This window comes from Vigna unguiculata, chromosome 2 (genome assembly GCF_037176805.1).
Source record: "Vigna unguiculata cultivar grain cowpea cultivar isolate G323 ecotype 2 chromosome 2, ASM3717680v1, whole genome shotgun sequence".
Classification (NCBI taxonomy): Eukaryota; Viridiplantae; Streptophyta; class Magnoliopsida; order Fabales; family Fabaceae; genus Vigna; species Vigna unguiculata.
The window spans coordinates 32,882,470-32,954,558 of record NC_140793.1 but is presented as its reverse complement, the minus strand read 5'-3'; the positions used below and the strand labels follow the sequence as shown (position 1 = coordinate 32,954,558).

The 72,089-nt window shown below is 30.0% G+C and overlaps 5 protein-coding genes, 1 long non-coding RNA gene and 2 pseudogenes across 11 annotated transcripts; 4 read left to right on the top strand and 4 right to left on the bottom strand.

Annotated features, from left to right (window-relative positions):
• Window positions 1-6,078: 6,078 nt before the first annotated feature.
• Window positions 6,079-7,912, bottom strand: LOC114166781 (uncharacterized). The gene is made up of 3 exons (XR_003600020.2): window positions 7,764-7,912; window positions 7,583-7,652; window positions 6,079-6,318 (listed from the first exon to the last, which is right to left on the bottom strand). It is a non-coding gene; the product is annotated as an uncharacterized LOC114166781 (long non-coding RNA).
• Window positions 7,913-10,297: 2,385 nt separating this feature from the next.
• WRKY15 (WRKY DNA-binding protein 15) lies at window positions 10,298-11,832 on the top strand. 2 transcript variants are annotated; one of them, XM_028058586.2, is made up of 3 exons: window positions 10,298-11,062; window positions 11,173-11,298; window positions 11,539-11,832. In XM_028058586.2, exons 1-3 carry the CDS (start codon window positions 10,389-10,391, stop codon window positions 11,699-11,701), a joined length of 963 nt encoding a protein of 320 aa, XP_027914387.1. In that variant the 5' UTR covers window positions 10,298-10,388; the 3' UTR covers window positions 11,702-11,832. The 2 variants fall into 2 exon arrangements, with proteins under 2 accessions (XP_027914387.1, XP_027914386.1); XM_028058585.2 differs by having other exon boundaries at window positions 10,302-11,062; window positions 11,170-11,298.
• A 2,655-nt stretch (window positions 11,833-14,487) lies between these two features.
• Window positions 14,488-17,575, bottom strand: LOC114173065 (protein IRREGULAR XYLEM 15 pseudogene; annotated as a pseudogene). Its single transcript, XR_014993077.1, has 3 exons — window positions 17,474-17,575; window positions 16,026-16,134; window positions 14,488-15,473 (listed from the first exon to the last, which is right to left on the bottom strand). The product of XR_014993077.1 is annotated as a protein IRREGULAR XYLEM 15 pseudogene (transcript).
• A 10,327-nt stretch (window positions 17,576-27,902) lies between these two features.
• LOC114174091 (SUMO-conjugating enzyme SCE1) lies at window positions 27,903-32,476 on the top strand. Its single transcript, XM_028058840.2, has 6 exons — window positions 27,903-28,034; window positions 28,139-28,236; window positions 28,339-28,422; window positions 31,512-31,664; window positions 31,804-31,917; window positions 32,143-32,476. Exons 2-6 carry the CDS (start codon window positions 28,171-28,173, stop codon window positions 32,203-32,205), a joined length of 480 nt encoding a protein of 159 aa, XP_027914641.1. The 5' UTR covers window positions 27,903-28,034; window positions 28,139-28,170; the 3' UTR covers window positions 32,206-32,476.
• A 2,030-nt stretch (window positions 32,477-34,506) lies between these two features.
• On the bottom strand, window positions 34,507-36,169 carry LOC114174625 (soyasapogenol B glucuronide galactosyltransferase-like). The gene has a single exon (XM_028059453.2). It carries the CDS (start codon window positions 36,128-36,130, stop codon window positions 34,652-34,654), a length of 1,479 nt encoding a protein of 492 aa, XP_027915254.2. The 5' UTR covers window positions 36,131-36,169; the 3' UTR covers window positions 34,507-34,651.
• A 5,232-nt stretch (window positions 36,170-41,401) lies between these two features.
• On the top strand, window positions 41,402-45,582 carry LOC114166636 (RNA-binding (RRM/RBD/RNP motifs) family protein). 4 transcript variants are annotated; one of them, XM_028051405.2, is made up of 10 exons: window positions 41,402-41,793; window positions 41,879-41,941; window positions 42,049-42,133; window positions 42,244-42,312; window positions 42,520-42,601; window positions 42,828-42,879; window positions 44,104-44,213; window positions 44,306-44,375; window positions 44,978-45,063; window positions 45,185-45,582. In XM_028051405.2, exons 1-10 carry the CDS (start codon window positions 41,440-41,442, stop codon window positions 45,225-45,227), a joined length of 1,014 nt encoding a protein of 337 aa, XP_027907206.1. In that variant the 5' UTR covers window positions 41,402-41,439; the 3' UTR covers window positions 45,228-45,582. The 4 variants fall into 4 exon arrangements, with proteins under 4 accessions (XP_027907206.1, XP_027907215.1, XP_027907199.1 ...); XM_028051414.2 differs by having other exon boundaries at window positions 41,403-41,793; window positions 42,523-42,601; XM_028051398.2 differs by having other exon boundaries at window positions 41,403-41,793; window positions 42,523-42,601; window positions 44,101-44,213.
• A 13,112-nt stretch (window positions 45,583-58,694) lies between these two features.
• On the top strand, window positions 58,695-59,652 carry LOC114173416 (ethylene-responsive transcription factor ERF011 pseudogene; annotated as a pseudogene).
• Window positions 59,653-60,891: 1,239 nt separating this feature from the next.
• Window positions 60,892-65,620, bottom strand: LEJ2 (Cystathionine beta-synthase (CBS) family protein). The gene is made up of 9 exons (XM_028057796.2): window positions 65,429-65,620; window positions 65,075-65,341; window positions 64,386-64,473; window positions 64,193-64,257; window positions 63,302-63,350; window positions 63,064-63,116; window positions 61,379-61,494; window positions 61,230-61,287; window positions 60,892-61,148 (listed from the first exon to the last, which is right to left on the bottom strand). The coding sequence occupies exons 2-9, from the start codon at window positions 65,249-65,251 to the stop codon at window positions 61,074-61,076; spliced, it is 681 nt and encodes a 226-aa protein (XP_027913597.1). The 5' UTR covers window positions 65,252-65,341; window positions 65,429-65,620; the 3' UTR covers window positions 60,892-61,073.
• Window positions 65,621-72,089: the final 6,469 nt, after the last annotated feature.

The window sequence follows — 72,089 nt, the reverse complement described above, 5'->3', positions numbered from 1 at the left end:
AATATAATAATTATATAATTGTTATTGTGTGAATCTAAATTTTCGTAATAGAAACAAACTATTTTGATAATCAAAACATGATAATATTAGTTACCAATTTAGAAACCAATTCATAATTAAAATTATTTTAATTATCAATTTAAAGATCAATTATAATTTTTTGAAACTATTTTAGTTGTTAATTCGGTCACTATATAGTGACTAATTATTTTTTGTCACTAAATTATTATTCAAAAATTCTTACAACTTCTTTTTGTTAGATAATTATATAATAAACCTAATTAAACATACATAAAACTGTGGGCTATTGTAAACATTTATATACTCTGTTGGACCCAACCATTTATTTATTTATTTATTTATTTAATATATTTAAGTAAATTTTTTTTTAAGGTGATGGCCGAGACAACCAATTGAAAATTAGTCCAAATCAGACAAAAACACCGTGTAAGAATCTGGTTTTTGAACTTATCTTTCGAAAAAAGGTTTTTGTATTTTTATTTTATTTTAACGTGATTTTATCCAAAACAAACGTTTGCTTACGAAATGTAAATTGTTGAGGTAATATACACGATATTTTCAGTTTTTTTTTTTTTCTGAATGGTACCCTATCTTTTATTATTGTCTATTAATAACGCATAACGTACTATTTATTACAAAAAAGGACGACTCTATTTATTTGTTTGTTGTGGACTTTTTTTAATGGTCTTACATGAAAAATACTCTATGTGAGACTTGATTTTTTTATGTGGTAGCATATATGATAAGAGAGATTAACTTTGTTCAATATATAAATTTGGCAGAACAATTTGTGATGTAGAATTAATGGTCTTTTAAGGAGATTCGTCCGCGACACATGAATATTTTAATGGTGATATTCTAATATCAGTGATGATTTTTCTGAAAATATTTATCAAAGAAACACTACACATCATCAGATAAATATAATATTAACAAGATATAAGTTTAAATTGAGAATCGATACTAAAAATCAGTATATTTACAGTTATTATATTTAACGGTACTCAAACTTTTGAATGTATATTTAAATTAGGAATGACGATATGACCTGGTTTGTCGGGCTGGTCCACAGGTTCATGAAAAAAATATGGTACGAGTCAGGATAGTGAACCCGCAGGTCCGCGTGAGTTGTTCCGCAAGTCTGCATAAAACAAAATTTGTACTTGTGTATATTAGTTACTTATTGTATGCACTCTTGTATCAATATTTCAAATTCTTGTATAACTGGAAAAGACAAGTATTATATATTTTTTTAATGTGCTAAAATTTAAAGAATACATTGTGTAGGTCATAGTATGAATATGATGAAAATGTTGAATTATCAATTTATCATTCAACTCCCAAAATCTTTACTTAATTTTATAAATTTCTTAAAGTTTCATAATTTTTAAACATTAAAAGTTCTATTATAAAAAAAAAAAACAGATCAGCCTAGAAATCTGCGACCAAAAAATGTGCAAAATGGACCAACCCACGATGTGCGAACTTTATGCGGACCAGACTTAAATGGGCCCGTCGGCCCGCATTACCATCCTTGTTTAAATCTGCTTAATGCAAATCTATTTACATTCTAAAAACTAATTTTTGAAAAGCGCACTCTTTGTAAAAGAGAATAAAAAAATGGAGTAAATAAGAAAAGAAAAATAGATGGAAATAGAATCCTTTACGATGGGCCTCTCTTCCAGTTTGGCCCGACAAAAAAAAAAAACTTCTATAGTTTTCCTCACTCAAAGGACATGGGCCACTAATATTTGTAAATTTATTTATTAAAATTTTATTTATTTATATTCAAAATTTTAAAGGAGTAATTTTTTTATTTTATTAATAAAAATATATTTTTGTAGTCATAAAAACCCTAGCTTGTTGAACATTAAAATTAAAATAATTTTCAAATAGTTTCTCAAAAGCTATAATTTACATTATTAAAAGTTCTATAACAATTTATGGGTAAACCTTAAATATTATTGAGTTTTCAACTTTTAAGAATAAGGGGCTTCTTCCTGTACCCAAAATTTTCAAAATGACTAAATTAACATTTTGACTTTGACTACAATTAAAACTCTGTTTGATAAGTAAGCCCAGTTATAATAGATACACATCCTTGTGGGCTAATTGAGTGACGTACATATCCTTTCGATGGTTGGACCCAAATCAGAACACGCGCATAAGTTTAAGTACAAATAGAATGTGTTTTTTGTTTTTCTTATTTGTTTTTTTAAACCCAAGTTTGCATCTTTTTCACATAAACATGGTTCTGGAATATGGTTTTGAACTTGCCTTTTAGAGTTAATTTTTTTGTATATTTATTCCAACGTGATTTTACCAAAAAAAAAAATCTTATATAAATTATTATGATTTAATTATTTATTGTACTTTTATCTCCCTGTATATGATTTAATACGATTCATTGATACTGATTTAAAATATATTGTTTTATATTAGTTAATTATTTAATAGATTGTATAATTCAGTAAACGGAGATATATTTGCTTCATTAGTATATTTATAATTTGAACTACCCATTTAGGTTTAGAAACATTAGCCGATATTAAATATATTATTGTTTAGTGAAGGTAAGATCTTAATGTTGTTTATTGATGTTTTGGAATTATTAACCATTACTTAATATTTCATTTTCTTTATATTTGATTATAATTGAAACTTCTTATTTAAGAAATATTAAAATTTAATAAATTAGAACTGTCTTACTAAATTAAATATTAGGAAATGAAATAAATAAAAAAATGTGGTTATAATATCAGGTGAGTTTTATAGAAATAGGTAGCATTAATAAATAGGAAGGGTACGTGGCTGGTTCATCTTGCTACAGTGTCATATTCATTTAAAGATTTTTCATATAATTTAATAATTCTTCATAGTTATCAGTTTTCTCTTTCAAACGTGTTTTCTCGTCTCATTATTCATACAAAAGTGGGTCAATCAACTATCGCATTGAATATTGTCTCTTCGTTCATGCAGCTATCCAACGTTTGCATCCTCATAATTGTGAAAAAAAAATGTATATTTTATATATTTAAATATTAATTTTATAGTTTTTTGTCCTCAATTTTGGAAGTTTGAATGAAGCCACGGAGGTCTAAATCTATGGTCATGAGTTTGGAAGTTGGATTATAAATTTTTAAAAAAATATTTTATGATTTAATGAGAAAAAGCTATGATGAAAATGGCACGTGATTGTCATATTCCTTTGGTCAGTGATGTGAAAATGTCAAAATTTTCGTCTGTTGACTTTGGCAGACTCTTGTTTCACAGAGGCACACATGTGGTGTTTTTTGTGTGACCCTCTAATTTCGAAATCATAATTTTCTTTGGATTTGTTATTTTTTAAACAATAATAACGACAACCTTTAATCACGGATAGATATACAATGATTCAATCTGCTGTAAGCGCAGAGTGACTACGATACACGATTCACGTACCACTCAAGTCAACTACCTCGTGTGCTTCATTCATGTTTTTTCTTCTCAATTTTTCTAAGCTATAATGTTACATATGATAAGCAAATTAATAATCGACTAAATTATATTATCTATTTCAACTTTTTAAGTGGAATTACATTATTTTTTATCCACACACAACTATTTTTAATTGTTGACAAATATTTTATATATTTAAATATTTGCAATATTTAAATTTAATTTGTTATCTACTCTGAATTGGAAGTTTTAAAACTAAGCAATGTACTGAATATCCAAATTTTCTTCAAGTAAACAATGATTTTATTTTGATATCTTTTACATAAAAATACTTTATATATGATATATTTACATAAAATATGTCACTTGAAATAATATTTTTTTTATCGCTAGATACAATATAAATAAAAAGTAATAACAGCAAATTTATCCATTATGGGAATAGAATTTAAGAGTGTGTTCACACCTGTTAATTTGTTTTTTTTTTTTAGAATATTAACATATTTTATGTCGAGAATTTGTTCGGACGATCATAGTGTGACTGTAATTGTAATTCTCAAACAAATTATCAGTGACTAAGAAACTGAGAAAGGTGTTGGTGAACATGCGATTTCTTATAATTGATTAAAGGTATACTCTAATTAACGAGTTAATTATATTTCTAAAAGCTTTCTTAAAAGTAATTCCCTCTATCAGTTCCTATTAATGTTACAGGCCAATCACCGATCGACTATACACTAAAAATTATAATAGATTTTTTAATTTTATTTCTTTCTCTTAATTATCCTATAAAATACTTTTTTTTTATCAAATTTTCATCTAAATCCATCAATACTTAAAGTAAATCGTAAATTTTCGTACTACTAATAATAATATTAATAGATTGTGTAAAATGTATAAAAATGTTTGAACCAAATTATGTTAGAATTATTTTCATAAATTTGAAATTATTATGATATTATATATGTGATTGGTTGCACCATTCTTTTGATAACTACATGTTATTTCGTACCAATGTTATATATATATATATATATATATATATATATATATATATATATATATATATATATATATATATTTGTAAAAATATCAGTATTTGTAAGATATTTTTTTGACCTTAATAGTTATCAGTAATTTGACGTCCTTCAAAATATAACAAACTCTGTATTTCTATATACATTCATGAAAAAAACGTAAAGTATAATGTTATATGAGAAAAAAATATAAATTACATGTTATACTTATTTTTGTGTGTATGGGAGAATCATAAACCTCTTATTTAAATTTATCGTAATAATAAAATTATTTGTCATTTATATTATAATACATTGATGAAAAATAAAATCTTAGTTATGTTGCCAGTCTTTATAAATTTAGAAACGTCCAATTAAGTCTCTATTAAATTATTATGATCTATAGTTAATTGATGTTTTGTTAATTTTATGATCTGATAATTATCTTGCACTATCCTCGTGTTACATGACATTCAGTTACAATAGACCGTGATGATAAAATCTTTCTCAAACATATGGATTGCATTTAATGATTTAAATTTTTTTAATTATAATTATACAATTAAAAATAAGAAAAGGCAAAAATACAAAATTATAAAATTACAAAAGTTAACAAATCAAAAAATTACAAAAAATATATAATTTCATAATTATAAAATATAAAATTATATAAATATAAAATTATAAAATTATAAAATTATAAAAATACAGAATTATGAAATTGTAAATTTTATAATTTTAAAATTTTAAAATTTAAAATTTTATAGTTATATATTTAAAATTTTAGTGATTTATTTATTTTTTGTTTTGAAATTTATAATTTTAGTTAAAGTTAAAAACAAATTTCGCTAAATACAATCGATATTTGGAAAAGATTTCGTCAATTTTATGAAAATGTGATAGTTGTAACATTCAAAAAAGATAAAAGTGTGAGATAACTGACACATAATAATATTAACAAAAGTATTTAATAATTATTACTCAATTGAAAATTTTTAAATATTAAAATTTTAATAAATCACAAAAAATATTAGAAATAAAATTAAAAAAATTTAAATTTATTAAAGACTCAGAATATAATTAAACCAAGATAAAAATTGATATCACATGCTATAACAAAATTTCCATATTTGCTAAAAAGGTTGATATTCAATATTAACTCCAAAAAATAACAATTTTAGATTAGATCAATTTTTAAATAACAAACTTATTTACTCTCTCACTCTCTATATATTATAAACTCAATGTTCAAACCTAACATTAATAGTACTTGTAAGATCATTGATTTATACAGGTAGTAACTAAATGACAGAAAGTACGATGGATACTTTTGACTGTTCTTCTATTTTGGTGATAATGGAGTACGTAACTGTTCACTCAGATCAATATATTTATTAAATTTATGTGTTCGTTAACTGGTAATCAGTACATTGATTGCAGAATAAATGTTAAACAATTTTATTCAAATTTAAGCTGTTAAAAATGTATTCAATTTTTTTTTTTAAAAGTACATTAAATTAACATCATTCAAACACAAATACGAAAATAACAATGTGACGTCCCATTTTTAATAGATTAATCTACCAAATAAAGCGTCATAAAATTTTGATAACGAGAGCCAATCGAATAAACATGAAACGTAAGAAGGGTAATTATTACAGTCATCCGGAGTCACTTAAAAGAAACTTAGGCATACCACATAGTCCTAAGCAAAAGGAAATTTAAAAGTTCAACGGTCTTGCAAAAGGGTTGCCCTCAAGGCAACTAATACAAAAGGCCTCATGGCCATGAAACTAAGCTGCACCGCTGTGTCTCCCGGATCCATCTCTAATCTCCCTCTCATCTGCTCCCACCAGAAGGTGATCATCGCAAGAGAGAAAACATAACGGAAAACAAACACAAACATGCAAGGGTAAGCTAGTGTAATATAAGACTTATCATGGTATAAAGGAATAAGTGCGTAAACATTCCCAGACATACAACACAGAGGCACATAATTCATGTTATGACAAGCAAGCAAACACTATGACTCGATTATCCGGATACATATATTAAGATCGGATTCACTGGATGCTTGCACTTGTGGTGGCCTCTACTGCTCTGCAGAGCCATTGCCAATGGGTTTCACCCTACCACTCACAAGGTTAGCCTTTAAGTGTCTAAGGCCATTATCCTGCCAAAGACTAGGGCCTCCCGCTACTCTCACCACTTGGGTCAGTTTGCTCTACTTGAGACTCACTGACCCTTTAGAGTTTCGGGATGCGATCCTTACTTGAATCCTTATCTTAATATATACACTACACGCCACCATAAAGTCTCCCCATGGGACTCATGGAATTACGCCTACCTCATCATCACAATCATGTTTCTCATACAATTCCCACCTCTTTTTGGTCATTCATCCAATTTTCATGTTAAAGCATCGCGAAACCACAACCCATGATAAATCCCATACCAAGCATGCAAATTTCGTTCATAAAATCTAAACACCCAAGTATATTCACTCATATCAGATTTAAGAGGAACAATCAAAACAATGCATGCAATAAATCATTTAACAGCCAAGAAAACATAGCACCCACTCGCACACTCGCTCAAGCGAGACGCTGACCTTCCTGGTGCAGCGGATTCTCGCCCAAGTGAGATAAGCTAAAGGGGTCTCCACGAAATCTCGCTCAGGCGAGATGCTGTCCTCACAGAACACAGCGGATTCTCGCTTAGGCGAGACGCGCGACATGGGGGCCTCACGATATCTCGCTCAGGCGAGGCCTTCTCGCCCGAGCGAGACTATGCGTCGCTCAAAACGGGAAAGGGCCGCCTAAGCGAGTTCTCGTGGCAGTGAGCTCTCTGGTACTCTCGCCTAGGCGAGACGAGCTCGCTTGGGCGAAAATAGCAGAGGTCACCACTGTCCACCCACATGCAATGGCGGAAACCGCCCAGATCCACTCCCAAACACACATGCAAGGTAGAAAAACGACACAGAGCAACATACAGAATATAGCCAACCATTTATTTCACGATTTCAACATCATTCAAGCACCCACAACATAGAACAGAATATAAGCATGCCACAATAACTTTAAACTTGAAAACCTAGCTCCCCTTACCTTGTTAAACGCTAGCAGAAAAGAGTAGCAGCCCAAGAAAGGTAGTGGAGTACAGGGGCAGGGTACGGAGCTGAAAACAGATCCACACAGAGTTGAGAAAGGGGTGCTAGGGAGAACCCAAAACAAGACTACTAGCCTTTGAACTGGAGAAGGAGAAGGACAAGGTCAGAGTTCGACTTACCGGAAGGCACTAGATGAGTTTCGTTAGCTCGAAGGTGGATGAAGGTCGTGCCCTAGCAGAGGACTTCTGCTTTCGTAGAGAGGTTGAGGGAAAGGCTGTTTTTCTGAAAACAGAAGTGAGGTGAAACTGTAAGGGGACTGGTAGGGTAGGGAGTCCTTCAGAAGGGCTGCCCTTGGGCCTACGAAGGGCCAGGCCCAAAACTCTTATACACTGAAAAAGGGGCTTACAACAACATTGTAGAATTAAAAACAAAAAACAAATCTTAACTCGTTTTGTGATGAATTTACTTTGTGGTCGAAATAATTTTTTGAGAATCAACTAAAAATTTCAAAGATCTTAGATAGCACCGATAATTGTTATTCTTCTAAATAATATTGCGAGTAAAATAATTATACAAATAACCATTCCAATATTAGACAACATGTTAAATAGCTTTTCAGTTTCTGAAAAATACTTTAAATTAGTGTACCAATGTTAATAAAATGTGTCAAAATGTATTTATACAGTTATTATTACCTTGGGTATTGTTCGAGAGAAAAATAATGTCTGGTATCAATAACAATATATAAAAAGAGAATTTTTTTTATATATTTATATTTTAAAATATTAATTTTATTTTTAAAATATAATTATTTATTAATTTTTTGAAAATTAATTATTATTTTTACAAACTTTTTTATTTTTATTTATTTATCAATAGTTATTTTTTTATATTTTTTAATATATTTTATTTTATTTTATATATTGATTTAATAATATTATATTATCATCACTTATTAATATAATATCACATATATTTTTTAATGTCACGCCTACTGGATGTTAGTATTCAATTCAATGATTTATTTATTCCTTAACTAAATGACTTATTTTTCATCGTATTATTATACTAGTAATGACTGTTATTTAGAAATAAGATTTGTTTCCACAAGTTTGTTACAAATAGCTACAGGAATAGAAAAATTAAATAAGTTTATTTACGTACAAATTGAAAATAAAAACTTAAATAATTATGTTAGATATAAATAATTTTAGGATTAAATATGTTTTAGTCTTCAATTTTTAATTAAAATTAGAATTAGTTTATTTTAAAAAATTTTAATTAATTTAATCCATTATCTTTATAAATGTATAGATTTAATTTTTTAAATCAAATTTTTTAAAAGGTTTATTTGATGTTTCAAAAACATTTTATTATAGTATTTTAGTTTATTTTTTATACTATTTTATATATGTCCACTTCAATGTTAGTTAAAAAATATGCTTGAAACGTCAAATAAACTTAAAAATAATTGATTTAAAAGACTAAATTCACGTATCTATAAAGATAAAAGACTATATTAGTTCAAGATTTTTAAGAGAAACTAATTCCAATTTTTACTAAAAAATTGAAAGATAAATATATATATTTAATCCATGATTTTATTATAGAATAATTGTAGTGTATATAAAAAATCTTGAAAATCTACGAGAAAAAAAACTGTTAAAAATTGGCGGGTTAAGTATGTTTTTAGTCTCTGAACTTTGACTTAAAATTGAAATTTATTCTTGGTCAAAATTTTGATAAATTTTGGTCCCTAAACTTTAAGAATGAATGAATATAATTTTTTTAACCCAATTTTTTTAACTTTTTTTAGGTTTCGAAAGTATTTCTCAATAAATATTGAGCCGAGAATGTGTCAAACAGTGTAAACAATTTTAATATTAACATGAAACACATTCTATATATTGAAAAAAGTCAACATAATTAGGTTCAAAAGACTATATTCATTTATTTTTAAAATTTAAAAACTAAAATTTATTAAAATTTCGACTAAAAACGATTTTCAATTTTTAACCAAAATTCAGAAACTAAAATCATAATTAACCAAAAATTATCGAATACCGTTAGAAGAAAAATACATGTTGTAAAACGTAGAAGACAGAGAGGAATGAGAGTGAGAGAGGCGGAGAGAAAGGACAAGATGAGAGAAAAAAATATAAAAACAAAGACGACAAAAACAAGCATTAAGAATCCACGGCAAGGAAGGTCGTCTATCCAAGTCAACTACAACCTAAGCTGGCAACCAACGGATCCTCAAACTTTTCTCAAAGATCAGACGGCTAAAACAATGCCTTTGACCTGATTTTAAAGCCCCAATGTCGCTGGGATCAATAATAACCCTCTGGTGGGACCCAGGGGCCATAAAAAGTCAATATCTCCCCACTACTCACACTTCCTTCAGATGCTTTTTCTCATTGAAAAAATAAAATTTATAAAAAAAAAAGTGTTTTCTTTTCTTTTTCTGAGTCCGCAGAGACCAAAATACCCTGTTTGTTTCAGCGTTTGGATCTTACATACATATCCATACATATTTTAGTACATTAAACAGATGCAAGCAATGTCACCCAAATTTTGACGGAAACAGGGACGAGACGAGTAGGGTTAGCTAGCTAGCGTGACAGTACAGTGACCTAGTGGACCAAACAAGCCACTATCGTTTTTTTTAATTTTTTTAATTTTTTATTTAATATTTAAATTTTGTTTTGGCATGACTTGACCAGGGTACCCTATGACCCTCTTTTATCTTGGTTTGGTCTTCACCATCTCCTTCCGAACCCTTTCTCTCTCTCTTTGATGCAACTATGCCTGTGGAGCTGATGATGGGTTATAGGAACGACACTTTCGCGGAAGAGGATGCGGTTCGTGAAGCCGCGTCAGGGCTAGAGAGCGTGGAGAAGCTCATCAGGTTGCTGTCACACGCTCAGCTCCAACAACTTCAACAACAATCGCACGCGACCAATTCAAAGTCTTCCATGGAAATTGAATCCGATTACGGAGCTGTCGCTGACGTGGCGGTTTCCAAGTTCAAGAAGGTCATTTCGCTTCTCGGCCGAACAAGAACCGGTCACGCGCGTTTCAGAAGAGCCCCTGTGCCTCCTCCTCCTCCTCCTCCTCCACCTCCTTCCGAACCCAGATTCTACCGTGCAACGCCGCTGCAGCAGATCCCGCCCCCCACCGAACACCCTTTCATCCCCAAAAATGGACCGATTGAGACAAAGGACTCTTCCAAGACCATCAACTTCTCTTATTCTAATTCCTTCGTCTCCTCCCTCACCGGCGACACCGACACTAAACAGCCCTCTTCCTCGTCGCCTGCGGCCGCTACGCCTTTTCAGATCACGAATCTCTCTCAGGTCTCCTCCGCGGGAAAGCCTCCTATTTCTACCTCTTCCTTGAAGAGGAAGTGCAGCTCTGATAATTTGGGTTCTGCCAAGTGCGGCAGTTCCTCTAGCCGATGCCATTGCTCAAAGAAGAGGTAGCTATATGTCAATCCTTCTCTCTTTTTAAAAATTGTTTGGAAAAGGAAACTGTTTCTGTGATGTCTGGTTCTGATGCATTATATTTTGGATTGGTGATATGCAGCAGAAAAATGAGGTTGAAGAGGGTGGTGAGGGTACCCGCAATAAGTTTGAAGATGGCTGATATTCCGCCAGATGATTATTCTTGGAGGAAATACGGACAGAAACCCATTAAAGGATCTCCTCATCCAAGGTGCATAGAACAACATTCCATCGTTTAATTTGCTCTTTCACCCTTCGATTTCAAATTTCAAAACGTACCCTTGTTTTGTTAAGTTCATTTGTTTCCCCTTTTTTTCTCTTTCCCGTGTGACTAAATTTAGAAAGATCTTATCATCATCGCTTGGTTTCTGTCATTTCCCATGTTCTGTTGTGGAGTTAATTTTGAATAGGTGAAGTGAGGTTTATTTTTGTGTTGAATTATTGATTGCAGGGGCTATTACAAGTGCAGCAGTGTTAGAGGGTGTCCAGCGCGGAAGCATGTAGAGAGGGCTCTGGATGACCCTTCTATGTTGGTAGTGACCTATGAAGGTGAACACAATCACACACTCTCTGCAGTCGAAGCTACCACTAATCTTATCCTAGAATCTTCTTAGCTGATTAATTAATCACCGATTTCCCATCACAGAGTATATTCTATATTCTGATCATGCCATTCATGGCTTGTACACTTGAAAATTTTACTCTCGAAGGAGATTAATTAATTGATGGGTAGGTGTTCCTTCCATGTGTTCACATGTTCGATACAATTGTGTTCCTTTTCCTTTTCTGATCTCTTCAAAACTTGGACCGACCGACACTGAATCCACCCATCGATATTTTTCTTTTGAAAAAGGGTGAAGATGGAGTATTTGGTGACGGGTTTAATTTAATCTGATTCAAATCTAAAGAGAGAGAAAAAAGAAGAAGAAAGGAGGAAGTGGGGTTGGTATTGTTCCTTTTCCTTTTCCTTTCTGGTTGATTGCTTTACATGTGGTTCTGGTCTTGGATGCTCATGGTCTCTCTCAGCATTAATGGATGAAAAAGACGGAGTCAAAGAAGGTTGACTAAAAGAAGAGAGTGGTTGGCACTTGGCAATTGCCAGTTAGAAGGGAAAATTATAGTGAATGGAACTGGGAAGAAGGTGAGGTGAGTGATGATGGGTAAAGGGCGAAGAAAGAGAATTTTAATGCAATTTTAGTTTCAACCCTTTGGCTTCTTCTGGCATAAAAAGTCTTGTTGGAACGTTAGTACATTCGTTTAACGTCTTTAATGTCTGTTTAGTTTAATGTTTAAAACATTAAATTCATGTTTCGCATTAAGAAATTAGCAGATATTTGTTCTGGCTTCTACTTGTGTGTTTGGTAAAGCGAGTTTTATGGAATTAAGGTGGATGATTTAATTGATATTCTGAGTGGAAAAGCTGTGGCAAAGTCAAAATGGGTGGGTGTGGAATTGATTCGGTTGATAAGTTGAAACACTGAAGGGTCCTACCTCGTTTTAAATTTGCGTAGTTGTTTGCTTTTCCATTGCCTTTGCCTTAACGTTTTGCTTTCTTGAGCGTACAGATCCGGTGCAAGCCTCGTTTTTCTTATTCGTCGATTTCGTTTCACTATTTTAACGGAAACATTTTTAGTTAAGTTTTTTCACAAAATTGTTTTCAAGAAGAAGATGCTAGTATAATTTTCAAGAAGAGGTTTGATTTCCTTTTTTTCTTATTTTGACATGTCATCATTTCTTAATTATTAATAATTAACATAAAAAATTAGGTGGTTCAACAACTACTACGTTTCAATCTGGTCAGAGTACAAGGTCATTTTTTTTAGTTATTGTTTTTACTATGTATGTGAATTATGTGATTCTAACTATGTAACGCATGGATTAATTAGAATCAGTTTATAAGTGATTTTAATTTATTTTTTTAACGCAATTGCGTTAAATATTTAAAAAATGATAATTTAAAAAAAAATTACATTACATTGGTTATAAATACTATCAGGCTTAAATATTATTAAACTTGGGAATGTGGAGATTAGTTATTTATTCCAACAATTGCATCATTATATAAAAGATTTAGAAAATTAATAAAATTCGTCTTTTACAAGCGCACATACCAATTTCTTGAATTAGTTAATCTAAATATCATATGAAAGATCACTACAAAATTTAGAGAAAAAAAAATCTCCAATATGACAAAATTATCAGGAAAAAAAATAGAGACTCTGCAAGATACAAAATTAAGAGTAAATACATTTTAAATTACTTCAAGTAACAAATTTACAGGTAAAATAAAGTAGAAAAGATAATGTGTCTTCAAAGATTTCCTAGCTGTTACAATTTTCCTTTATTCATTCGCCAATATGATACAACACAGTTAAAAAAGTTAAATGAATTATGTAAAAGAAAAAAAAAATAGTAGAAAGTACAAAATTCTGCAAGTTACAAAATTATGAGGTTACATAAATTATAATTTATTTTTCCATTATAAAAAACATGTCAAATGAGTTTAAGTGTGTCAACCTACTATTATTCATGAGATAATATATTTCTAATAAAGTTCTATTAGGCATTAGGTATTATTATCGAACTTTGACATTTTAGTGACATTTTAATTATGCTAATTTTCTTAAATTTATCCATCATTTGTTATTATATTGAAAATTTATTAATAAAATAAAATAAAATGAGATAACATATACATCTAAAGATTATCTACTTACTGTTACTTTTCTTGCTTTAGTTAATTTGCCCCCTAACATGATACAAATAATGTTAAAAGGGTAAATTGAAAAATCTTTAAAATAACAAAACACATCAGCAAAAGAAATAAAAAAATCCGCGAGATATACAACCATATACAAATAAACTATAAATTATTTCAAATAAAAAAGTTATAGGTAAAAAGGAGTAAAAATTAAAATATATGCTAATGATATGTGTTTATGTCTATATGCTAAAAATTCTATTATATACAATTGCCATCCAGATTAATCAAAAAAACTGAACTTGCAACATTTTCATCCCAAAAATTGATCAGAACAATTAACCACCCGTTAGGTTTACAGAGGAGATATGACTTAGAGAACAAATTATTAGGAGAATAAATACCAATGACACTTTAACATCACTCTAGATTTAAAATTGTAAAATGATGAGTTTATAGATTTATATCTTTATAAAGGGCTCTACTTTCTCATCGTATTTAGTCTTACTCTTATATTTCTAACAACAAATCATGAATATCTGCTAATGCTATGTATGTATACATAATTGAAAATGTTACTGCTACTGATATAATGACATAAACGAGGCTAAATCCATGAACTGAACCAACAGAGGAATTACGTGACGTTATCCAAAATGATCCAGATTAATCTTCATTTTTTACCTTCAATTCGTCCTGTGAGATTGAAGCAGTGTTGAGATATCTGTATTCCTTGAATTATGAATTATCCTTTTACAATCTACACAGTAATATCAACATATCCTCACTGACACTTAGAAGCAGGAATTGTTTGAAGCAGTTACAAGAAAAAGAAAGAAAGAAAGAATTATCTTTTACAAGCTCCAGCGAAGAAGTAAACAATGGAACTAAAAACGATCATAAATATCCACATGCCTGACTCTGATATGATATACTTCTGCTGCATAAAGCTTATTGTAACGTTGAAGAAGATTACACCAACTAAGACGAAGAAGAAGCAGACCCTGATGAATGGTTATGATTCTTACAATACTTCACGCTACTCTCCTCCATTTTTTCCAGAATATAGTGTCCCAAAGAGTGCGTTGTCTCCACCAAATTTTCCTTGCACAGAAACTCGTTCCCGCAAACCCTTTCCACTTTCCCCGAGAAGTCATGCACAAACACATGCGTCTTCGGGTTCCCACTCTTCTTGCTCCGGGCAAGCACGCCGGCGGTGAAGATCGGCGACATTCTGCCGGGGGCGTCGGGCCAGTCACCTCTCGGCCCGTCCACCAATATCACATCCCAATCCACTTCATAAACGTGGTTCGGAAGATCGTTCAGTCCTAACTTGCACTCAGAAAACAGAAGATTCTGCACCGGCCTGCACTCGTTTCCCGACTGTTCTTTAGCCGAGGCAATCAGCTCCTTCATCTCGCTTCTTCTGGTCGTATACTGCACGTCGTAGGCATCGATTTCGGGGTGCTTTTCTTCGAAATACGCGGCGTAGTACCGGTTTTCATCGATGAAAACCGTTCTTCCGTTGTGGTTGAGGGCTTTCCAGAGGAGGGTCTCTGGGGTGAGGCCGAAGACGAGGAAGTTGCACGGTGACGGACACTTTCGAAGCACGTCGGAGATGGTTTTGAGATCTGAGTGGGACATGCGGTAGGTGTCATTGGATTTTGAGGCATAGTGGAGGAGGTCTCATATATCTCATATCTCTCATATTTTCAAAAGCCCTAAAAATTCCCAACAACTGGTATCAAGAGCCATTGTTCTTACTGCCAATAGAATGGAAGGAAATATGTCACACGTCGCTATTCCACTCTTTGATGGTGAAAGCTATGATCTATGGGCGGTAAGGATGCAAACATATCTAGAAGGGCTAGATCTATGGGAAGTTGTGGAGGAAGATGATGTTCCCTTATCTGAAAATCCCACCATGGCTCAAATGAAAGCGCATAAAGAAAAGAAAACGAGAAAGGCAAAGGCAAAATCATGCTTGTTCGCAGGTGTTTCACAAATGATTATGACCAGGATCATGACTCTAAAGTCTCCCAAAGAAATTTGGGAATACTTGAAAGCAGAATATGAAGGGAACGAGAAGATTCGAGGCATGAAAGTTTTGAACTTGATAAGGGAGTTTGAGATGCAAAGAATGAAAGAGTCAGAGACGATTAAAGAATACTCAAACAAATTGTTGGGTATTGCCAACAAGATAAAATTGTTGGGAAAGGAGTTTTCAGATTCCAGACTCGTTGAGAAAATTCTGGTGTCGGTGCTGGAAAGATATGAGGCATCTATTGCTTCCTTAGAAAATACAAAAGATTTGTCTACAATCACCTTTACAGAGGTGATACATGCCTTGCAAGCACAAGAACAACGAAGATTGATGAGAGAAGATCATGAGGCGGTTGAAGGTAATTTAAATTACACGGAAGATAATGCTCTCATAGTCAAGAAAAATATAAGGAGCAAATACAACAACACACAGGTTTTTCCATCTTGTCCCCATTGCAAGAGAAAAGGTCATCAACCCAATTGGTGTTGGTGGAGGCCAGATGTCAAATGTCACAAATGCGGTCAATTGGGACATGTGGAAAAGGTATGCAAATCTAAAGATTCTGAAGAAGATGTTCAAATTGTGGAGAATAAATCAGATGAGGATAAATCAGAGGAAGATCTACTTTTTACAACATCATGTGTCACAACCAACCAATCTTCAAAAGATTGGATTATAGATAGTGGTTGCACAAACCATATGACTCATGATAGAGAAATTTTCAAGGAGCTGAATAAATCAAATATTTCCAAGGTAAGAATTGGGAATGGAGAACAACTTGCTGTGAAAGGTACAGGAACAGTTTCAATTAAAACTCATTCAGGTATCAAATTAATTTTTGATGTCTTATATGTTCCTGAGATTACCCAGAATTTGTTAAGTGTTGCTCAATTGTTAGAGAAAGGTTATAAGGTCTCCTTTGAAAATAAAGTATGTGTGATCAAAAATGCAAACAACATAGAGGTATTTAAAGTCCACATGAAAGACAAAAGATTTGCGCTGGATTTTATGAAGGAGGAATTTGATACAAAGAAAGTGAACATGAAAGAAGGATCAAAATTAGAAGATAAATATCTTTGGAAGAAAGTAGATGTCCAAGTGAAGAAAGTAGATGGAGGTTCACATTTTAATATTCACAAAAGGTCCAATGCCACTCCAATGAAATCCACACCGAACAAAGAAAAAGAAGATGATGCTGATATAAGAAGAAATATGAAGGATGATGCCAAATTGAAGAAAGATGTGATGCCATGGAAGAAGGAGAAAAACAAATATTGCAAACACAAAAAGAGGAGAAAATCAAGCATCAAAAGATGGAGAATCAAATCTGAAGATATAAAATAAACAGATATTAAGCAAGGAGGAATGTTGAGAATATTACTTAATATCTTTTTTTATTTAAATTAGTTTTTAGAAAATATTTCAGTTTTAGAGATATGTGTCAGTTTTAGAAATTTGTTATTATTTTAGATTAGGAGTGAGATATTATAAATATTTTATACTTGATATTTGTTATATTTTGCTCTATATATAGAGTATATCAATAAAATACAAAAACATGTTCCTCCGTATAACATATCACATATATCTCTCATATATCTCATATCTCTCATATTTTCAAAAGCCCTAAAAATTCCCAACAAGAAGCCATAGACGGTTGGAGCTTCCTTGTTTCTGGATATATGGGTGGAGAAGAATGAATTTTGTGTTGCCGTTAGTGTTCTTCATGTTGAATGAAAAATGTAGAGCTGCAGATTCTGAGCTCTGGGGGAGAATTGGGGGAGAAGGTTTGGTTTAAATCAGAAGAAGAAAGAGTGTAAGCAATGAGAAGGGAAAAGATTACTGAGAGTGACCCTACAATGACCATATATATCCTTGCTTTCAGGTTGTGTTTACAATTGAAAACAATGTTAATGAGAGTAGTAGTTGTTTTTGTTGTGTTGAATTTGGTTTTGCTTGATTTATGCAGTTGGTGTTCTGGAACAGTTAATTCCAAATATATGTGTTGTTTAAGTTGTGAATGATGTTTTTGTGGTGAAGCAAATAAGGATGAGGAATAAGGATGCTGGGGTGGTTGGATTTAAGGTGAGAGAGAAGGTGTAGCGACCCAATATCTAATTACAAGCTGGAAGTCGCTTTTCCTTGGTGATTTAAGCTTTGGTTTCTAAGTAACCCCTTTGGGATATTGGCAACTTCTGAAAAAAGTAGCAACCTTTGAAGGGGACTTAGTACCTGCTGCAATGTTTCATCTCCTTCAAAAACTTCATCGTCTTTTGTAATTGGTTATACAACAACGACATGAGAGTAAAAAGAAGCGCTAGTGATGACATGTTTGAGTGAAAGTGAGAATCCGAAGAAAAGAAAAAGAAAAAACGTGTACTTCTTTCTTGAAGTATTCAACTGTGCAACTACTTCTGACTTGCTACGACTATTGCCTCAGTTGCTGACACTGCAAGATTAAATGTAAAGATGAAAGGAATCACGGTCAAAGAGGACTTATTTTCCAGACTCTGCTTTCTTTAAAAAAGCAATTTTCAGCTCTTAACAATGTGGTAGTGAAAAAAAGTATTAGTGGTGTTAAGAAAATCTAAAACTTAAGAGTTGTATGGGGTTTTGTAAGATAGTGTTTAAGGCTAGTTTTTCAGCCACTGCTCTCTTTAAAAGAACAGTTTTCTACTTAAAAGGGTACGAGTTAGTCATAATAATTTAAGTTGGTGGCAATTGTTACTTTAGTTTTAGTTAGTTGTGTAAGCTGAATTGGGTTATAATATCTAAATTTTAGAGTCGTATACTGTTTTATAACATGTCATGTAAATTTTGTGTTTAAGATGAACAATTTCACATATAAAATTGATTTAATATATATGATTAGAGGCTAATTTTCACGTTCTATATTTTATCCTTTTCAATAGTAATTAAATCAATGTTATCTTCTGAGACTTCAAGAAAACATGTGTTAATCAAGAAAATTATATGACAAACTATATTAAAGTATAATTACTTTCCGATCAAAGTCTCTGGTATCTTCATTTCAAACGTACTCGAAAACGTAAATAAATCTCTAAAACTCAACATAAATAAACCAACATTTTCCACCTTGAGTTCCTTTACAAATACGAATTCATGGAATCAAACGAGAACAAATCCTAGCAGTACTATTAACATTCACCTTAAATCAATTAATATACGTGACTTGTTATATGATATTTATAAACAATAATATCATCTCTTGTTTGAATACTGAAAAATGTTAGTACTAAAAATTTAGAGACACAATAACTGATATGTTTATTATGTTGATTCTTGTTTATACATACTAACTCTTTAATTTGAAAAATAACAAAAATAAAAACAATTAAAACATAAAATCTAATAGGTTTCTCATACTCCAAATCATCTAGATAACCATATTAATAACATCCACTTTAATCATTTTAAACAAAAAAATATGAGACTTTATAATCCTTAATCCAATCAAACACATTCACATTCTCATTAACTATCAAAGCAAAAAAAATACATAAATTGACAACAACAAAAATAAAGTTTAGGTGTCCAAGTCAAATTATCAACAAAGTATAACCTAAAGAATTAAATATCACAACATTAATTATCATTCTAATGGTTAACATAATAATTCTTACATGGTGTCTAAAAAATATTTTTTAAAATAATATCATATGTATTCTTAATATCAATTGACGGAGTTAAAAAATATATATTTATGAAATTTCAAGTTAAGAAGTCAAACGTCCATAAATTCAACTCAAATCAAAAACCATTTGCTACTTTTGTTTGCTCTGGACCCTTTGAAACTTTCCTCATTCTGCAGGCTCTCAAATAAAATATGATAAATTAATTATATGATTTATATTTATCTTGTTGATAGACTGACCATATACAACAACAAAAAAGTTAATTTTAGTAGGAGTTATGAAACTGGAGATAAATTATAGTGATTATTCAAAACCGCGAATAACACATTTAACATGTTAAAACCTACGGCAATGCGAAATATAATTCCAACTAAAATCGATTTTTATTGTAGTAATATGCTAGAATCGAAATTCATATGTTATATACATGGAGCAGTTCATGTTTTATCTTTATTATAAAATTAAAATAATTTAATTCTGTTAGTAATGAAAAGAGTTTCAAATTGCTCAATTTAAACAATAATTTCAAGTTGATCAATCCGTATTACGAATATATTAATGCTTTACGGACACACATCAATAATATCTCTTAAATTACTCAATCGGTAATAAGTTATTGAAGATGTGTTTGCCCTTTCTCACCTTGTGAAAATTATGGAGAGGAAAAGGACCTTTGAAAAGGACAATTTCTTCTTGCACCTTTCTAATTTTAACTTGTATTTTCGTAAATATTGTGTTTTGTATTATGTAATTTGAAATATAAATTTTATATTTTGAAACATACAATTCAAAATGAAATTTTCATTTTTATATTATAAAATATATAATTAGTAATATAATTTTCGTATTTGGAGTATACGATCTAAAGTATAAAAATTATATTTCAAATATCAAAAATATATTTAAAATTTTACAGTCTAAAATATATAACTTTGTGTATTTCATAATGCATAGTAAAATTTAGGGTGTAAGTTAAAATTATGGAGATGCAGGAAGAAATGACCCTTGAAAACTAATAGGATATTGGCCATTGTAGAAAATCCAAGGCCCAATATTTGGATGAGGTTCGTGGTATGTTTGCTTAATCACTGTTCTCTCGCTTTGCAAAAGGGTTTGAAGAAATCTATTTTTTTTACACTCTCTTTCAGTCTTTTACTTAAACAAAACAGAAGGCTTAAAAGTGAAAGAGGAAATAGCAAGGTGAAAAGGGAAATTTTGGACTGAAATCAGAAAGAAAGAGAAAACAAGGTAAGAGAGAAAGAGGGATGGAGCAATGAAAAATAATAAAAATTATTGTTGTTGTTTTAGTAATAAAATTAAAATACAAATTATTATTGTTATTATAATTATTAAGGTAAACATATGTTAAAGTCATTTTTTAAATATATATGATATTATATTAGTAGGTGATGATATTGTAATATTATTAAATTAATACACAAAATAAATTTATATTTATTAAAAATAATGCAGGATAAATAGAGTAAAGTAGATAAAACAATTGACAATGAATTAAACAAAAAATTATTAAAATAGTTTTATAGAAAACATGTAAAAATAATTGTTAGTCTTTCAAAAAATAAGATATAAATAATTATAATGTAAATGGTAAAGTAGAAATAAGAAATTATAGACAAAAAAAGAAGATAAACAAAATATATGAATTAAATATAAATATTTTTAATAATTATTTTAGTTTTAAAATGTTATATTTAAATGATAAAATTAAAAACAAATGTGAATACGAAAATTACTACATAATAATTAATTTTTTGTTTTTCCTAAAGAAGATTGACAAATTAACTTGTCGAATTTTGATAAATTTAGCTACGTGTATGTTTGGATTACCGTTGGAAAACATAAGTTTTGTTAAATGAAATTAAAACTTCATCCAACGAAAAAACATAAAATTTTGAATGCTACCACATTTTAAACCTTTTTAATACTCTATAAAATGTAAGAAAAAAAAATATTACCAAAGAAATGAGTGTGACTTACAACGTTCATTAATTGACTTTTTAGTGCTTATACACACACTAAATCCCAGTTTATTATCTCTAATCTTAAATAAAGAATAATACATTAGATATTAAATAATATTATTAAAACCTAATATTAAAACAATGTTTGAGCATAATAAAATTTTGACATAACAATAAGCAAGTTAAAATAATTTTTAATCAATACTCCAATAAAACTTGGTTTTATTTCTCGTAAAAGTATGTATGCAAAATAAATTTATTAAATTAATCTCAATAATATTTATAAGATTTAATTATGTTTTAAGTCATTTACATATTTGAGAAATTTCAGTTGAGACCTGATAAATCTTTGTTCTATTAAGTATTCAATAATCTTTATGTTTTATTTTATCATGTCATCTTATTAAATTAAATTGTCACCCATATCATTTTATTAATTAATTATTTAAAAATTTTATAATTTGTAATTTATAATTTTTAAATTTTTAAATTTTATAGTTTTATAATTTAATAATTTATTATTTTAATTCAAACTCGTATATATGATTTTATGAATTGAATAAAAATTAAAAATATATCCTAATTTTATATTTTATAAAATCATAATTGTATAATTATATAAATTTAAATTAAAATAATTAAATATTAAAATTATATAATTATATAATTATAAATTTTTAAAACAACAAAATAGTAAAATGATATGTGACCATGACTTAGCGAAGTAATATGACAAAATAATAACCATATGTTAGTCCTTTCAAAATCACATCATACTGCTAACAGAAAAAAAGTTAACAACACTTAATTGAAAATATTAGTTTATTGAATACTCAATATACCATCAAAAAATTATCCAAAATTTAATTAAAAATTCTCAAATTTATAATGGATTTAAAACATAATTAAGCTTATTTATAACTTCTCAAATATGCATAATATATTCCATCATAAGATATTCTTCTTTTATATATATATATATATTGGCAGAAATTGAACAAAAAATGAAACGATGTCAAATTAGATTGTTTTAGTTAAAAAAAAAAATCATTTTCCCTACTTAAAACAAACACACATGATAGTAGAATTCAAACCACGAATACCATTAATTTGATTTTGTGGGTATTCTCAAATGTGAGAACGTTTCTTCCGGATCACATTCTAATGAATTTTTAAATTCATTATATGTAACTATATGAGTTTTAGAGATTTATTTTTTATTTGTCTTGAATTCTTGGTTCTCATTCAATTTCTCAAGTTTAATGAACATAGATGCATTATTTCTCATCTTTATCATAAACTTTTTTCTTAAAAAAAAAATAAATTCTTTTACTCTTTATCGTCATATTTCTAATATCAATTTATCACTTATCACCTATTTAGAAAAGATAAAAATTATATTCACAAATCGAAACTATCACATTTACATTGCAAAAAGTAACAAAACTCATACCACTCTTCTTAAATAAGCAACACTCTATAAATTTCAAACTTTAAACAATTTATCATCGACAGCGCGAAAAACACAAAATCCCTAAATCTCATAATTAATGGTTATACTAATTTGGAAAAAAATATATTTGGGGTTTATACAAATTTCATAAAGAATCCTTAAAATCATAATTGAGATTTATACCAATTTGTGAGAAACATCCTAAAAAGAATCATAAATATAACATACACAAATCATAATAAGATACTACTAAGCTTGATATCTGAATTATCATGCGAAAATGTATATTTCAATCTCAATTTATGTGTTATGAAATCTCTGTTACACCAATATATTTCTCTGTATTTCTTTTTTCTCACATACTTCTGTGATAACTTACATGGTGAAATGATCTTATAACCAGAAAAAAAAACTCTAATCTCTTTTATAAATCATTGTATCCATTAAATTTTTTATTTTATCTTTGTTTTATTTTTTATTCTTATTTTTTCATAATAAAAACTTAATATAAAAAATATCAAAATATAATTTTAAGAAATATATAAATATGTATAAAATATAAGTTATAAAAATTTTGGGGAGCTGTCACTCCCCTGTTACATGTTCCGCCCATATATATATACATATATTTCAAATTAATTCTTGATAATTTTGAAATTAAAATAATTATTTTCATAATTTTTATATTTAAAATTGTAACATCCTCATTTTTAGCAACTTGAAACTAATAAAAATATGGAGTTTCATCATAGTTCTAAACCAGATAATCCCAGAGTACACAATATATTAATATAATCTTACAAAAGAGATGACCATAAAAATATATCAATTATACACTTAAACTAAACTAAACTAGTAAACTCTATGCTTAAACTGACCACTGTTAAAGCTCCCACTGAAAACCTCCTCCTCAACCTAAAACGATGGCTCCTCATCCTCTATAAGTGTCTTTAACACTGCAACTACATTTGCTCCCACCAAAAGGTGATCATCGCAAAAAGAAAACATACATCACGAGACAGAAACACAAAAAACAAGGGTAAGCTAATGTAAACAAGGAAATATTCATATGAAAACTTAACCGAGTTTACCAACATAACACACATAAGCATACATATAAACAAAGATACAATTGACACTAAACTCAATTATCCGGATACAAGCAAGTGACATCGAACCTCTTGGTGGCTTGCACCAGTGTATGATTCCCAAACTCTGCAGAGTTTGGCCTCAAGGGGTTATCACCCAATCATCACACTAGGTAAGTCTCCTTCGCACCAAAGACTTGATTGAGAGCAATGGCTACGCCCTCCTGCTACTCCTCACGACATAACTCATTATACTCTACATGAGCCTTAATGGTCATTAGAGCGTCAGGATACATACCAAAACCGAGTCCTTATGTCCTTGGATACACTACCTCATCCACACTTAGAATTTTTTCACGAAACTCCTTCATAATTCACATACAACAGATCCACATTCACCTAATCCCAATCTCATTCAAAGCATATCAAGACAATCAAAATAATCCATTTCAGATCAGTTAATGCACTGAAACACATCAAAACAACAAACACATGAAATCTGGCAACTCAGCGCTCAGGCTCATATCCAATGCTTAGCCTCAGCATTAAAATTTCGTTTCAGACCTGCAGGGGCCCAACCCAGGGGCACCGCTCGGATGGCGCTCAACCTCATTCTTCTCGCATTTTTTCAACGTTAATCTTCTCGCATTTTTCAAGGCTCAACCTTCAATTTTAAGGCTCAGCCTCACACCATAAAACAACACAGATTATGGTTTTCATTGGGAGATGTTTCACTTTATTTCATGACCAAAATTGGCACCTCAATGGCAGTGTTGTCTAGTTTTCAAAATGGTTTTCAAGCAAAGTGAGATGATACCGATTAGAGCCATGATTCAAGTGTTCATTTTCCAATTCAACCTCAATTTCCACAATGCAATCACAATTTCACTTATACCAAACATCAAGCAATTCACATTGCATCACACTTCAAACAATCAATTCTTATTACACACAATTCTATTCATTGTATTCTCTAATTAAATTTAATTATCAACTTCTCTTACCTGACAAAGCGACTCTATAGACCCAAACCGCTCAAAGAACACCAAAACGCATCTAACTCCACATGATGCTCTATCTACACATTAAAACATCACAAGAACAATCAGGACCTACCATTATGATCACTGATCAACAAAAACTCATATCGATGATCAACATGTAAACGAAAGATGGCTCACATGCGAGAGAAAACATAATTAGACCAAAAAGAGGACAAAAACTCAACTTATGCGAACGGAGAAACTGATTGGTCTAACTTAAAGAGCTCACCGAGAGGATCAATCCTATGATCTCGATTCTTCAATCAGATGACCAGAGAGACAACAATCCTAGAGAGAAGTCAGAGAGTTATAGAATAGTGGTTTATAGAGAGATAGGAGAGATAATGTGTTTTAAAATAACAAAACTACTTTAGAATGATTCTATTTATATTAAAACCTTTTAACATTAAAATAATCGAGTCTCATTATTTTTAAATCTCTATCACTTCTAAAATGTCATTTTATAGAGTTTCACAATAACGATGATTTATTAATTTAAAACTATTTTACTAAAATATAACAAACATTTATATATATATATATATATATATATATGTATGCCTTTATGTAAATAAATGTTTTCTTTTGTTGATGCACAAAGTTTTATAATAATTCTATTCTTTTAAATAATCACTTTTAAATTTAAACAATCATATTTTTACTTTTACACTTGAAGGACCATTAATTTAGGTTTAATTATTTTTAAACCAAAATAATTATTTCACCATTTTATCTTTTTAAATCAAAATTATTTAAATTCAATAATATTTTAAAATAAAATAAATGATGTACAATAAAAATAAACAAATACATATGTATATAACACATGTATTTTTTCCAGTATAAATAAAAGAAGGTGACCTAGACAAATTTCTTTTTAATATGTATCTGTTTCGTTATTTCAAATGGTCACACTTCGTTCAGAAGTTGAGGTTGAAGAAAATTTATATATTCCTATTTTCTTCCATTTTTCACCTTTCGAAACAATTTTAAAAAGTAACAAACATTTTCTATATTTTAAAATAAATAATCAATACTTCAAATGCAATGATTACTCGTCTATAAAAAATGAAGTAAACATAAAATTTGTATAGTCTTGTCTACTTTAAATAATCAAGAAAGTTTTCTATATTCTTATCTTCCTTCTTTTATAACCTACGTCTAAACGTGTGACATCAGAACATACTTAATGTATTTATGAAAAGTCTCTCTCACAGGTCAATACTAGAGTTACTATAGTCCTGAACACACAACAAACCCATAAAAAGAATTTAATGAAATTAAACTCAATCATAAATACCAATCCAAAGATATAATTCAAAACAGACAATAAGCATGTCTATCAAAATCCCATCCTCATCAATTATTTTCTGGAAAAAATTAGGTTAATTTATCCAATTCCCTGTACTGTTCAACACATCATCCCAACACTTTTTTCTACGGTATATATATATATATATATACTTTTATAAATTAAAAAAAATCATTTTCCATTTTAAATTAACTTTTTCTTTTGAACTTTAAACTTATTAAGGAAATTTTTACAATGTTTTTTCCCACGTGGTAAACATATTTTATTTTATACATTAAATCTTTAGAAATAGAAAAACAAAGAAAGATAAATCAATTTATAACTTACTAAGTTGCTTATACATATAAATATTTTTTCAATTAATAAAATTATAAATTATATCTATGAGGGATTCATCTTTTTATTTCCATATTTTTTTAGCAATTTTCTGTTGTTTTAAATTAAAATATTTAATTTATAAGTTTTAGTATTTTTTATTTGACATTCTTTAGAATTTAGCTAACTTTTAAAATTAAAATAGTTACTTCTAATAAAAATTTATATTTATATATAGAAAAGCATTTCCCATTTTGGGGTATATTTTCTTTTAGATTTTACTCTTGAAGATATCGTCAAGGTGCTGTATTATTTAAAATTAGCTGATCTTTAAATTTAATATGTTTTAAAATCAATTATTTTTATAAATTAAATAAATAAAATTTATCTACAAAATAAATAAAAATATCTATAATTAAATTGTAAAATTGTTTATATTTAACTTTTTAATTATATTGTTTTTTTTCTATAAAGAAGTGAACACACGCATATGTATTTTCAATAATCAATAACAATATATAAAGATAATTTTTTCTTTTGTGTCCACATTTCAAAATATCAATTTTACCCTTTAAAATATAATTATTTATTAAATTTTTGAAAATTGACCGTTACTTTTATATGTTTTTTATAAAATCGTCTGCTTCTTTTCTTATTTTTTATTTATCAACGGTTATTCTTTCATCTTTTCTGATATATTTTATTTTTAATAAATATAATTTTATTTTATATATTAATCAAATAACATTATAACATAATATCACATATTTAATCACCTACAATGTAATATCATATATATTTAATAAATACGTAAATAGATGTGATCGCATGTTTACGTTAGTTATTTATAAAGTAAATAAAACTAATTTTTCTATTTTTAAACTAAACAAGACATGTATTTTTAACTGTTTACTTTTAAAACAATAAATTATAATTAAAACTGTATAATTCGTTTTATATGAAAAATATTTTTTTTTAAATTCATTTGAAAAATAAAAAGATATATTCAATCTGTTTCAAAAAAGGGTATATTCGTGAAAACAAATTGAAAAACAGTTTGGCTTTATTTTTTTTTGTTTTTGAAAAAATATTTGTTGTTTGGTAAGAATGAAAAAAAAAAGAGAAAGCAAACGAAAAGTCACGTGATGGCGTGTGGGGGCAGAATAGCGTGATTCTCACGCGTGATAAGGAAGAGTTTTTGAATACCTGACGGAGAGAGAATATAAAGGGACAAATGCATCCGCAGTTTTAGATGAAATCAGGAGCGTTGGTTTTATTGTAGAGAGAAGGAAGCGGTGAAGAAAACAGATTTGTTGAGTTCTGTGTTGTATTTGTACTGAGAGAGAGGGTTTGGTAAAATCAATTGTTTATACTATTTACTCATCCAACAAACAAAGATATATAAAGCCAGAAAAACCATCTTTTTTCATTGTTGTTTCTCTACTCTGCTTCTTCAGGTTTTAGGAGCGGAGAATCCACACTCAGAAACATGTCTGGAATCGCCCGTGGACGTCTTGCTGAGGAGCGAAAATCATGGCGGAAGAACCATCCACATGTTCGTATCGTTTAATTTTTCCCTAATTTTTTTCTCTGCTTATTTCTCTTCAATTTTGTATTCTACTTCCGTTACAATCTATGTTTGTTTCTCTTAATTTAGGGTTTCGTTGCCAAACCGGAAACTCTCCCTGATGGCACCGTCAATTTGATGGTCTGGCATTGCACTATTCCTGGCAAGACTGGGGTGCGTTATTTTCTCTTCTTATTGTATCCCCTCCTCCTCCATGCCCTTTATCTGCGTTTATCTTCAATGCTAGCATGAACTATCTTTGACTTCTATCAAATTTTTTTCTCGGTGCTCGTCTCCTAGAGGTTTACGGATTGGAAGTAAACTATAGGTCTTGATCCGGATTCAGTTTGCTTAACATGCTAGTAATGGTGTGCCCTCTATGACTTTTGTGCTTTAGAGCCTTACATGTCATGACAGGTGCTTTTCTTATCAGTTTTAATCGAATTGTTGGTGGTATGGAGAGCAGATATGTAAGTTTGTGGGGGCGCATAGTTTGAGGATGGTAAAGTTATTTGGAACTCTTCTAGCTGTGTGATGCTTCAGGCTTAAACCTTAGATATAAATTTGATAGTAAAGGCACATGATAAACCATTTTTTTAGTAGGCTTTGTACTTCTAACATATTTCTCATGCTAAGGATTGAACATCTCAAAAGTGTGATTATGGTAGAACCTGATAGCCCATAACCATGAATGGGATAAACTTCTAATGACTTTGATGTCATCTTAAAAAATTGAAAACCGATAATCTCAAGTGATAGACTAGATATTTGTGGGTGGTCCGATAATGATCTTATAGTGGATGATACATTTTAAGAAATGAATGGTGAAGTTCAGATCTAAGTTGTCTTGCTCTGACTCAAATTTGATGATGGGAATACAAGTGTGTTTCGTACCTCACTTTATAAGAATGTGTTGATCCAAGAACCCTGGGCAAGCATAGAATTTAATAAGGACGATTGAAGCTGAGCTAGAAGAATTGGTCATGCTTTTCCAAAGCTAGATATGCTGGATTGACGTGATATTGATTACCATTACTTAAAAAAAACAGGAATGTAGAGAGAAACAAACTGATGAAGGCTATGTGCTCTAATTACTGTTTCAGTTTTCTGTATAGATCACCACCGGCATTGAAGAAGAAACATCACCATCAATATTTCTAGTGAAAGCCATGCTAAAGGGTCGACGTGCTCTGGTACCATGATATTAAACACCGATAAACTGATTTTATTAGTATAGTCGAGGATACAGACAGGATAGTGAAACTCTGTTTACAGAAAACCACTTATATATATACTTGTGCGTGTATTTAATGACAGAGCAAATTTACAGAATAAGTTAGTCATATCTGTTTAACTGAAACATTTCACTAACCACATAGGAAACAAATATACATGTTTGTGTATTTAAATATATATGTTTAGAGACAGAGCAAATTTACAGAATAAGTTAGTCATATCTTTTTAACTGAAACATTTCACTAACCACATAGGAAACAAATATACATGTGTGTATTTAAATATATATGTTTAGAGACAGAGCAAATTTACAGAATAAGTTAGTCATATCTGTTTAACTAAAACATTTCACTAACCACATAGGAAACAAATTATAGTGACTGCCTCAAACAGTTACTCTACGTCAGAACAAAAACAGACAACTGTAAGAACATAAACAACCAGTAGCATTGTCTAACAGAAGATACGCTGGCAATATTAAACTGAATAGTAATAGTACTAAAAACTAAATAAAGTTTAACATATAATATTGAATTTATATAATAAACTAATATAGTAAATGAAAGTTTTCTGAATAGTGACTCTCCCACTATATTGATTGTGTGGTCTGCTTCTCTGTATTGCTATCCAATATTTAAAACACCGTAAGGGTCTTAAGTCCTGTACGTGGGTATTTAGCTATATATTGGTTAATAGTCAACATATTAAGCTTGAAAAAAGAGTAACAGCATCTCCCATGAGATGATTTGTGTGCTGTTTTTTTTTTTTTCCATTATCTGGGCCATTAAGTGAAAGATATGATTTTATGGCTCTTATATCTGCTTATTGTCTTGACTTTTATATGCTTGTTCGTTCACAGTGGCATTTGTGCCTTCTAGGATGTCCTGTTTTTTATATTTTGTCATGTGATTGGACGAATTTTCAACTTATAACTTATTACCAAAATATAGAGAGCAGGATAGAAAACAAAAAGTGGGACAGTGAAGTGTTTTAGATTAAGTGTGATGCATTTTAGTACGCATTGATTTTGGAATCTAGTAAGGTTTAAATGAGTGTGATATATTAACAAATCTACCAAAGAAATATAGTTTCAACACTTAACCTACCAATGATTTTATTGGGGATGATTATTATTAATGATGCTTATCGTAGTAGTCAATTGTGTTGAACAGTGGCCTTTATATCGTGCTGCAGCACCCTGCTACTCCTCTAAGGGCCTTTAATACGCGTAGCCATCACGGGGCTTTCACGTCTAAAATCATGGCGATTTCACGTCTAAAATCATGGCGACGGTCTTTTTTCATATACCATATTTATTTGCTGTTTGCCGCTAGTGTTTAACTCAGGCCACGTGCTAGTTGGCCGTGAGAAAGGGGGGTCAAAAAGGTGACCTGATTCACACCAGACGAAGACTTTTGGAAACCTAACTAACAACGCTGAACGGTTTATCTGTTTTAAACTTTAGCCACTTGTGATTTAGAACAATTACAACAGCGTGTTTTGACTGAAGTTTCATAGATTTAGTATTAGAATAAAATATCTTAATTAAAATGTTTTAAAATTTAAAGCGTAAACTAGTAACGCAAGGCCAGAACATACCTACTATTGTTTAATATCAAATAGAAAATATTTGATTGATTAATTTATGTGTTATAATTTCTTTACTTGATTTATCGTTTGAAATCTTTTACTAACTAAACATTTTAAAATCTGTTATAGCTTTTCAAATACAGATTATTCATTAATATATAATAAATTTAATAGTGGACTAGTTATTATAAATTTTGTTATTGTTCTATTATATTGTAATAGATGACATCCTCTTATCTGCTATAGGTAGCTTACTATTGACCTTTTGCATTTAACATGGTCAAGGTCATGGAAATTACTCAAAATATTTTATCCCTTAGAGCTTATGCTAGTGCATCATGCTCGATGACTTCGAATATCTTGGATTAGACTTGCATATGAATGAGCAAGACGCTTGTTTATTTCATTGAAATTATTCTGTATGTCGTTTGTTGCAGACTGATTGGGAGGGTGGATATTTCCCACTGACGATGCATTTCAGTGAAGATTACCCTAGCAAGCCTCCAAAGTGTAAATTCCCTCAAGGTTTCTTTCACCCTAATGTGTATCCATCTGGAACTGTTTGCTTGTCTATACTTAATGAAGATAGTGTAAGTATATCCTTCTTATAATTGCATGATGTTAGTTGAATTCTTTCAAGTCAATGACATCTTCAAGCTTGTATTATGTTATTCCACATGCTTTTCAGTGTATACATATATATTTATAGAATCATTCTTTTACATTTAGGGCTGGAGACCAGCTATAACAGTGAAGCAGATTCTTGTGGGCATCCAAGACTTGCTTGATCAACCTAATCCTGCTGATCCTGCTCAGACAGAGGGTTATCATCTATTCATCCAGGTAGCTAACCTGACAAACGCCACGCACTTTACCGGGAATTGTATCACTATACTTGTTTTCGAAGAGTAAAGGAAGTAGTATAATTTTCTAACTTTATGAATATGCAGTCCATGCTCACGCAGGCACTAATAATTGTTAATATACTCGCACTTCGTGTGGGATCTTTTTTCATTGAACATAGTGCAATATGAGAAAGTGAGTCCTTATAAATATTTGTTTGTGCAGGATGCGACTGAATATAAGAGAAGAGTCCGGCAGCAGGCAAAGCAATACCCACCTCTTGTCTAGTTCTATATTTGTTCACTTTAGGAAACTATTCTAGTATGTTAGTTGTTGTCAGTTATTTATTGTTCCGTGTTGAAACTGTTCTGTGATTGTTAGCTGCCATAATATGCAGACTCCATGGTTTTAACTATTTCTGCTTCCTCTCAGGTCTGGATAACGTGTTAATATATTACAATGTGAAAGTCAACCAATAATACTTGTTGGCGACACTTTCTGTGCCTCATGTTAGCTGCTACATTTCTATGTGAATGGATAAATTTACTGTTATGAATTATATGATATTATGACTCCTACAGTGGTACTTTCTGTTCTGAATTTCTTGTTTCTATACTGATATCAAACCTATTAGCCAATTGATTTGTCCTTTATCACTGAAAACTTTCTATTTAAGTGATGGCACATGCTGAGTGGGGTATATGCTAGTTATTGACATGTTAGTTTTTCGTCATTCACGGTGTTGAAAGGTATGTATGACGTAAATTCACGTGACGATACCTGAATGTGATTTGAATCTTAGAAAGGGAATTGGAGTTGCTACGTTTGATGTTATTGCCTGGCTACAAAATGCTTATATTCTAATTACAGAAGATCAATTAACCTTTATATTATTGCTTTGAATGGCTTATTGTTGATGCCGAAATGTAATTGGATAAGTAAGCTTCCCATTTCTGGTGTTTGAGTGCTGCCTGCCAGTTCATAAATTGTAGAACGATAGCCTATGGATTTTCGTTGAACTTAGACTATGAAAGCCTTCGATGTGGATAGAAGATGCGTGCACAAGTACCAGAGACTCTATATTAGGTTTTGTATATATCAATTTGTTAAAAGCAAAAAACACACTTGGTGCGTAAATCTATTTTTGTTTGAAGAAAATAGAAACGACTTCGCGATATTAAGAAAATGATTTAAATCTAATTTAATCACAAAATTAATTTAAATAAGATAGGATATGCATTTATCTATATATTAATTTTTTTTCATATTTTTAGATAAAATATATAATTTTAAGAGAAAAGAATTATTATAAAAATAATGTGACATTTTAATAAAGTTTTAGTCATTCACCGTATTAAGTTATCTCTCATAATAATAACATAGATTTTTATCATAACAAAAATAACTTATAAAAATAATATAGCAGTTTTATCATAATACAAAAATAAAATTGGAAAATTAAAATTTCCTCTTCTTACTATGACATTATTTTCTGGTATTTCTAAATTTAAAACTTCCATAAACCACCAATTTCAAACATTTTCTTAAAATTGATAATATATTTAAAGAAAAATATGTAAGTGATTAACCTAGATTAACCTCGATTATAAGAGAATTATTTGTCCAGATCTCGAATTGAGAAGAATGTTATGTTAGAAGACTACGTTAATGGTAATACGTGACAATTTTCTACTGAAAGGTCACGTATCCAAATGGGACAACATAAATAAACTCAGAAAATAGTATTTGAGGAACAACAGACTATAGTGGATGGAGAAAATGAATTAGACAGAAAAAACAGTAAATATTCTTAACTTATACTTGTTACAGAAATAGGAACAGGCAATTAAAAAAAATAGTAATACCAATTTGAAATCTATGTACATTTATGAAAATAGAAACAATTTATCTGCTATGTTACGTCAACATGAATATAGTATAAGATATCATATTAAATGAATCCCACAATTATTGATATAGAAAACCCTATTAAAATTCCTTTGTTATCACATAAGAACTTTTAAACTCCCAAAGTTTCCAGGCATAACTTGTTTTATTTAAATTCCTTAATTAAACTTCACTATTTACTATTCTATTTTCATTATTGGAAGTGAGGGGTCAGTGGAGTCAGCCAACGATGTTTATTTATCATAAATTACTACCTCCTTTTGTTTATCGTAAAAAAACCAAAATAATTTCATAATATTCTATCTACAATAAACTTTTCATATGAGAAAAATATAAGGTAATCAGAAGTCATTCACTAATTAAAGTTATATTTTGAAAAGTATAATTACATGAAGTAAAAATAGTTAAAATTGTTTATATTAGATATTTCAACAAGTCACTTTCATTTAAAATAATTGGAAAAAATTGTAATTGTCAAATAGTAATAAAAAATAATAATTTTTTAATTATTAATTTTTGATAATTTTTTTTACAAATTAATATAATATTTTTTAAATAACTTTATTTATTTATTTTTATTTTTCTATATTTAAAACTATTTAAAAAATGTGACCTAAAGTTATAAAAAAAATTATTAAAATTTAGTTGTCAGAATATATTTTCCACAAAAAAAAAAATATGTAGTTTCAAAGTGGTGTTCTTATTTTATTCAACTTACTAGAAATATTAAGCTTGAAATCTCAAACCAAACACAAACTACATTAGTCAGAAGTTCTGATCGGAATGCAACAAAAAACGAGAAACACCACGGAGGGCAAAAGTGGTGTCAAGGAGTGGTTGTGGTTTCTTGAGCTTTGGAATGTTTGATCTGAATGAGTTCCTGAATCAATTCCTTCATGTTGTTGTGCGAAGAGCCACCATCCATTATAGCTCTCTTTGCAGCATCGCTTAGCGTCTTCGCTCTTTTCCTCAGTTCCTCACTCTTCTCCTTCATCATCGCACCAATGGCGTTTCCAATGTCTACTCCTTTCACAATTTCACTCCCAAACTCGTTCCAGTTTCTCCACTCTTTCGCCCCCACCGGCACTCCAATTTTCAGCACATCCACCACCAGCTTCTCATTGAAAAAATGCTCCGCAAACAGAGGCCACGTCACCATCGGCAACCCCGCATTCACGCTTTCCACCACCGTGTTCCAACCGCAGTGACTAACCAATCCTCCGATCGCAGGATTCTCCAGTATCAGCAACTGCGGCGCCCAACCCCATATCAGATACCCTTTCTTGCTTTCCTTCATTCTCTTCTCAAACTCTTCCAAAAACTTCTCTCCTTCTCCACCCTCACCGTTTTTCCTCACCACCCAAATGAAATCTTTCCCAGAATCTTCAAGTGCACGCGCGATTTCAACAAGCTGGGAGTAAGGAAACTTGTTCATGCTCCCAAAACTCACGTACAAAACAGAGCTCTCTTCCTTCGTGTTGAGCCACTCATGCCACCCTTCTTCTCCTTCTTCCTCTTTAGCGTACCCACGTGCAGCCTTATCGGAAGCATCCTGGTTCGCCCACAACGAAACCGGTCCAATTCCCCAACTCTTGGTCCCCATCACGCCCTTGTAGTGCTCGTAGTAACCACTCTCGAGGTCGTAGAAACTGTTGAAAAGAGACCCGTAGCTCTTTTTTTCTGACTCCTTAATCGTCTTCATCAACTCCGTGTACTGGTTCGGAGATCTGAGCCAATCCGGCAACTGCAACCGCGTCATCTCCAACCTGTCGGGCAACCCAGGTAACACAAACCGGTCGGTGTCGGATTTCGCTGCCAGATGGGGTGCGTACTGCTCCACAACGTGCGCAGCGGAGCGAGCGAGATAACTTGCGCCGTGAAACATGATCCTGGGAATGCGGAGCTTGGCGGCGGCTTCCGCAGTCCAGGGGTGGAACATGTCGGTGACGATGAAGTCGGGTCGGAGGTCGTGGAATAGTTGTTCGAAGCGAGGTTGGAGAATGGCGAGAGCCATGTAGATTCTGGGGGTCATCTCGCGGGGCGTGTCGACGTTGAAGGCTTCGATCCCCGGCGGAAGCCCCACTTGGGCGGCGGGGAAGGTGACCAAGTGCGTTCTGATGGGGCGGCCGCGAGCGGAGTCGAGGTCTACGGACTTCTGAAAAACGGTGGCGTTTTGTGGGGTGGTTATTATGGTGACGTCTACGCCATTCATGGCAAAGAGCCTGGCCATGTCCACCAGAGGAATTATGTGACTAGTCGACAGAAAAGGAAGGAAAATTGACTTTAGCTCACTCTCTTTCCCCATCGCTATGGCCACTTCTGGTCTCTTCACAATATTATTCAATTCATGATCCTCTAATATATACACTGCAATCTCTCAACATTCACACTATTTGTCGGCTGCTCTAATCAGTTTCCTAAACTCAACTTAAATTACTCTTTTAATCTCGTGCAAACAAAAAGAAAACTAATAAAACAAACAGATGAAAAGTTTGAGTTTTGTAATTCCTTTTGCAACAAAATGGATACTTTTTAATTCATCCCTTCAAAAGAAAATTTGGAACAGCTGAAAATAACTCTTCTCGAAAAGTTTAGTATCAGTTAGAATAATATAACATTATTAGTGATTATATAATAAAATTTTGAATTTATGATGTTTTTCCGTCTTGCAAAGAAAATTTAGATCAAACGAAAATAACTCGTCTTAAAATATTTCATATCAGTTAGAGTAATATAAGATAAATATTAGTGTCTATATAATAAATTTTAAATTTATGATATAAAAAATTTGGAACAGACGAGAATATCTCGTCTTGAAAAGTTTGGTATCGATTAAAGTAATATAGAACAAGTGCTAGTGATTATATAATAAATTTTAAATTTATGATATTTTTCATCTTAATCAAATACACTTTGTATTTTTTTTTCCTGTAATAGAGTCTTCTAATATATGAATTTTATTTTTAATTTGAAAATTGTGAGTGTACTTGAGATAGAAAAAAACATGAAAAAATAGTATATGTGTTATAAATTTGTTTACATAGTGTTATTATTTTGCGGTCATATTTTTTTGATTTTGAAGTTTTTATATTATATTTTTATGTTTTCTGTATTTTTTTTATAAATGGAGTGATTCTTGAATATAAATACATTAATATTCTGAATTGATCTGCGTTCTTTTCAGCACAACCAATATTTTTATTCTATTATGACATTAAAGTGTATTGTAATTTGGGTAATTCTAGGGGATGGACTTATACGATGAGATTAATGATTGCAGTTATAATTGAGTTGAAAAAATGTTCTTGTGATGGTGAAGGGGTGGAGCACGAGTGAATCGAGGCCATCCTTTGGAATATAATATTGAATGGAGTATAGATTTTGTTATTATAATAATAAGTGTATGTGTGAGAGTGACTCGTGTCTCGTGTTGGGTACGTGTCGACATAGAATGTTCTGTAAGCTATATACATTAAGAACCACAAAACATCATATGTATTGGAATTTTACTCAAAAAAATGTTTTTGTTGCACTGAATGAGTGGAGCCCGAGTGAATCGAGGGCTTATTTTAGAATATATTGAATTAACTTTACATTTTATTAATAAAAATGTGAGAGCACTCGTGGTTCCCGTGGGTAATTGTACTACCACCTGTGGCCAGAATCTTTCATTTAGGTTCACGTTGAACGCCTTGCATGTTCAAATCTTAATTTTTATTTACTACTTTTAAATATTTTTTTAGTTTCTTAAATTTGATATAAAATTTAAATTTATCTTCATTTCAAATTCTGATACAATTTATTTTTTAAATTTTAAAAAGTGAATAAATGTAAAATTATAATTTAATTGAAAAAAAAATTATATGTGAAAGAATGTTTTAAGTTATTTATATTTTTGAAACTTTTTTATTTAAATGTGAACACCACTAAACTTATAAAAAATTAATTTATTTATATTAAAATAAATATATATTGAAAAAAAAAACAATTTCAAATCAAAAACTATATTGCCATTAAAAAAATTTGATTTCAATTTTAAATACTACAAATATATTTAATTTCTCTATTTATTTTCATCACTTTTAAAATTCATTCTTTACAGCTAATGAAAAAATCATAACTTTTATTACAAACAATGCAAAATTATTTTTGAAAAATTCAACATTAATTATTTATTATGTAAATAAAATTCTTTGTAGAAACTTATTAAATAGTAATTGTGGGACTTAGTAACTATTTCTTTAACATGAATAATGAGCATATTATAACCATGATACTGTAATCAATAATGTAGATGTAGAGAATGTGGCTCCCACAAAATACAAAATAGATACTTCTGTTGTGTGCCTATTAATTAACATAAAATACTATAATTTTTACTTTAGTTAAAGGTTTTACACAAACCTACATATGTATAATGAATTGTTTGTTTGATTGCATATAACGAACTCTGTCGGAAAACCAGGAGATTAGGTGTGTGGGTGGAAGAGTACAATACGTGTGTGGGTGGAAGAGTACAGTATGTTAATATGGTTAAATAATAATTAATGTGTATTGATTTTATTAATTTTATATAAAAATTAAAATAATTAAATTTATTAATTAAAAAATATAAATTTATATAATAAACTTTATAAACGACAAATATTTTTGTGAAATTGTTAAATAATCATTGTAGGATACAAATAAGTACTTTAATTGTTTAATTATTTTCTTTTTTATTTTTTATATATTTTAACACTATTTTTTTGTTAGTTTTTTTATTAATTTAAATTTTTTATATTTAATTATATTTTAATTTTTAATAACAATAAAATGCATTTATTTTATTATTTAATTGTTTTTTTAATTTTTATTTGTTAGCATTAAATAAAATATGGGTCTTGTTAATCAGCGTCTAACACTGATTAAGGTAATTAATATGCATTGAATTCTATAAAAAATACATAGGTAAGTGTAATATTAAATTAAATTTGACATAATCATCATTAATGTAATTTTATTTTATTTAAAAGACAAAAATGTTCATAATTGTTATACACGTGTGTTTCATATTTTATGTAAGGTTCATCGATAAAAGTTAAAAAATAATTATATAATAAAATAACTATGTTTTAAGGTTGTTAAAAATTAAATATAAAGAAGTTTAAATTAATAGTACAATCATAAAAAAATAGTTTTAAATATCTACAAAACTTATAAAAAAAACAAAAATAATATATTTTAGTAGAGACCTTAAAAATTTCAAAATCATTTTTTCTGTATCAGTAGGTTATTGTTTAAAAATTTAAAAAGGTGTTTTTATTTTTATAAAAATTATTATATGTATTTATACTATCTTAATTAATATATTTAATTATTTCAATTTTCAAATGTAAAATTGAAGAAATCAATACAAATTAATTATCTTTAACCAGTACCCTAAATCCTAAGGATACTGGTTAGTATTCTCCATAAATATTAAACGTAATTTAACAATATTTATAAATATTTTTGTAATTTAAATAAAATAAAATTGTATTAATCATCATTAACTCAAACTTTCCTTAATATCAAATTTAACTATAAATTTTTACAAAATTCAATACACATTGATTATACTTTGAATTATAATACTAATTAGCCCAAAAATAACATATAATATTTAAAATGAGTTAGAGGATACAGTTTCCCACGACTCAATTTTTGTAAGGATTTATTATGACATTCATTTCCATTTCGGTAGTAAATTCTTAAGTGGGTGATTTTATTTTCGTGCATTTGAATCTGGTGTTTATTCTGGCAAATTAGTATTGTATTAAATGTGTCAATGCTTTGTGTTTTTTTATTATTTTATTTTATTTTAAATAATAAAAAGTTGTCATGCGGGAAACTAGTGTTCTGTTACATGATAGTATGATGTTATATGACAGTGCTAAAAAATCACTTTGACACAGATAAAATTTTATTTTAAAAAATAAATAAAAAATATAAGAAATTACGAGTGACACATCTCTAACGTAAAAAAATTATGAGTAATTACATCAAATCTCTCAAAACAAAATCAATGTTAAAACGTATAAAAATAAAGAAACTTATTTAAGATTTAAAAAAGAAAAAGATAAATTACATAATGTAACCTTTTTGTTTTAAGATTACGAATAAACGATATTAGTTGTTGATTTCTCAATAGACACGTTTATTTACTTCGTAATTTTTTCTTAAACTGTATTTTTTTTTTTAATTTTGTATTCAAAAATTGGTTTCGTTATTTTAAAAGCAACTAAAGTCGTTTATCAAATTAAAATTAAAAAAAATTGATAGCATAAACATTTAAAATAAAATAAAATAAAAACTACTTTTAAAATGCAAAACCAAATTTTCAGTACATAATTACCTATTTCAAAATAAATGGTAAATTGGAAAATAATTCATTCAGAAATCAGTAACCAATTTCTCCATGTAATTAAAAAATCAAAACTCATGTGGAGAAAACGGTTCTCCCATTCCGTTTCTCAACATGAACATTAAAATGTGAAATTATGATAGATAATTTTACACTTAGGTAACCTTTTGGGTTATTAAAAGAAGTTTATCTAATGAAGTAATTGTAAATACAGGATGATAAATTCATTCTATTTATATTAACAAGGTTAAACTTAGATAAAACTTAATTAACTTAAATTTTTGTTCTCAATAATTAATAACAATTTGTGATCACATTGAGAAAATATTTTAAACTTGTAATATGTTAAAAAATAATAACTTTTTATAAGTTATAATTAAACTATGTACGAATTAATTTATAAATATTTTCTTGTATTATTTTTCAAAAAATATATTTTTTATGTTTTACATGAACCAATCACTTTTTATGGCATTCCTTTCTTCTTATATTGAAAGTTGTTCAAATAAAGTATTTTTATCTCTTTATGTGAGTTTTAATGTTGGTTCTATAATTGAATAGTTGTTATGAATAAGAGATGATATCAAAGTAAACTAGATGCGAATTCGAGAATCTTATACTTAAAGTAAAGATTTATCTTCTTATTTATATTTCATGTGTCTACATTTTTTCTCAATTTTTAAACCACTTTTTATGACTCAGATCATTTGCTGGAATCCTTCAAACTCAAATAGTCCATTTAACTTCCAAAGTGCATTTCCTTTAATTAAATCCATATTTCAATACATATTATGATTTAATAATCTACTATCTAATTAGTTTTTTCCTTCTTCAATTTCAGATTGAGTATTCCAAAATATTTTTGAAATGTGTTAAAAACATATTTCAAATTAATTATTTTCAAAGGTATTTTCAAATTCAAAAATATTTTTCTGAACATCAAAATTGGAAAGATTAAAGAAGAGGATGTGTAGAGATTTTATTATATTTTTAACCAAGAGTAGTTTGAAAATTGTAGATTTTTTGAGTGTAGAAAAAAAAAAGAGCAGTGCAGGAAGAAATTGTCCTGCAAAATATTTTAGTAGCATCGCAATGCCTCTTCGTTTATGGGCCAAGCCCACTCGAGCCTAATACGCTACAAAAAAATTTCAAAGCCCACAAACCGAATAAAACAATTGAGAAAAAAATAAACCAAAATTCTAGGGCTCGTCGCGTGTGAATTGAATTCCATGGACGACATGGCTGCCTACTACTCACAGCCCCAACCGGCGGGCCTTCTCACTTACCACCAGTACTATCAACCGCCGCCTCCGCAACCTCCTCCGCTGTTGGCGGTGGTACCACCGCCTCCCGGAGCGGTTGTCCCGCCGGCGCACCACGGGCATCCGCCGTACGTGGCTCAGCATCAACAGCAAGCGGTGTTCGGTTCTTACGGCGCTCCTCAACCCTCCACGAACGAGGTTCGCACCCTCTTCGTCGCTGGCCTCCCAGAAGATGTCAAGCCCCGCGAAATCTACAATCTTTTCCACGAATTTCCCGGTTACGAGTCTTCACATCTCCGGAGTCCCACCAATTCGTCTCAGGTTCATTGCAATTTTAATTTCTTGGGTTTCTTAGTTTATGAAATGATGCGAATCTTTCTCTGATGTTGTTTTCTTGTCTTGACAGCCTTTTGCTTTTGCTGTGTTCGCCAGTCAGCAGTCAGCAATCATGGCAATGCATGCTCTGAATGTGAAGATCTTGTCGTAACATTATTGTTTGTTACATGTTTTGCTTATTGACATCAAATGCATTTCTCTTCGCGTGGCTTTAATTGTTTTGATTAATGTGGTTTGCAGGGGATGGTGTTTGATCTTGAAAAGGGCTCCACTCTATTTATTGATCTTGCAAAATCAAACTCTAGATCCAAACGCACTAGGATAGGTATGTGTTTTTATCAGTTCTAAACTCCATTCAAGGATTTCTGTTGTTATTTTTAATATATTTCAGATCTTCCAGTTGAATTGTATTGATTGATTGACCTTTACAAACAGATGATGAGAGAACCGGTGCCGATAAGAAAGCTAGAAGTCTTACATCATCATGGATCACTCCCGATTCTGGTAAGATGTTGTTAGTTTGAAACTTGGTGCGTTGTTGTCTGTATATGTAGGTTGTTTGAAGTTTCTTTTCCCCCAGTTTACTGTTGTTGTGTTATGTTCAGTTCATCGTTTATTCTGTTGCTTTGAGGTCAGTTAACTATTGATCACACCAAGGACACTTTTACCTATGAGCTCACATTACACATGTTTTGCACTCTTCGGCACTAGCAGGTGTTAGCAGCATTCACATGCCTGGAATGGGTAATCCTGCTTTCAACACGAACACGTTTGGTTATCCACCTGCACAAAGGTCATCTGCACTACTTAATCACGGTTTATTATGTGGAAGTTGATTGCTTCTATATTTGAAAAAGCACATTTTCCAAACTTACAGTGTTAGTTTGAGCTTCCCATAGAACTCTCCCAATTAGAAGAAAATAACTAATGTGTTTTAAGTAACGGTAATTATTTTCAGATTAACCCTTTTATTTGTTGCAATCTCATCTGATTATTTGTTTCTTTGTTCTTGGTAATAGTCTTGGTAGTGCTGATGGGAGTGCTGTGAATGATGGTCGATACCTGAATATGGTTAGTGTTGTAAATGCTCAATTTATATGTTTTATGCATCACCTTAAAAAGATTTCCAGTATGATTTGCTTCAGTTGGTTATATATCCTTGTTAAACTGAAAGTGCTCTTTTGTTTGGAAACATGTCTCAATTTTTTGATTCTGGTAATCTTTAACTGAAGTCAAAATTTGGAAGTCAATATTTTTTCCCTTTAGATGGCTTGGAGAAAAGCTACTCCTAAAATAATGTTTCATCTCTTTTGTTTTAGTATATATCTTTGGAAATAAGAGGTCTGATTTTCATTTCTATTCTATTTGATTTTTTAACGTGGTAACAATATACAGAAGAACGTATAGAAATATAGTTATAATTAAGCCATACATTATGCTCCCCTTTGCCTCTATTATACAAACAGCATCGTTCTATTGTTAGTTCTAGTAATTGAATAACAGTGTGTTCGGTTCACAAAGGGGCTATCCTTTATAATTTTAATAGAGGATACGAAAGTAAAATATATTTTTTGGACATTTTGGTATATAAAAGAATTCTCTTTCACACTCGCAACATTGGAGGGGTGAAATAGGAGAGATGAGATTTTAGCTGTCTTATTTCCCTTCTCCAAAGCATTGAACCAAAGAACATAAAATTAAATAGTTCCCCACCCGTCTCCAGCCTCTTCTAGTCTTGTTTTCTTGACTACCAAGTATTGGATGGTCCTTGGGGTGTAATATGCTTTAAGTGGGGATACAAACTGGTGTGGAAGTAAGATGTAAGCTAATAGTTTCTATTCTCTGGTTCAACAGTTCCGCAAGGGATTGGAGCTTACTTTGGCTATACCCTTGGGTGCAAATTTTATCTCTTTTATTTGTAATCTTCACGAACTTTGTTTCTAGACTGTGTTGAAACTTCTGTATAATGTTCAGGTCCTTTAGTTCTTTGATTAGGCTGTTCAACTTCAACATTATAATGCTTTACATGATAGTATAGAAGTAACTTTTGGAGATTGCCTGATACTTATCTCGTAAAGCTATTCTTCATTCACACACCCCACATATAGCCATTTGTTTGCCATTGATGAAATGTGCTCTTATGCAAATATGCAATATATAAGTCAATATGTTTCTCATGTTTAAGTATCATGGTCTTCCTCCATGTCATATGTATTTGACAGTACCTTATTTAATCTTAGGACTACAGATTTCCTCAGTAATTGTTTTGTTTCTTATCTTATATGTTGACAGAAGAAGTCTTCAGCTCCTTACATTCCTCAAAACTCAACCCCGTGTGCAACTTTATTTGTAGCAAATCTGGGGCCATCTTGTAATGAACAAGAGCTAATGCAAGTGTTTTCTAGGTTGGTAGACATATACGCATGAGGTGTTTTTGCATTATTAAAATATGTGGAAGTTGAATTTAATTTTGTTTTTATATAAAATTTTACATCAGATTCCATGGATTTTTGAAACTGAAGATGCAGAGCACATACGGGGCGCCAGTAGCATTTGTTGATTTCCAGGTTTCTTTTTGTTATTTTATTTTGCTCTGGATATAACCATAAATGGGTGTATTTTATCACTCAGCATCTTGAAAGCCAGCATACATTACGTGATACAGTTACAGGGATATGGTGGAATGCAAAAAATAGTAAAGTACGACAAGGTTTAGATGCTTTAACAAAAATTTATATATAGTATTTGTGAAGAGACATTCACATTACGAATTGCTCATTAATACATTAACGTATCAATAATCAATGTATAATTATCACAGTTGCATATCTTTCCCCTATCCATATCGGAGTATTTTCTTTTACAATGGACATGTCACAAAAAATATACAATTTCCCTGCCCAAGCTAGAATGTCATAATAAAAACATCACTAGTCCAAACAAAAATTGTATTTTTTGGTCCATAAATCTGAGAATGACAAGCCCTTGTTCTACGTTTGGAAGAGACACTCATTGTTTGCAATATACATTATTGGGTGTCTTTTAACAATAAAAAAACTACATGAGATACAGAACAGTGTCTCGAGCCATATCGAGGGAGTAATATATGTATGTCTTGAGCCATAGATACAGAACAGCAGTCACTAAAGTATATACTGTATATGTGCAGGATGCCAATAGCTCAACTGAAGCTCTAAACAGTTTGCAAGGCACAATTCTTCACTCTTCGCAAACTGGCGAGGGAATGCGTTTAGAGTATCCTTTGGTCACCTGAGCTTTTGTTCTCATTTGCTTCTGTTATTTTTTTGTGTGATTTTGGTAGTGGTTGAATCTTATCACTGATCCAATGTTTGGCATTGCTTAATAAGAATCTTAGATATGCAAAATCGCGGATGGGCATGCGAAAGAAGCCAAAGTAACTTACATGCTGGAAAATTAGAAAATGGAGAAAGGTGAAAGAAAACACGAGAATCAGTCACGATGCCTTCGGGCAGCACAATGAGTTGTTATTTGCGGCTACAACAGAGAATGGAAGCTGGGGTTGCCTTCATCCCAAATCCATAATTTGCACAACTTGTTCACTGTTTTGAAAATAGAAAATAGGACACAAGTTAAATGCTTGTTGTTCAACAGTCATCGATCATGTTCTCGTCTATTCTATCTACCTGTAAATTTATATAAAACTACCTTTTACTTTTACTTTTACAGCTCTTGGAAACACTGATAAAAGTATTATTAATTTCATTTGTATTTTATCTTTTGTTCTTGGGGTAATCTGTTTGGTGTACTTTATCTTTGTATATTATAGCTTATAGCTTGTAAATTTGATAGTGAAACTTTATAGGTAAAACATTTGTCAATTTAGATGGACTCATTGCCATGGATTGTTATATTCATTTTATTGCTTTCAACGATACGCAGTCGTTGGTATACTATTTAGAGGATATTTAATTAGAACATTAATTTATTTTTAAAGATATTTAATTAAAATTAACTAATATTTAACATTAGTTTTATACTATTTTAAGTTAGATCCAAATTTCTAATAAACAACTTTTAATCCGTGAAAATTGATGTCTTAACCTAATTTTAGTTTAACATAAATGATTGAAACATTTTCTTATTGAATTTCTGTATTTTCATTGAATTTCTTAACTTTTCTATTGAATTTCTATAACCTAATTATACTATTTCATTGAATTTCTAAATTTTCTTAACTGAAATAAGTACTTTAGTTCTTAGTTGAAAAATAATTTAAACAATAGTGTCTCTTATGATTTCGTGTATGTTTGCATAACTTTTATTGAAAATATATTTTTAGATTAAATTCTCTTATGATTGATTTATGCAAAAGTGAAATGGTAGAAAAATTTCATAATTTTTGGTCAAGGAACATTCTGGATTCGATATAATACAAAGTTTTATAGTATACGTGATTTTTAACCATAAATGATTCTATACCCACACCCACAATTTGTTGAAGAGAGAAAAAAAAAACACACGAATGTAGGAAAGTGCATCTGATATATTTCTTCACAACCACCAAAATAGTAATAATTTTATATAGTGAAATGCACAATTGATCATGTGATCATGCAAAAAGAAAAGTTGAAGAGTCTATGGTATGAGTCATGACACAATTGTCGCGATCCATTTGTTTTCTAATTTTGATATTTTGTTCCTCAATATATTTCTATTCTTTATGTAAGAGTAATACTTAGCAACAGTCTTTTATTATTGTATTAATTAACCTCTTGTTAATTTCATTACCTTCTTTGAAAAGGCCACACCACGGGTTAACTTCTTAATCTAATCACCCAAATAATTTATGTTTTCTTACTCACTCCTACTACTGCAGTGGTCCCCTACACGTGAGACATACATTCACGAGAGAAATATTTACATATGAGAGTTGTTTTTGTTATTTATCCGAGTTCAAAAATAATATTAAATTAATATAATTATTTTTATAATATCATGATATATGTAAAAAATAAAGATAATAATAAAATATTTTAAAATATGAAAAATTAATTGGAACGATTCGTAACTTATAATTTAGAAGCTCTCAAAATAAAACATTTGAACTATCTTACTTAATATTAACCAAAATAATTTATATAGTAATCAAATAAAGGTTTAATTATTGATTTACTCCTCCAATTTGTTGTTTTGATTTATTTTGCTGCACTTATTATTTTCTGGTTTCATTTAAACATTCAATTTTTAAATAGATTCAATTTAGTTTCCTTATTATTGATTTAATTTAGTTATTTCCTTTTTAAAATATCTAATTTTGTCTCTCCAATTTGTAATTAAATGTATTTGCACATGTTAAAATAAATTTTTGGAATTTATACATTAAATTAGTTTACCTAAATGTAAAAGATTTGAATATTTAGGTGAGGTGTAAAAAATTAAATAACTTGAATATTTAGATTAAGTGAATTAATGTATAAATTATAAAAGAAATATTTTAACATATTGTAATTGAGTTTAATTACTTATTTGGTCTCAAATCGAAAATAACAAAATTGGATCATTTTAAAAATGAAAAGACTAGACTAAATCAAAAATAATAAAGAAGCTAAATTGAACATTTTTAAAGAATTGTAAAACTACATTGAACAACAAAATAAAAGGAGAAACAAAATAACAAATTAAATGAATAAATTACTTATTAAACATCATATTGCCAGCAACATGTTAGCATCGTCAAAAATACTCATAAAACTACTTGTATTCTTTTAAGTGTAAACATGGATTATAGTAAAATAAATTAAAAAAATAAAATCTTGTTTCACGTGTTTTATAAAAGAAAAAATTGAAGTTACAAATAAAATATAATTAAATAAACTAAATTTGATATATATTTTTTTTAAGGATACAATAATATAGGTAAATGTAATGCTCACGTAAAGTGAGTAATTTAAAAAAGCAAAAATGAAAAGTCAACCTTAACTGTGTTGATTTTAATTGATATCACCCAGGAGCATTGATTGGACATAACAAAAACCAGAAAGTTAAGTCCAGCCAATTTTCACCGACATTTGACTTTTCCTTCAACAGTGAAAGAAGCAGCCACATTAAGGTTAAGAGTAACGTTAACATCCCTACGATAGGGTATGTGTCCTACAAAAACAACCCAAATCTAAAAACTTGCTCATTATTTTTTTCTCTATTAAATCAGTTTCCACATTTTCCGACACTTCTACCATTTCTTCCAACTACCAGGTTTGGTCGTGTCGCTAAGTGCATGCATTATTCACTCTTTTTTTCTTTTCTTTTTTCTTCTGAAACATCGAAAAAGTCAGAACACGTTTCTAGCCTCTACTTACTGATACCTAGCTACTACCCTACTATATACTATTACTATTTTTTTTTTTAATTTTTCAATTAATGTGATATTTGCATGTTTTCATATGTTCACTATCGTATTTTTTATTTTTTGTTTTTTCTAACAGTCCTTTTAGATCTTATATTTTCAAATTGATATTGAATAGTAGGACTATTTTTAATAAATTAATATAAATTGTAAATTTATATTAAAAATGTATATTTTAATTAGAAGTTCAATAATTAGTTTTCTAACACGAAAATGATTAAGGACTTATTACTTTTAACAGACAATACATGATTTAAAACAAACAGAGCGTATATTAATGCTAACCTGTCAGGAAAATATATATCATTTACTTCTTTGCAATCTTGAATAAAACATAACCGTAAATTTCATGAACATTTAAAAAAAACATATTCGATCATGTATTTTAAGCTTCTACCTGTAAAATATGTATAATGAATATGTATAGATAGATTTTTAACACAAATAACAGCAAAAATCATCTATTGTGATAAGAAAACAAAGATATCAATGCATTATGAAGAGATATATGTATAATACATCCTAAAAAGACATTTCAAATCATTGTTTTCAAATCCCAAGAGGTGTGACCTATATCTGTAATTTCAACTATTGTTTTAATAAACTCCATTTATTTTAAAGTCTATTTCTTGTCACAAATTGGTGGCAACATATATATCATCACTACTTTAAGATGTTCTTAACGTCCACTTATTGCCATTTTAAATTTTGGCTTAAATATTTTGGTTTTCCAAATTTGGAAGTGACTTTTCAAAAATGATATTCTTGCTCTCTATTTTATTAGTATGAAAGGGATTAGACATGAGCTATTTTCTGATTAAGAGAAACAAAAATTTTATAAACACGTGCAACTTTAAATGATAACAAATATTTAAATCACTTCACTTTTAAAGAACCTTTTAAATAAATAATTCTTTCGATATTAGGGTTGTGTTATGAATTAATGATTGTCCATTGATTTGATACATTTACGCATATGATTCATTATTTTTTATGGTGGTAAATATTTGTATTAACTAAGTTGATTTGTTTATGGATTACATATTGTATCTATAAATAGAACTCTTCCTATCAATAATAATACACAAAATGAGTTGCTCCCTATTCTTTATTCTCTATTGTTTCTTCTTTATTATCTATTATTCTCTCTATTATTCACTTTATTTCATAACACGTTATCAGCACGATGCTCCAATTGAGGACTAGTGGAAGTTTTTTCTCTCCAAGGACAGTGCTCTGCGTGTCTCAATCCAGGCTCTTTCTAATTCTTTCTCAATTTATAATTTTACCTTATATTCCTCTTGTGATAAGAATTGTTTGACCTTATCAATTTTCATCTTCGTCTTATTATTTATTTTTATTATGACGATGATTATTATTAATATTATTATTTTGATGATGATTATTATTATTAATATTATTATTTTATGTGTTAGTTCTAAACACGCGAAATGTTGCAAAATTTGGATTTGTGACCCTTGATATTGCAAGGAAGAATTCCTTATATTGGATTTTAAATGTTGAAATACATTTAGATGCAATGGATAATTGGATATCATTAAATAAAGAAATAAAGCATCTAAGCAACTAATTTGCTCATGCGACAAAAATACTGTGAAAAAGGATTCACAAATATTATGAATTTATTTCATGCCTATGTATGGCTGGCTGGACAAAGCAATAAAGCTTTTGATGAAAAATCATGAGATCCGCCTAATCTGCTCCATTCCCAGAAGTGAATGTAGCAATCAATATTATGAATTTATTTCATGTCTTTGTATGGCTGAAAAAAGCAATGAGGTTTTGATAGAAAATCATGAAACTGGTCCAAATTGGTTCTGCTCCATTCCCAGAAGTGAATGCAGCAACATTTTATTTATATTTTCATGATCGTGATCGTGATCTTTATTATGGACATGGTTATAAAGAAAATTTCAAAGACACATTTTGATGAAAAATCATGAGATCCGCCTAATCTGCTTCATTCCCAGAAGTGAATGCAACAATCAATATTATGAATTTATTTCATGTCTTTGTATGACTGAAAAAAGCAATGAGCTTTTGATAGAAAATCATGAAACTGGTCCAAATTGGTTCTGCTCCATTCCCAAAAGTGAATGCAGTAACATTTTATTTATATTTTCATGATCGTGATCGTGATCTTTATTATGGACATGGTTATAAAGAAAATTTCAAAGACACATTTTGTCACCAGAAGTGGCACAATAATGTGAAAAAAAAGGAAAAGGAAAATGTGAAAATATTGACAAAAAGATAAAAGTATATATTATCATTATGGTGGTAAAGGCCATTTGAGTTGTACTTATTGTACACCAAAGCATCTTACAAATAATGAGAAGAACATAGAAACACACTTTGCTTATGAAGATGGTGATTCTAATTATGGCCATATGGATGTTACTCATCTTGATATTGTTATTTTCTTTGCTAAAGCAAATGGAAGCATTGATCACCTCATTGATCATGAGAGTGTTAAAAGAAAAATCTTATATTGATATTTACGTTTATATGAAAAACGAATGTTTGCACTAGTACCAAAAGATATGTGTCTTATTGATAGTGCAACAACTTATACAATTCTAAGAGTAATAAATTTTTCTCTTGTTTGATAATGTGAGACATCGATGTTAGTATTATTTATAGTATTACAAATATATTTGAAGACTCTAGAAGAGCTATTATACTTGTACTAAGAAGTTGAATATAAACTTATTAAGTTTCAATGATATTTATCTAAATGGATATTAAATTGAGACAAATAATGAAAAAGATATGAAATATCTTTATATCTCTATGATTGAGTTGAAAAAGAAAGTGTATTGGAGAAATTATCAACATTCTCTTATAGTTTATATTACAAGTTTATTAGTACAATTGAAATGCATGTCATGATAAACTAGAAGTTTACAAATCAAAATGATTGCCTTGTTAGACATGATCAGTTATTATGATGCAAAAAAAAAAGGTTGAAAAACTCATGTGGACACATTTGAAGCGTGGTAGACCTATTGGTTCCAAAGATAAAAACTTTTGAATGAGAAAGGGAGCTAATATGGAAAATGACCTAATCGAAAAGGTTGAAATCCCAAAAAGATTCATTTGACATAATTAATGGTTCGGTTCTAGAAGAACCTCAGGTACCTGAAAAGGTTGAAAATGATGAGATCTCAATAAATTATGTCATCAATCATATAATATGGAACCAAAATGAAGTTAACATTGTCGAAACTTTTACTTATAACATAGCGATGAATGCTACGAATGACAATGAAGATCAATAAGCAATGATCATTGAAGATTGTTGGTGAAGAAAAGATTGGCCAAAATGAAAATATGCAAAGAAGCATAATTGTATTTGCTTACTAAACGAAAGGTTTTTGGACGTATAGTTCGCACACCTGAAGTTGTGAAACCCGTTGGGTACATGATGTTTGCGCAAAAATCAAATTAAGAATGATGAAATTGTTAGATACAAAGCACAATTGGTTGCTCAAGGTTGTTCACAAAACCTTGTATTGATTTGTGAAAAAACATATTCACTAGTATTGGATGCAACAACGTTGCAATATTCGATTATCCTAGTTGCACAACAAGGTTTGCATTTACATCTAATGGATGATGTTACAACCTATTCGTACGGTTCTTTTGAACACGCTCTTTTATTCAATAAAATTCTAAAGAGGGTTATTCAATAAAATTGAACATGCTCTTTTATTGATTAAAGCAAGGATGTGTGTGGTATAACCATCTTATTGAGTTCTTATTGAAATAAGGATATGGAAATAATCCTTTTTGTCCTTGTATTTATATGAAAATATTAGAAAATCAATTTTTCATAATTATTGTTTATGTAGATGACATAAACATCGTTGAAACTACTAATGAACTCACAAGGCAATTGAAAGAATTTGAGATGAATGATCTTTGAAGGGCAAAGTCTTGTTTGAAATTAGAAATTGAGTATTTAAATAAAAGTATTTTTATACATCAAGAGGCTTATATGATTAAGGTGCTTAAAATGTTCTAAATGGACAAGTCATGTTCATTATGCACTCCAATAGTTGTGAGGTCGTTAGATGTTGATAAAGACTCTTCTTAGACCTCAAGAAAATGATGAAGATCTTCTTGGTCTAGAAGCACCATATCTTAGTGTCATAGAAACACTAATGTATCTTGTGAATTATACTCGATCTAATATTGCATTTGCTATAAATTTGTTAAGCAAGATATAGTTCTTCAACTACAAGAAGAAAATGGTTTGGAGTAAAACATATACTTCGTTACTTTAAGGGTACTACGAATATGAGCTTATTCCATCCAAATGATTCAGATTCAGACCAATGGGTTATGGATATGCATGTTATTTTACATATTCTTACAATGTCACAATGGTTGATCCCAAATAAGATGTTTGTTCACATGTGGTAGCACAATGGTTTCATGAAGGTATATGAAACAAACCATAGTAGCAACATCGTCTAATCATACAAAATTACGAGGAAAGTTGTGAATATGTTTGGTTAAGGTTTCTAATTCAACATGTGCAAGAAACTTGTGACTATCCCCGAGAAAGATGGAATCAACAACCATATATGAAGACAATAGTGTATTGTTCAATTGAAAAGATGATATAGATATCCAAAAATTCGTTCATCTGCAAATATGACAAGTCTATTTGTAAAGTTTTTGCCAAGAAAAACTTTTGAGCAAATGACTCACAAATTCGGACTCTGTCACCTTAATGATGTGAGTTTACATAAGAGGGAGAAATAGAATATGTGATGAACAATATTGTATTAAAGAATACAGAATGTTGTACTCTTTTTCCTTCACTAGGTTTTTTTATCCCAAAGGGTTTTTCCTAGTAAGGTTTTAACGAGGCACATTCTTTATCAATGGACACTCCAGGAGGAGTGTTATGAATTAATGATTGTCCATTGATTTGATACATTTACTTATATGATTCATTACTCTTTATGGTAAATATTTGTATTAACTAAGTTGATTTGTTTTTTTTATAGATTACATATTGTATCTATAAATATGACTCTTCCTATCAATAATAATACACAAAATGAGTTGCTCCTTATTCTTTATTCTCTATTGTTTCTTCTCTTCTCTATTATCTATTATTCTCTCTATTATTCACTTTATTTCATAACAGGATTCTCAGATATATTAATGATTGAATTTGGTAATATTTTCATACAAAATTCCATCTAATTAAATATAAATATCATATAGTTTGGTTTAAATGCAATATTAAATATGAAATGGACCAGTTTCATATTTTACACTTCGATATAAGTCGTCCTATTTTTAGAACCTTCTTAATTTGATTTATTTGTCTTTTAGTTTTATATTTTTATAATCAACGAAGTAATTTATTAAGAAATATAAATTTTGGTAATTTGTTGAATTTTTTCAGTATTATAGTGCCAAATATCCATCAATTTTAACTATGACTAATTGTCAGAAAAATGTTGTTTATAAAGTCCATTTCTTGATTTATAAAACTTAACGACGAGATCTTGTATAAGAAATGCAACTCTATTTTTTTCTCATTTCTTAAAAATGAAACTAACATAAATGAACAATTAACAAAATATATATACAAATGTTTTTTTAAAGAGATGAAATTATATAAGTTGGTCACTTTATTACCAAAAGTATAGTTGAATTAATTATAAAAATTGAATTTACATTAAGTATGATATTCTTATAAAGAAATGTTATGACTTATTTATTATAAATCTATTAAATAAAACTATTTATGTTATTGTGCATTTATTTTTTATCAGCAAAAAAGTAAATACAAATTACAGAAAGCACCAGGGGTTATTGTGCATATTATATATGATTTTGTTTCAATATGTTACAAATGTAAAAGATTCACTAACATTAATGACAAGCTAGAAATCATCATGTAAAAGAAGACACAGTGATAAATTTATAAATAAAACGAAGTTTTTTAACAATGCTTATGGGGCAACCATCATTAAAAGTCAAAAATCAAGGGAAATAGCGATAATTTTTCATGAAATGGTTATTAAAAAATCTTAAAATAAAAAATGAAAGTGAAGAAACCATAGTTTAAAATTCTTAAAGTGAAAAACAACGATGGTTAGTCATAAAATCGTTTTTTGTATTGTTATATGTTTGTGTTATGTGTCACTTGTGTTGTCACCATTCTCTAATTGCCTTTATCATTTTCCACTTAAACAAAAATATTGATGAAGACTTAAAAAAACTCATATTTGTAATTGTGCTATTCCCTTGTCATCACACCCTCGTAGATCACTAATGTGTTATAAGTATTTTAATTGACAACTGTTATAAATATATAAAAAATAGTTGTTAAAAATATTTTTTAATCGTTGTTGAAAGCATTTTCTGATGAAAATATCGTATTATAACATTGTTTATCGATTATTATTATCAAAAATATTTTTTACAAACACATGGTACAACTTATATTTTCTATGTTCAAATTTATGTAGTAAATATTCAATGCCCTCTAAATTAGAACAATGTTGGAGTCTCATTATCAAAAACCAATAAAAACAAAGAAAAACATAGATCAAAGAAGAAAAAAATCTAGAAAAAATAATTAAAACGTCTCGTAGCTAAAGTTGTATTAATTTTATAATTATTTTGGTGAGTTTGAGTTGATGGTGCCTAGAAAAAATAATTAAAACCTCTTGGATCTTTGCTCTCATCAAAGTTATTATTTAGCGTCGATAGTATCATATATATATATATATATATATATATATATATATATATATATATATATATATATATATATATATATATATATATATATATATATATATATAATGTTTCCGTTTCTGAATAATGTCGTGTTATGTACACAAACATTGCTTAAAAGCGTTATAACCAACATCCCCAACTTATACGCTTCTTTTCCAATTTATATTAACAACAGAAGTATATAAAACGAAACACCTCACCTATTGCCTTTATATACATTATTAATTCATTGATGAAAAAAAAAAAGTGTTTCTTCACTTTGAAAGATAATACACAGCTTTAATGATACAGCCAATATTCCATTTTCTATAAAAATTATTTGTGATATCACTCATTGTTATCTATCTTATATTTATAATATATCACATGCATTGTTATGTAATTATCATTTAAAACGTTTAAGAATTATTAGAGAAATATTATAATTTGAGTGTTTTTTTTTTTGTTGTTGTGAGAATTTAGTACGTGCGATACAGTATATGTTCACATTATTCAACCGAGCCGAACCTCTTGACATAATTGTATTTTGTTAATCATTACACCTCGGTCAATCATTACATAATTAAAGAGTAAATTTTGCATTTAGTGCAATATTTTTAATGATATATTTACGCCGTAACTCCTATTTTTTTAAATTATTTAAGTATATGCAACAAAACGTACTGAAAATAATATTAATTAATATTATTTAAACTGTAATGGATAAATAAAATAAAATGAATAATCATTCCTTTTTATTTAAAAAAAATCAGACGAAGTATTTATGTTGGATGTGAATAATTTCTTTTATTATTATTATTATTATTATTATTATATTTAATTCTAGAAATCCCAAATAAAAGTTACTACAGAAACATATTCTAAATACACTCACCTATGTTATTTTTTTATTTTTATAAATATACTCTTAAATTTAATATGAAAACTTAGATATATTATCATAAAACTAAATTTGAATCTTACGTATATTATCAGCATAGGAATATTCATAATATTTATATAATAATAAAAATAAAACCAAACAATAATATATATATATATATATATAAAACAAAAACATTTTCCAGTTTTAGTTTATTATTGTTCAAATTTTCTTCTTGAACATATATTAATTCATGTACATATACTTTTACAATTCATTTATATAAATTACAGGCATTGTTGTAGCTTATAGTTAATTATACTTCTGGAATAGACATACTTTTAATTAACCAAAGATTTATACCTATGTTACACTACTTACATAACAAGAATAATATATTTACTAATTATGATAAGGTGAAATCTCATTCTCCACTAACTACTTTTTTATTCTAAATTGTATACTAAATTGTTAGAATCTTCTTCAAGTTCCATTTTCTAATATTTTTCTCCATATAAGTTCGATATAAATAAAACTCGGATATCTTCTTTAAAATTCTCAATTCAATGTATAATTTAAATATTTCAACATAATATTTCTTCATAAAATAAATAAATAAATATGTATATATATATAATATATGAACACACCTCATATCACAATTAAAAATATACTTTTATTCATGTACATTTAAATTTATTTTAAATACTAATAAATTTAAAAAATATTTTATATAACGTACGTATTAGTTACGTGAGTTAAATCCGCATGTTAAAATGATGTGTTTTTAGTATCAGAATAATTGATAGATACTATAGTACAAGACAGTTTAGGAAGAAGGAGGAGAAAATCACTTTCAAAAAGTATTATAATAACAATAATAATTGTGTAGTACTTGTTATTCGTGTCCGTTTTTTATGCTAAATTATTGTTTCAATTGAGTTGTGTACCACAAGTAAACAATTATTTATTTTCTTTATTTTCTTCTGCTTAAAGATTACATTGAAAATTAAATTTATTATAGATATTATTAAATGAACTAGTTTATACTAATATACATAAAGTTTATATAAGTTAATACATCACTATATTTATTTGTGAAATAAAAAAGTGCCATGACAATTCCAATTGAGGAAAATTACACCTGTATTTCCTATTAAAATAATACTCCAAACAAGAATTAGATTTTATTTAATAATTAAACACAGAAAACAAATTATTAATAGGCAATTAAGCCGCCCATTAATATAATTAGCAGGGCACCAACTTAACATTGTGGGCCATAAAAATATTAACATTCCGATAATACCCCTGCGTGTGATTGTAAAAACAACACTTTCCAAAAGGGTAAAATGGAAATTTGATCCAATCGTAATTGCGTGGAGGGAAAGTCAATTGTTAACGGTATCTATCCACCGACCACCGACCTACCTTCTGCCCACTCAGAATTATTAATTAAAAAAATATAAAATTATCGGATAATAACGAAAATGAAACAAAATATTATATAATTCAAAATAAATAATTATTTTCCTTTTTCCTTGCTAAATATCTTTGAAACTCTCTCATTTCATTAACCCGCAAACGACACAATCAACCATTATCACCATCATACACCTGATATCATCAACCCCATAATCAAATTTAATTCTAGAGTTCCCAACAAAAATTATGATAGAAACAGATTTTAAATACAATCAATTTATATTTTTTTGATAAATAAACTCTTAAGTTTAATATGAAAACTTAAATATATTACCATAAAACTGCATTTTAATTTTAAATATATTATCATCAGCATTGGAATGTTGACAATATTATTCTTAGAATATCCGGGTGTATTAATATTATTATCTCTTTAAAATTGAAAAAGCTTATTTTAGTAAATTATAAAACTAAATTAAAAAAGAAATAATTTTGTAGTTAACTTTTGGAAACACCAATTACCATTATTATGTTTGATTGCTTTAAATGTGGGTTGAAGTCCACCACCGCTTATCCAAAGAGAGACTATTATTGTACCACTAACACACACCTAGTTATGGTCGAATAGAATCATGTCTTTCCCCAACAACACTTTTTTTTTTTTTTTTCACAATAACGAAAACATATAATTTGCTTTCATAAACTTGTAAACAAAGGGAAAAAGGGAAATATGTTACATGTGTCAAAAAATCATATAACTTTTTCAGTATAGTGGTTCAAATTTATTGAAAATATTTTAACTTTTACCTTTTACTTTATATTTTAGGATCACTGATAACTTTTATTTTATAATGCATTTGGTATTTCATTTATATTCTATTTTTTCTTACTTGTATATTAAATTTATCATTTTTTTTGTTTACCATTTCTTTCAACTTACTTCGCAAATTTATCCTAATAAGATTGGATCTACACATTTTAGATAAATATAATCGCATTAGTTATAGATATCATATTTAAACCTTTTTGCCGCTTAAAAGAAATTTTGTATAATATGAACAAATGGATATAAAACAGAATGATAACGTGGGTAAGCATTTATGTTTCGAAGATTTTTAATAATAAATCATGTATGATAAATAATTATAGTTTTATCTAATTATAATCTATTATTTAAAGAAGTTTACTTTTATTTTCTGAAACTATATAAAGAATTTGAGATTGATGAAAGGAAAGATGTAAAAAATAAAAAAGTGTATTGAGAGAGAGGGGGTGGAGTGAGTGATTTTGTCGGTGAATTAATAATAAAAATAGAAATAGGGAAAAAGAAAGATGAGTTAATAATGAAAAAAAAATGGTAATTGAATTGGGTGGCATTAAAAAAGAAAAGAGAAGAGAGGGTTCAAAGGAACCAACCAACCATATAGCAACGTGGAGGCTTACAGAGATGACAACCTTGGTGCTTCAACCTCTCACCCTTATAACCCTTTCGTCTCGCATACTCCTTAGATTTTCATTCCTCATGGACCAGATTCCCTCTCTCTCTCTCTGATCTCCATTTCAACCACACCAACCCAAGAACACAAGGCCACACAAGAGAAGAGAAGAGAAGAGAGAGATGGAGCCTCAAGGAAGAACAGGAGGAGAGAGAGAGCCCACAAGGAAGCGAAGCGGCGTGGCGGTGGCGGTGGACGGAGAGAGAAGATACAAAGGAATAAGGATGAGGAAGTGGGGCAAGTGGGTCGCGGAAATTAGGGAACCCAACAAGCGTTCCAGGATTTGGCTAGGTTCCTATTCCACCCCTGTCGCCGCCGCACGTGCTTACGACACCGCCGTCTTTTACCTCAGGGGACCCTCCGCGCGCCTCAACTTTCCGGACCTTCTTGTCGGAGAGGGCGCCGCCGCCCTTGTAGCCGGTTGCGACATGTCAGCTGCCTCTATCAGGAAGAAGGCCACCGAGGTCGGTGCCAGAGTTGATGCTCTCCAAGCATCCCTGCACCACCACCACGTGGCGCCGCCGCCGCCGGAGCTTCTCTCGCGCGGAGACGGAGGTGGGTCCGGGGATTTCGCGGTTGACCTGAACAAGATGCCCGAACCCGAGAGTGAGGACTGCGAATGGGATGTGAATTGAAGGAAAAAAAAAAAAAGGTGCGCGCTTTCGGGTTCGGTGGCGTTGCTAACGTGCGGCGGGGAGGGTTTGCGACGGCTGAGGCAAAGTGATGTTGATGAAGCCTTGGGTGGTGTGGATTATTGTACTGTATCTTTTTTTCCTTCTACTTTCTTTTGGGTAGTTTTTTTTTTTTTTTTTTTTAGATTTTACAGAAGAAATTTTGGCGTTGTAAAAATTATGTTAAATGTAAATTAAGTAGTCCCAGTAGACTGTTATTGTGTTCGTGTTTTTGGTTTGAAAAAAATGTATTGTGTTTTGGGGCGTGTGGAAAGGAATTCGGCGGAAATTAGGAAAAAATGGAATGAAAGTGGAGGTGGGATACTATAAGTGGAGTGGGATGTTTTAGAAAAAAAGAATAGAATGATGCAGTGGAAGTGAAATAGGTGGAGAGAGGGGACAGGGATGGCCTGCGATGCCCAGCAGTTGGGTACAAAAGGAGGGAGTGAGCCATGCTAACCACTAAAGTAATAATAACTACTAAAAAGTGATAAGATTGAGTTAGGTATTTTTCTGGTTCTACACTGTTTCCTGATTATTGAGTTGTGAAAGGGGGAAATGGAATGGGCCACTGCCAAGGGAAAACGTTGTGGCCACTGCTCTGTTTTGACAACGATGGATGATGGGGTCGGTTAATCAGTTTTGTCGTCTAAGATTTTTTATTTTTTTTTTTATTTTTTTCTCCTAATTCTAGTCAAATCTCGGACAACAATTGTATCGAAGACATATATATAAACGAGAAACAAACCACAAAATAAGAGAAAGACATGTCTCCATGTGAATGCAAAATTACAGCTCCTCCCCATTCATTAACAAATATCTTTGTGGAGGATTTCTGATTTGAGTCTGAGCTGTACTCCATATATGATTCGCTAGGATCTATGGGGCCTTTAAGTTGTAGCCGAAGATGAGTCCATGATTAGCGGAGAATTAGAGGCCTTTTTTCTTTTACCTTATTTAAGGATTTTATAGCTGTGGTACTGTGGATTACATCGTGCTTGACGTAAGTGAGCAATTAATTAATTTAAGATAAAGTTAATCTCTCGTATTAAAGATATAGGGTTCATCAGTGAGGGATGAAAAGACAAACGTAGAGTTGGATGAACGAAGACCACAGTAATGTGGCCAAATTGACCAACGAAGTCGTCATTAAATTTTCACATATTATAAATACGAAAAAATAATGTTGTGATCTTTATAAAATGGAGAAGCAAAAGACAGGTCCCAAGCTGTTATTGTCAACTATTCTGAACAAGATGACCTTTTATTGCCAACTGTTCTGATCAAACATCTAGTCATGAGTTTTATTACAGTGACGGACCAAGACCAGTCATCGCTTCGGCTCAACTACTAACAGACGTGGTAAGTATGGCGGTAGATTAATGCCGGTTGAAATTCCTATGCCATTTTACAACATTTTCAACATCATTATCACCAAGGCGGCCGATATGAATTACAATGAGATCATTAAGAATAATAATTGCCCTTTTGAAATATTGCCAAACATCTGTGTAAATAGCAAAACAATAACATATACATGCCTAAGCCAAAATTTTCATTTTTAATTTAAGCGAAGCTTCTGTGAACACTTCGATCCAGCAACAAATAATGGAATGACCATCTAAATCCTATCATGCTTTATTCTGATTTGCTCGTTTCACTTGCAGTGCGGCTCTTACCACATTTCCTCTTGTGATAATCCCAACCTTCAGATATTAATAATGACCGTTTAGAAACACTCAAGTTAAAACAAACACAGATATAACAAGATTGGACGACTATCTTACCAGTCTACCCTCAGCATCTACAACTGGAAGGCGTCGAAATTTGGTTTCTAGCAACAACCTAAAATGGAAATTTAAAAAGGTCATCTTTTTTATTGACGGCTTAAAATATTCTAAAAAACAAAGTTAAACAGGGAAAGAGATGGAAGAACCTCGCAGCATCCTCGAGATTCGTGGTCTCACGAACAACCATAGGGGCAGTGGTCATCAATTCACCAATCAATTTTCCGTTGGTCTTACTGAGCAGCTTTTGAATCTCGTTAAAAGTCTGCAAGAGCTCAATATCAGCAAAAATGGAGCTCTATTTAACTAGCTGAATAGAATTAACTAGTAGCAATTGAAATGCGACACGCAATGCAACCCGTCCACTTCACATGCAATCATTACCATATATGAAACATGAACAGTCAAAAGGGAAAGGCTTTGTCCGTATTGGACATATGACTCTTCGAAATACCCATGGGCGTATTAAACTCCGCAGTGCCACTTAGTTGTCTATATGGGATATTTCACATGATTGCCACGCAAATATTTCCTGTAGGTTGAGACTACTTCAAATAGATAAGGTAACTGAGGGAGAAAAGGGGATGAACACTGAACAGACATGCTTAGAGAAGTATGTGTCTTTGGATAATTAATACCAGATCTAAACAAGTAGCACATGCTTAATGAGACGAGGTATTATAGAATTGTCAAGCTATTTTTAATAATGAAATTACAAATCATATTAAATAGTAAGTTCAAAGACAAGTTCAGAAATAGCTTTAAGCATATTTAAACAACGTATAGGAATTGAAAAAACATTTATAACTTCTAACTAGGAACTGACTAAACCATTCAACCGAGTTCCAAGAAACAGAACCGTATATTATTTCATAATTCAGAACAAAAAACTGAATCAGGAGCACATAAAGTGATCGACATATTGTGTGAAGCCTCAATTTTAGATGGACAGACACAAAGAAATTGAATAACTAATTAAGAAGCATAGAGTGAGTAGTCTGTCTGTCTGTGCAAAGGTCCTATAACAGAAGAAGAATGAAAACAAAGCAACAAAGGGTGCATCTATTGGTGCTTTTCTATTTAGTTTATTTAAAGATGTCAGTTTATCTGACTTTTCAGTTTAGTTGATGAAATTGGTGAAAGAATAAATATTTAAAAAAAATGAATTGTAGAATTGGGTATTTGTGCGAGATATAGAATGGCACTGCTACATGTATGTTCAGTACAGTTCAAAATCATCTGTGATTCATAACAAACAACTCATGTATGTTCAATTATATTCAACAAGCTTAGTATTCATCTTTAAACATAACTCTCTCCATGGTGCAGCTTCCTTTTTAATTTACACTAAGTTCAGACTTTTCAGGCTAGCCGAGTTCTCCAGTATAATTAAGTTTAGTAATCAATTCTCTGTAGTTACTGCATACCACTGCTAAAGTGCGGTTGGCACTTTAGCATACCTTCACCTTCCATGCACAGATTAGTGGCTTGTTTTCCTTAAACACACTATTAGCCTTTTTTACTAAAAAAAGATTGTTTAAATTTTAAGTGTAATTTAAGTCAAACACATTTAAAAATCAAACACACACTTGATCAAATTTCATTTATTTATTATACATATTTCAAAGGGGTCATGATAGAGTACACAACTGTTAAATTTTCTATAAGAAATTGTTTGGTATTCTGGTAGAAATGCCCAGTTATACTTTATATCTGGTTTTGCTTAGTAAACTGCGCTTATTTGGTAATTTAAGTATTAACACCACGAAATGGAGACAATATTAGATACACGGTAAAGATGAATGAACTATAATAAAAAGAAGTTCGAACATACTTTCCAAGTACTATCAACTTCTGGAAACATGCTGTTATCCTTTAGCCCATGACCTGAAATCAGCAAAAACACTTTATCTGAGCAATAGGGTTTGAGGATGGAAGCACATAAAAAACCCATAAAAATATTTTTTGTTACCCTGTGACATGAGAGTGCTGTTAAGTTTTGAAGGCGGTGAAAATCACACTAACAACCAATGATAAAAGAAATGTTTCTTTCTAAAAAAATAATAATTTACCTGATATAGAGTCAAGTGCTAACAAGTCATAATCTGAAACAACACCAACCTGCAGGGTATAAAAGAATCTTTAGGAATAGTTTCAATGAAAATTAGAACAGCTACGTTCTGCCAAGTTAAACTCGTGCAAATTTCATTATACAAATAAAGAACGGAAGTAATAAACCATGATCAATTACTAATACATTCTGTAAGGTTGTCGCCATCAGATTCAATTGTTCGAAGGATAACTGGCATTGAACTAGACTTGCTGAATGCATATGGTTTTAAATAGTTACAACAGTCAAAAGGGAAAAAATGTTCGTGGAGAATCCTCGGATTCACTATTAAATGTTTAAATCAGCATCAGCTGGATTTCAGCCAGAGACGCTACCTATATATAACAAAGTTTTATCTATCTTCACATTAGAAAGGTTTTTAAAAATGATATTTTCATTCTCAAATCAAAATTAACCAGTCTTGGGAATTTCCTTGTTCAAACTGCAAAGGCATATATATTCAGGATTGTATTTTTACGACACGGACATATTTTAAAGAGCAACGGTTTCAAAAGGAGAAAAAAAAAAGTAATTCTCAAGGCTGTCTGGTGTAGGCGCCCATCAAACTTATACCACCTAACCCTTATGTGTGTGGAGAGAGGTAATTTCTCTGGCTTGAAACTGTAACCACTTGATCTCAACATTTTACCTTAGCAGTAAATGTCAAGGTTGTGTGTGTAAATCATAACCTTATTTCTCTCATGATATGACAGTCAAACAGTGCATTTTGAAAAAAATAAAATAAAATGAAAATGGAAAACTGCAAGGATTTTAGTAATAAATATGGTAGAAACTTATTAAACACATAAACCAAGTAAAAGAGAAAAAACGAAAACGGCTACAAAAAACTCACCAGTTTCCAGTTATCATCTATCACAGGAAAACCAGTTATCCTTTTCTCAACAAGAATATCCAAAGCTGTTGCAAAATAACACTTTTAGAAATTAAAATATAAAACCCCTATTCCTTTCACAACATATAGAAAAGAAAAAGAATGGAAAACAATTCTGCCATGAAATAAAACATGAAACAACAATGAAATATACCTTCATCCACAGAAGTTGTGGGTTTCACCACATATAAGTCCTCTTTCCTTGTCATAAAGTCACCAACAGTGTACAGTCCATTTCTTGGCTGCATGTAATGTCAAAAAAGCACAAGCCATGTCAAAAGTGGTCTCTCTACATTTAAATATTCTGATAAATCGGTACATCATACACAGTGAACCACTGAGAATGTTTCAGGCCAAAACGAACAAAAATCAAGCCGTTCATGATTTTGCCACCTCGGTACAAAACGGTCTCCTGTATATGAAGGAGGCAGATATAAAGAGACTAATTCTCCGACTCTTCATGCTAAAGCATGAAACTAGATTCAAAATTCTTACATCACTGCACCAGCGAAGAAGGCACCTCTTAAGAATTAACAATAGCTACACGCGGCCTAACCCTATACCACAAGCTAAAAACACAATAATAAAAAAAATATACAATTAAAAGCCCCGTAAAATGAAATTCAGAGTCTCTTAACCAAAATCCGCGCAACTAAAGCAAGTGAGCGTAACGCAAATGATTAAATCTGTCAATTATAATCTAAAATATTAATATATTTTCAATCCTAACGGTTCCGCAGCTGATAGAGGAAATTCGGTACTATCGTACGAACATGCTTTGCTCAGTTTGCAAACAGGATAAGAATTAAGGAGAAGAAGAAGAAGAAGAAGAAGTAAAGTTACCGAGACTGAATTAGCGGTGAGGGTGTTGGCGGCGAGAAGCGGCGGGGGACAGAGTCTCCGGAAAGGGGAAGAGCGGGGGAAAGCAGCGGCGGTGGGAGGCTGGAAGAGAGGACGGTGAACGGCGGAGGAAAGCGGAGGGAGAGTGTGGAGATGGGAGTGGAAGAGAACCGAGTCCATTTGTTGGGAGTTTGGTTGGACTCGATTCGGAATTGAGAGAGGCTTTGTTTGTTTGTTTTGGGATTCAGATTTCAGAGTTCTCACTCCAATCTGCAGATATCAAACACACAAAATCCACCGTCAATTTCTTTTTCGTCTACCAAAATAATTCTAAAAAATATCGTTAAATATCCCTACAAAATTTGGCCTGATTTGCTGGTGTCGTCAAAATATCAGTTATTCGTAATTCCTTCTTGATTAAGATGTTGGCCACCACGAGATTAAAACTCTTCAACTTTCACGTGTTTCCTTCTTCTTCAATCAACTTTCCGTGTCAACATTTTCTACGAAAATTTTCATTCAATTTTTATCACACCATTCTTTAAAGTAATTTTTTCATGTGGTTCAATGTTCTCTAGTCTGACGATATTACCTCCTGTGCAGTTACACCCATTTTATAATTCTATTTTTCAAGCTCTTGTTTTGTTTTTTAGTTATACTTATTCATGCATATATATATATATATATAGTAATTTTCTCAAAAAAAAAATATTCTTGAGTTTTAAAAATTAATTATTCACTCTGAACAATGCCGCGGGCTTTCTTCGTTCTCGTATTACTGAGAATGTTAGGTTCATACATTTTAGACTTCAACTTCCAAAAGCGCGATCCAGATCCACTTAAAGTTAGGAACTAAGCCCAATGTGAAATGGAGGGGCCCAAACACGAAGCCCGATTTAAGTGTAGTTTTTTTTTTTTTCGTTTAAACTCAAGGGTGGTCTATTTAGGCAATATGTAACATAAAAAATTTTGCTTTCTGAAATCCACAATTATTTAGAAAACAAAGATTTGATTTTATATAATTGTAAACCTTGAGAGTGGACTTATTGAAGAAAAAAATGGATACTCCAGGGTTTTGAACTGGAAAATTTGAATTCTTTAAAAAAAAATACAATTCTACAAGTCAAGACTTTAAGTGTAGTTAAATTTTAGTAAACTTAATTGTCCGAGTCCACGTAATTCGAAAATTATTAATTTAAATTTTAACCCTGAATTTTAGATTTAAAAATCTGAGAACTGTAAATTATAAAGGTTGGAATTTTATATTTTAAAAAACCTTCAAACTTTAACCTTAGAAGTAAAAAATGTTAGATGGGCTTCGTCATAATATTGATGGGCCTGGATTGAGGGACTCTGAAACCCAACACTGCCCTTTTGGTAACTCTGAGACGTAATGCTGAGAGTGTATTCAAAGTTCTTGCTGAACATCAACTCTCTCACCCTCACAAATGAATGTCAATCAATGATGTAAGACACTAAACTTGCCAAATGAATTTGAGATAAATGACTTTGGACCTTTGAAATACTTTCTTCGAATTGAGATTTCAAACTCTAAATCATGTTTTTTTTACCAAAATATTGTAAATCACATTCATATTTGTCTATACATATCAGTTATATCACCAAATCAAATAAATAAGACATAAATAAATCCAACAGACCCAAAATGCCAATTCTCAAAAATGTATTTAGATTTATACAATTATACATTTTGAATATTTTATTTTCACAATTTTACCTTAAATCGATGAAAAATTTAGCAATAAAATTAAAAAACCTCATTCTTCTAACAGAATTTAAATATACATAACCTAATTTAATATGTTACATATCACAATTTCAAATTCTATAATAATCAAATAAGAACTACTAAGTATTTTATTTGAAGATAAAAAAAATAAGTCTTAACTTAAACAAAACCATTACAAATATATTATTTAATTTAAAAAAAAACATCATGTCAATAAATAACAATCATGTTGAATTCAAAAACCACTTGGTAATAAACACTTCTTATCTTTTATTTATGATACAAACAATTTTTTTTTTGTTAGCATACATATCGATATTAGTCTCACAATCTATAAATCAATCATTTGAATTAAGAACGTAATTTAACTCATTAACTCAAGTTTAGTGACATGATATCTCTCATATAAAAAATCATATGCAACAACATTTATAGTTATAGTATTAACTTAACGTTTGTAATTAGACTTGAAATTCTAAAAAGCTTTAAAACAATGATATTTCAGTATGATAAAATAATTAGACACAACACTTAAAATATATCCATTACATCAAATATCTTTATGAAAAACATCATAACATATTAATTAGTAGCTCTATATATCACAAAAAAGAAAAATATATAATCATATTTCAATGAGTCAACATTTTATTTGTTTTTATTAGTAGAAAAAGAAATTTTAATCATATCTTTGACAAATATATTATATAAAATTTGTGTTAGAAATATTTAATTAAAAAAATAATAATAATTTGTGTTAGAAATAATAATAATAAAATTCAAAATAAAAATTAAAAAATAATATAAAATTAAATTAAAATCGGATCATAATTTTTTGAAATAATAATTATTATTCTTGCAATATTGTTATGACTATTTATTTTTTTTCACCACTAAAATGTGATGATGACAATAGAATAATCAACCCAATATTAATAATAAAAAAATAGAAAAAATAATTTTAATATAAAAATACATTAAAATTAAAGTTTTATGGTATATATAATAAATAATACTTTTGGAATATCTTTTTCCGAATGTACAAAATATACTTCCGGAAATACGAACTATAATACAATTTGCATTTTCTATTCAAGAAGTCGATGTCTCTTGGCTAAACACGTTTCAAAAGAGTATTTCTGGACTTTGTAAACGATACTTCACCATTATCTTATCAAAAAAAAAAAAAAAACAACCTTCAAACCTTATTGATTACTAAAATTTATTTTAACCACTATATAAATTATTGGCACCAATTTCTTTTTCATTCACTGATGTGTGACAAACACTATTTAATGACTATTTTGATCACGTATTACAAACTGCTTATATTCCAACGATTTAGTCACTGAATAGCATATTTCTTGTAATAAAGCACTCAAACCTGAACATTTCATCGTGAAAACTTAAAGCCAAAACAAAGAAGGAAAAAACCTTAACTCTTAAGAACCATTGAAACTAGCCAATTCGATAAATAAAAAGTTTTTCTCTTAATTTACTGCAAAAAGGTTTTCCTAACCTCCACGTTTGAATTTACAGCCACATATTAAAACTAACCACAACAAAAATGTAAGTTCAATCAAATTAAGACGAGGAAATTCAAAGTTGATTAATGAATGATAAGATTCTTTTGCACAAAATCCTGATGACATAATTATGTCTGTTTACTGTAACTAAGAATTTATACCTCTTTAGTTGCATCCTCGCAAAACCGACCCAACCAACTTCGACTTATTAAAGTTAAGAAAGATACTTTAGAAAACATTTTAGCATTTATATATAATAAATGTGATATGTATATACTAATACGTGTACATAACTTCTAGCAAATTCTGAACATGTTCTTTTAATAATTTAAGATTTATTTGTAAGAAATTAAATATGTTTACATGTCGATATCAACTTGTATTTAAAAATGAAAAAAAAAATATAAATAACATTTTTTTCATTTTTTTTGTTTTTATAGGATCGATACAATACTCTTAACTCATTAATGTCTTAGTTTTCAAGTAGTCTCTTTATTTTTTTTCTGATACAAAGAATGCTTTAGTCATTTCAAACAATTTTGAGTGTACATATCCAGGTGTATATACAAAAAACATTTTGATGCTTAAGTCGACAGATATCTAAACAAAAAGATATTAAATACAATAATCAATGCAATCAACATCCTACCTACACATTCTATTTATACTATTTCTAATGAGTTTTTACTTATCATCAATTTAATTACAGTCCAATTATGTTAATATCATTATTTAACTGATTTATGTTAAGGTGGATTTAGAATGATTAATTGTACTAGATATTCACTGATCTATCATTTTTAATGTCAACGATCGATGAGACCTATGAGTTGGTCATCTTCTCTTGAATATTTGACCAATTGCCGTCTACTATACACTTCTCACTTTATCTACCTATACGTGTTTACGAAGGTGTTCCTAGTAGATAATTTGAAAGAAGTGTTTTTTGTGGTATTTGAGGAGTTGAAACATATTGTGAACGAAGATGAGATTGAGTAAAGTTGTGGTGATATATGAAGCGGGTCCATATTGTGTGTCTTTATTGTTGGAAGGAATGTGAAAAAGATTTTGCAAATTGTGATGGTGGTCTCATGAATCATCAAATCCTAAATTTTTGAATTGGGAAAAGTAACGAAGGAGACACAAGCAGGAGCAGTAGTAGCAAAGACATGGCAAAAGCAGATAATTATGATTTCATAGGATTCCCTAGTAGCTTGGTTGCCTTTCTAAAATTGTCAAATTACATAGTGGTTGCAAAGTTAATATTCCTATATATGGGAACTACACGTGACCCATTAGCCACACCACACACAAACCTAAATATTCGCACTCCCTAATGTCACGGAAACAACAAGACCACGTTTCAATCGGAACATGTTCTCTTTGCACTTTCTTCCCCAAAACAAAAACCAGAGATTATTTTTAGGTTATATGCTGCCACAGACAATGCCTTTTGTATGCACCGATTCCTTAAAACAGTGAAATATGTATTATTCCGAATGCATAAAATACTTAGTTTGAGCCGAATGCAAAGAATTATGACACAGTTTCCCCTACTTATAGCTCACGTTACTATTTTCGGGAACGAAATAGAGTCTAGATTCTTACTTGTGACTCTTGAACCTGTGTTCGGTCGTTTAGGTTTAACGTTGCAATGAATGCCATTTTAAAAGTCTTAAATCATTACTTAAATATGGTTTATAACGTTTACTTAACTCAGGGATTGGAAAATTGAAAAGTTAAAACCTAAAAGAGGTTAGAAATTTTGAGTTGTGAATTTAATTTGGTTGGGTTCTAAGCATAAAACCTAATCTTGGAAGTTATAATTTGATGTATGATTTGTTGAATAAGTTTTGCCCCCTTAGGAAAGTAAGATTGTAGAAGAAGAAGCAGATATTTGATTAATGGGAGGAAAATAGTGTAATTGGAGGCGATTGTGTGTGATTTTTGAAATGGAGCAACATAAGTTAGGTGGGATACATAGGTGGAATGGTTAAGGATAATAAAGTTGGTGGGCCTGGGCTTGAATAATTGAAGGAAAGGGGTGAGAAAAAAAAACAAAAGAGGGAGGCCCACTTAGTTGGAACTGTTTCCACTTGGGGAAAACAATGTGTTCAACCTTAGCCTCGTCCCACTTCCATTATGGGAATGTTTAGCTTTTTGAAATTTTGCCCTCCACTCATTGTTACCTTCGATTCGACTCGTCTGGTAAGATAGATCACAGATAGAGATTCCAAGAAACACAACACAGAACACAACACTTTGGTTTTTTGATGGATAGGCACGTTCCCAATTTTATGAGGTTGCACTTGTTGGGAATTTCGTCTCCAGTGCGATGTCACGTGGCCTTCTCTTTCTCCACTTGTTCATTCATTTGTTTCAAGCAATGAAATCTGTATCAAACTATCTACCACCCCCACCACAAATAAAAACAACACCTCAGTTTCATTATTATTCCACATCCGATTAAAAATAAGACAATTTTATAATTTATAAATGAGATATAAATTTTATCTTATAAATTAATTTTGTGAAACGAAGTTTGACTTAAAATTCAATAATTTTCGTCTCACAGATTCCTAACAAAGTCAACCATATCATATATTATTGTTTTTTATGTATTTCTAGATAAAAACATATAATAAGTGATTGTTAACAAAGAGCAACGAACCATGATACTTCTTGTGACATCAAATCTAAATGGTGACCCATGAGAAATATTAGTCTTAGTTTTAAATAATTGATTTTCTGAAAAGATAATAACGATGTCCCTTAAGTTTTGGAAGAAAAAAATTAAGTTTTCACTAATAACATCTTCTTTGTCCAACCCGATGAGAAGACTAACTCATAATTAGTGCTAATCTTGATTTATACATTAAAAGAACGAGTAGAATAATATTATCTTAGCCTATTGATAAAATACCGCATAATAGTGTATAGCAGTAAAAATATATAAAATAAATATTTAAAAATAAATTCATTGTCATCTCAGTTTCTCATACAAAAAATTCACTATTATTTTAATTAATAAAAAAAATAATTTATTACCATTTTATTTTACAAACACTGTCAAAAAAGTTATAGGCGATAACAAAAACAAATAACATAAGTTAACAAGATTACTAAATTTCAATTTAGATCAATTTTGTTGACATTTTCTTTATATCACAAACTATTGCGACTGTGATAGCAGTCTCGCAGAATAAAATATTGGCTTACTTCTAAACAATATTTTATTAAGACTATATTTATATATAAAAAAATACTTTTTATAATTCATTTAAATTTAAATATGTTTTTTTCAATATTTCTATTTGTCTGTTTTTTTTTCAATTTTTTTTATTTTATATTTCTTTTTATTTATGAAATTAAAGGGCATTAGTTACATGATGATGTGAAAAAAAAAATCAATATTCTTTTAGATGATATAATTTCTTAAAATTTGAAATACGATTTTAGATTTTAAATCGGTGAAATACCTGTCTCTCTGCGTAGGAAATAAAATTGTGGTACAGAAGTTATGAAATTGTAGTACCATTCACGTTACATCAAATAAAATACATTGAAAGTAAAGCAGTTTTTTTATTAAATAATACATATTTGAGCGGATTGCGATTTTTTATTAGAGAAACATATTTTATTTATTCTGTGATAAATATTCTGTGAAAAATGATGACGATGTCAACCTGATGTTATCTCTCACATAAAAGTAACATTACAAATCTGTCTTAAAATATGATTA

Bases quoted from the DNA above. Each gene is read 5' to 3' on its own strand.
- WRKY15 (XM_028058585.2), top strand. From the start codon at position 10,389: ATGCCTGTGGAGCTGATGATGGGTTATAGGAACGACACTTTCGCGGAA. The intron at 11,063-11,169 runs GTAGCTATATGT...GGTGATATGCAG, and splicing joins TGCCATTGCTCAAAGAAGAG to CAGAAAAATGAGGTTGAAGA. The intron at 11,299-11,538 runs GTGCATAGAACA...TATTGATTGCAG, and splicing joins AAAGGATCTCCTCATCCAAG to GGGCTATTACAAGTGCAGCA.
- LOC114174091 (XM_028058840.2), top strand. From the start codon at position 28,171: ATGTCTGGAATCGCCCGTGGACGTCTTGCTGAGGAGCGAAAATCATGG. The intron at 31,665-31,803 runs GTAAGTATATCC...TTTTACATTTAG, and splicing joins CTATACTTAATGAAGATAGT to GGCTGGAGACCAGCTATAAC. The intron at 31,918-32,142 runs GTAGCTAACCTG...TTGTTTGTGCAG, and splicing joins GTTATCATCTATTCATCCAG to GATGCGACTGAATATAAGAG.
- LOC114174625 (XM_028059453.2), bottom strand. From the start codon at position 36,130: ATGGGGAAAGAGAGTGAGCTAAAGTCAATTTTCCTTCCTTTTCTGTCG.
- LOC114166636 (XM_028051392.2), top strand. From the start codon at position 41,440: ATGGACGACATGGCTGCCTACTACTCACAGCCCCAACCGGCGGGCCTT. The intron at 41,794-41,878 runs GTTCATTGCAAT...TTGTCTTGACAG, and splicing joins GTCCCACCAATTCGTCTCAG to CCTTTTGCTTTTGCTGTGTT. The intron at 44,376-44,977 runs GTTTCTTTTTGT...GTATATGTGCAG, and splicing joins TAGCATTTGTTGATTTCCAG to GATGCCAATAGCTCAACTGA.
- LEJ2 (XM_028057796.2), bottom strand. From the start codon at position 65,251: ATGGACTCGGTTCTCTTCCACTCCCATCTCCACACTCTCCCTCCGCTT. The intron at 63,117-63,301 runs GTAAATTATTAT...TGCTGATTTCAG, and splicing joins AGCACTTGACTCTATATCAG to GTCATGGGCTAAAGGATAAC. The intron at 61,495-63,063 runs GTATGTTCGAAC...GAGCTCTTGCAG, and splicing joins AAGTTGATAGTACTTGGAAA to ACTTTTAACGAGATTCAAAA.